At 36.4% G+C, this 72089-nt stretch overlaps 4 protein-coding genes and 1 long non-coding RNA gene across 11 annotated transcripts; 3 read left to right on the top strand and 2 right to left on the bottom strand.

Annotated features, from left to right (window-relative positions):
* Positions 1-15290: 15290 nt before the first annotated feature.
* LOC140893044 (uncharacterized) lies at positions 15291-16625 on the bottom strand. Of its 3 annotated transcripts, XR_012152993.1 has the most exons (4): positions 16525-16618; positions 16342-16407; positions 15840-15896; positions 15291-15741 (listed from the first exon to the last, which is right to left on the bottom strand). It is a non-coding gene; the product is annotated as an uncharacterized lncRNA (long non-coding RNA). The 3 variants fall into 3 exon arrangements; XR_012152992.1 differs by having other exon boundaries at positions 16342-16625; XR_012152991.1 differs by having other exon boundaries at positions 15291-15896; positions 16342-16625.
* An 8399-nt stretch (positions 16626-25024) lies between these two features.
* LOC140887724 (uncharacterized) lies at positions 25025-29888 on the top strand. The gene is made up of 5 exons (XM_073295163.1): positions 25025-26087; positions 26180-26910; positions 26983-27072; positions 28526-29290; positions 29399-29888. Exons 1-5 carry the CDS (start codon positions 26003-26005, stop codon positions 29510-29512), a joined length of 1785 nt encoding a protein of 594 aa, XP_073151264.1. The 5' UTR covers positions 25025-26002; the 3' UTR covers positions 29513-29888.
* A 584-nt stretch (positions 29889-30472) lies between these two features.
* Positions 30473-36787, top strand: LOC140891067 (protein LNK1-like). 5 transcript variants are annotated; one of them, XM_073299324.1, is made up of 9 exons: positions 30473-30594; positions 31302-31494; positions 31671-32177; positions 32269-32584; positions 32988-33081; positions 33220-33692; positions 35804-35949; positions 36282-36417; positions 36512-36787. In XM_073299324.1, the coding sequence occupies exons 3-9, from the start codon at positions 31819-31821 to the stop codon at positions 36602-36604; spliced, it is 1617 nt and encodes a 538-aa protein (XP_073155425.1). In that variant the 5' UTR covers positions 30473-30594; positions 31302-31494; positions 31671-31818; the 3' UTR covers positions 36605-36787. The 5 variants fall into 5 exon arrangements, with proteins under 5 accessions (XP_073155425.1, XP_073155427.1, XP_073155424.1 ...); XM_073299326.1 differs by having other exon boundaries at positions 31694-32177; XM_073299323.1 differs by having other exon boundaries at positions 31302-31398.
* Positions 36788-38486: 1699 nt separating this feature from the next.
* Positions 38487-45001, top strand: LOC140887094 (uncharacterized). The gene is made up of 13 exons (XM_073294128.1): positions 38487-38828; positions 39641-39714; positions 40013-40096; positions 40266-40346; positions 41130-41210; positions 42066-42158; positions 42529-42708; positions 42851-42918; positions 43258-43309; positions 43679-43732; positions 43817-43909; positions 44160-44226; positions 44647-45001. The coding sequence occupies exons 1-13, from the start codon at positions 38687-38689 to the stop codon at positions 44736-44738; spliced, it is 1161 nt and encodes a 386-aa protein (XP_073150229.1). The 5' UTR covers positions 38487-38686; the 3' UTR covers positions 44739-45001.
* Positions 45002-45158: 157 nt separating this feature from the next.
* Positions 45159-49304, bottom strand: LOC140887093 (uncharacterized). The gene is made up of 5 exons (XM_073294127.1): positions 48766-49304; positions 46724-46848; positions 46317-46631; positions 46058-46227; positions 45159-45854 (listed from the first exon to the last, which is right to left on the bottom strand). Exons 1-5 carry the CDS (start codon positions 49102-49104, stop codon positions 45463-45465), a joined length of 1341 nt encoding a protein of 446 aa, XP_073150228.1. The 5' UTR covers positions 49105-49304; the 3' UTR covers positions 45159-45462.
* Positions 49305-72089: the final 22785 nt, after the last annotated feature.

Genomic DNA, 72089 nt, shown 5'->3' on the forward strand with positions numbered 1-72089 from the left:
CCGCCTCCTATCATCATCTTCAGCCTTTCTTCACGATATCTTCAGAAAACTCATCCTCCATAGCCGTTCCAACCTAGCTCTTTGAAAATTTTGGTCTGTTCGTCGTCCCGGAGGCTCGTATACACATCAATTATCGTCCTAGAATTGTCAAGGCATGTCTAAAACTTTTATTTGGCCACCATATAAGCTATTATCCATGCATGATGTTTTTGTTGTAGAAGTTATCAGGTTCGAATATTGCAAGATATGAATTGTTTGTTGCATATAGTTGTGTATTCTTGTCCATGAATCACGTTTTCTTCCTAGCATGGTGCGGTCCAGGCTGATGGCTGTTGTCAAGGGGTGTCTTAGAGTCCTCATGGTTGAGCTATGTGGTTGGTTTGGGGCTGGAAAGGTCCAAGTCGAAGCTGTTCAAGTTGGGTGTAGCAGATCGGGCAGTTTAGGATTCTGAGGAAGAAGACTTCGTTCTCCTTCCTCGGGACACCATTTTGAGTGAGGTTTGTTGGGTTTGAAAGCTTTAGATGTTGTCTAAGATTGAGAGGTGGTTTCACGGTCTTTGGTGGTCGGACGAAACCGCACGATCGAAAGTTTGGGGACTGCTCAGTCTGCGCGCGAGGAGGAAGAAGGTGTCTGGTGCAGAGCTTCGTTCTCACTCCTCGGGCCATGGTTTGGTCTGATTCTTGTTGTGTTGGAACCCCCTGAATGTGGGCTATTTGGTGGTGGTGGTGCCCCGGCATTTGGTGGCCGGAGGAACGTCGGGAATGGGAACTACCGCTGAGCCGAGAGGAATCTAGGAGAGGGAAGGGTCGGGCTTGGTTGGGGAGTGGCTGGGTCGGGTTCTTGGGTCAGGGTTGGGTCCGGGTTGGGTCAGGGGGTCATGGTTCGGGTTATGATGGTCCGGGTCCGGGCTAGGTGGGTCGGGCTTGAGTATTTTAATTTTTTAGTATTTAGTGTTTTAATTGGTTTTTGGGCCAATTAATTAGAAATAAAATTATTTGGGCTTCCAAATAATTTTATTTGGGCTTTCAAAATTATTTTTAAGTTAGCCCAATGATTTTCATGGGCTTGTGGGCCCATAGGAATTTTTGGGCCAGTCAGTGATTTTATTGGGCCAGTCCATGAATTTATATGAATTAATTAGTTAATGGGCCTAAATATTTTTATTTAAGCCCAATAATATTTAAGTATTTTATTTTAGTAAAAAAATTATAATTTTTAAAATTATTTATTTAATTATGGGCTTTAAGTTAGTTAATGGGCTTTAAGTCATTTAAGGGGTTTAGTAGAGAGACCAGCAGTCTGGACCAACCCATGAAAAATAACTAAGTCCGGAATATATATTTAATTATTTTTATGCATGAAGTTTATATTTTAAGTATAAGTATATTTATTATGAAAAATCAATTAAATATAAATTACGGACAAATTTTCAGTGCATGCATTCATGAAATTTTATATGATATGATTATGATTATGTATGAGTTGAGCAATAAAATATTTTCTTGATGGAAATTGAAGTAGTGTGACATAAGGGTGGTTATCCACCATATGATATATGATTTATGCGGTAGTTTACTACCATAGAAGGTGATTTATCACCGCCACGTACGTTGGTTCAAGAGACTGATCAGTCGACACAGATAAGCGTCACACTTATGGATAGGACCATAGACTGTTTCAAAAATACCATGCTCAATTATGTTATGTATGATGAAGAAAGATGATGTTTATGATTAAGATTTATGTTTCAGTATTTATGTTATGGAAAATATTGTCATGCATGTTCATGTATCATGTATATGTATTAGTATGATTATGTGATGCATTATTTTAAACCTTGATATTCAAGTTTAGACATGTTGAGCCCCTAGGCTTACTATGCTTATATGGTGCATGTGAGTCCGATGATATTTATATAGCTTCTACTGGTGGTGATGACGTATGAGTTCACGGAACAGTGGCCCCGTGATCGTTGCAGTTTTTATGGGATTTTTTAAGATACATTTATTTTATTATGTTGAGTTTTAAACATGGAATACTTACTATTTTGTTTCATGCATGAAACCCTTTTAAAATATTTAATTATTTTTATGCATGAAGTTTATATTTTAAGTTTTAAGAAGGTCTAAATGTTTCAGTTTTTGTTGTATATGGGCTCGAGTTATCATGAATTCTTACCTTGATAATCTTCCACCTAAAGCGAAAGTATCTCTGTAAAACCGAGGCAGAGTGAGAGAAGCTTGGGTTCCCGAAGATCTTGGATATGCCACTAGAATTCCCATGAATCTATTGATTGACTTCTGTACAGCCCCCAGAAAAGATGAACAAGGACTTGGTTATCTTGAAGCAGCTGCAGTAGGTTTACTCCCAGCAGAAACCACATAAGGTGGCATACGTGGTGCCCAACAGAGGTGGCAGGCTAGAGAATTTCCAGGGATTGGGTGCGGAGAAGGATGAAGCGGCGGCGAGATACATTTCCAATGTGCAAGAAAGGTTTCGACTGGAAGAGAGACATTTTTACTTTCATGCCACATTCTAACTCTCTCTCAAAGAACCAGGCTGCTGAAAGGAGACAATACTTGCTCCATGATACGCTGATGTGAAGTGTAATGCCCCTTTTTTTTAGGATAATTAATTTGATATATATATATATATATATGTAAATAAATTTCTTTATAAATATATTATTATAATATCTTTATGCTTATTAGGGATGTAAATGAGACGAACAGTTCGCGAACTGTTCGGGTCTCGGCTCGTTAAAAGCTCGTTCGGGCTCGTTTAATGAGGCTCGTTAAGGCAAACGAACCAAACTCGAGCTTTACAATATTCGGCTCGTTAGCTCGTGAACATGCTCGTTAACAGGCTCGTTACAAGCTCGTAAGTAATCTCTTAGACGAAAAAATAATAGTATTGATTTTTAATTTATAAATTTACACTTTACTTATGAAAAATATTGAAAAATCTATAAAAATTAATTTATTAGAATAAATTTACAAATTTTAATAATAATATTATATTTTTTCAAATATATAATTTAGTTTTTAATTAATTTAATGAATATTTAAATTTATAGTTTAAATATATTAAGCTCGTTTAGGCTCGATAAAAGCTCGAATAAGCTCGTGAGCCATGAATATATTCGTTAAATAAGCTCGGGTTCGGCTCGTTTAAAAATGAGCCGAGCTTGAGCATTCAAAAGCTCGGCTCGGCTCGTTTACATCCCTAATGCTTATATATATATATATATATATATATATATATATATATTACTTGTTAATAGGTTTCTTGGCCACCACTCCACCTCCCCTTTGCCCAACCGGTGATCGGAAAGTGTGTTCCATGGATAGGATATCATGTTTGGTTCTTTCTTATATATAGAGACCCTTCACATACCTCATTTGATGAGCTTTACTTCAGATTTTCGTGATGATTAGTGGTCTAGTGTCAAGTTGAATAGGTGTGAGAATATTGTGCTTAAAGGTTGAAAAAAAAGGGGATTTACTCACTTCTACCCAAGAACACGTTCCAAAATTCTCAAAAAAATTATACAAGATACTTAGGATGTCCAATAAAATAGTAGTGAAGGAGGTGTCATAAAAAGATCAACCAATTCTCCGTTAAAATTCTTAAACTACCGCTGTTCGAAAAGGAAAAACAGTGCTCAGAAACCATTTGCAGGTACTGTTTTCACCCTCGTTTTTCATACCTTTACTCTCAGTATTTGAACCTAGTCTAAACATGAAAGTTGCTCCAGATGTACCCTAGTTTGCATCAGTACCGTCGTTTTTCCGGGAATAACGTCGGAACAGTATTTTTTTTCTTCAGTCTAGTAGAGTAAAAGTCACAGTAGGTTATTCCATTTCTGGCACTGTTCGGTTAGGAATTTGAGAAAACTCATTAAACAAAAAATGTAGGAAATCATGCAACACATCTTCGGTAAAAGTTTGGGCCGCGCGTGGCCGCCGAAAGCTGTGCACGCGCCGGCAGAAAACAAAATTTCCGGCAGCCGTAGTTTTCTGCACTTGTTTTAGGCTTATATTTCAAGTTTCATAATTTTTTGACAAGTACATGAATTGTTATGATTTTCCTTAGAAATCCTTAAATCTTTGAAACTTGAGTTTTGAAAGTGGCTAGACGCAAGATTGAGGCTCGATTTTCTCAAAGATGGAATCTGTTTCTAGCCTAGAGCTTAAAGTAAAAGTTGTTCCCTGTACTGTCTAGTATACTAGAATGGTGGCCTATGACCGGAATAGTTGCCGGAAGAAGCATTTTTCCGGTGGTCAATATGCCTAGAGAATCAGTTTGGAAAAAGCTGATTTGGTCAAAGATCGACTTGGAATTTTGACATGCTTTGAACACAAAAGTTGTAGATTTCTTTGAGTTATACATACTGTCAAATTTTCAGAATTTTTTGATCTACTTTCAAATTATTATAAATTTTCTTATGAATTATCAAAATGTTCCTTCCTTGTTTGAGTAACAAATTTTAATTATAAACTAGCCTAGCATCTGGTAGTATTTCTAACATATGAAATATCCTAAAATTATAGGAATTTGAAGTTATCTACTGATTCGGATAATAAGTATTGAGGTGAGGCTTTCATTACTTAAGGAATTATTATCTTTATACAGCCCTTTGGCATTCGGCCTGGAAATTATAATATATCCTAACTATTGTTCGTATTAATTTGTTGATTCGATATTATTATACCTGATTTTCATAATGTATTGGTTTATCATCAAAACGGATGGTAGAATGATCGAAAGATCAAATGATTGATTGATCGATTGATTGATTGAATGAATGAATGAATGAATGTTATTCGAAGTGAGAGCCCTGGACAACGGACTTCGGTCTGGATATTGAGTCCAATGAACAGCGGGTTAAAACCGGGTATTCGTGTTCACTTTGGCTCACACTCTTTATCACAACTGGAATGATTGCTACTAAACTATTGAATTCATACCTACCTACTTAAGCTTATTATCCTGATGTTTACTACTATTACCAGGAAATTTTATCCAATGAATAATCTTTTATTCTCACTAAGTCCTTAAAGACTTAACCTCCTTTATTTTTTTTTTCTATTGTAATTTCCAGAGCCAGGGTTTCCAGATATGGATAATGAAGAAAATGTCAGTGAATGAACCATCTTTGCCACAAATAATGTTCTCAATTATGTTTTATGTAGTCTCTTTTATGCTCATCAGAGACCATATGCTTAGTAAAATAAAGAAATGTCTTATTCATGTACTGCTACTTGTTTAAGAATTCAGTCCTGTTGTTATAAAAGATCCTTATTGATATTTTATTATTAAATCTTTACTTTTGCTTCCGCACACACTAATCGTTTAAATGATCTGTTACTACCTAAGACACTTTAATTAGGGATATTAAATTCCCACATAGAGTGTTGTTAAGGAATGTGATACCTAACAAAGGTTAGACTACAAGTCAGGTGTCACAGTAGTGGTATCAGAGCAAACGGTTGCAGGTTTAGGTTTGATTATTTTCTAATTAATGATAATTGTTTCTATAACTCTTTTATTACAGGATGTTTGATTCTTCCAGTAACCATGGAGGCCATATAGATACTATTTTTATCCGCAGAGACTCCCTCATCCGTACTTTTACTCCTGGACCTCAGTATGTATCCCGTTTTCCTGAGCATGTCACCTTAGAGGTTTCAGAGGATCGGGATAGGGTGTTGGCAGCTAGGGAGACTGATAGGGTCCTGTCTGAACAGGAGATTGCCCGATTGACCCAGGAAAACCAAAACCTACTTAATCAACTAGCCATCTGTCGATGGCACATTGATACTTTTGGAGCACCCGAGTTCTTTCAGACTCACATGGAGTATGTCTTGAAGAGTCAGATTCCAGCATATGATGGTAGCATAGGCCGAGCCATTTATGAGAGAGATAGGATGATTGTGCACCTTTGTGAGATTCATGGTTACTATGACCGAGAGCTGAGGAGATTCATGAGGGAGGAGTTCTACACCAACGACCAGATTAATCACATTGTTATCGAGGGTCGTGGCATGGTTGATTATGCTATTTATGGGTTGGAGCCCGACGTAGTGGGTATCTTTAGTCCTTCTGACATCGCTGGGCCTAGTAGTTTTCCTATTGATTCATCAGCTCCTCCAGCAGTGACTCATTTAGTTGTTCCTCCTGTAGTATCATCAGAGGTTCCACCTACTGACACTCAGTCGTACCCCCAGCTGAGCCACCTATCATAGGACCTGAGCTACCACCCTTGCCTCCAGTTCTAGATGATGATGTTTGGCTGATTGACCCAGAGTATGAGTCTGACCCCGAGGAGTTTCCCGATGATCCTCCACTGATCATACAGATTGAACCTTTTCAAGGAGAGGACCCACTACCACCTATTGGAGCCTGGGATGATGAGGTGATCATAATTATTTCAGACGACGAGGATGTTTCAGATGCTGAATCTGGTGTTACTGGGGATTAGTACCCGACTATCATCATCACTAGTATTATATTAGCTGCTTTACTGTGATCCCTTGCCATTTTGTTGTTACGGAAGGGAATAATAGTATCATTATATATTATTAGGAAAATTTGTCTGTATCCTAACTTTTGCAGTATGGTGTGACTAAATAGTTGTTATTAGTCATCAATTTTCTCTTCAATGAATGACTATTTTATGTTTACTTGTTCTAACTTTTAAATTATAACCTTCTATGCATATCACAAGTCTCTATATCTGAAGGTAGTAACATGGCATCCTCAAGTGAAAGTTTACAAGAAGAAAACCAAGGGATTCAAGGAAAACCAGATGACCAAGACAATCAACCACAAAATACTAGAGATGCTACAAATCAGCCACCAGAAGAGCCTAACCCACTCCTTATGATCGAAATGATGAAAAAATTCTTTCACTATTGCCAGCAATCACCTAGGAACCATGATGTGGGTGACCGGACCTTTGAACTTTTTCTTCGTTACAACCCCCCAAAATTCCTGGGAACTCCGGATGCTACGCAAGCAGAGTCATGGATGACAAAAATTCGGAAAATATTCTCTGTTCACAATTACTCAGCTGAACAGAAGATAAATCTAGCAACTTATCAATTCGAAGATGCTGCTTATGACTGGTGGAGAGTCATAGATTACCAATGGAGTAGAAATAAGACGCCAAGAACTTGGGATAACTTCACACAAGAATTTAAGGATAAATATATCCCTCAAGTAGTTCAAAACACTCGAGAGAGGGAATTTATGGATCTAGTTCAAGGGTCAATGACAGTAGCCCAATACGAAGCTGAGTTCCATCGATTGATCCACTATTCCCCACACTTCATGGAAGATGAACTAAGGAAGACAAGGAAATTCGTTCAAGGACTAAACCTAGAAATTCGCTGGTCAACTCTGTCAACGGAGGCAACTAACTATAATATCACGGTCAATCAAGCCCTACGAGTGGAAGCCGAAATGAAAATGCTCCTCAAAAGAGAAGAAATGGAAAAGAAAACCAAAACTTCCAATTTCACAGAAAACAATCAGAAGAAAAGAAAATTTGAAAGGGAATTTCAACCTGATAAGAATGGGGGACCTAGAAGACAAAATTTTCAGGAAGATCACAACAACCAAAAATGTGGATACTGTGGGCTACCTAATCACAATGAAGATAAGTGCTGGAGGAAAAATGGAAAATGTTTGGTCTGTGGAAGTGAGCAACACCGCATTCAAGAATGCCCGAAAAGATCCCAACAAACTTCTTCAGCTCCAAAAACTAAGATCCCAGCAAGAGCATATGCACTCACGGGAAAAGATGAAGAAGTTGACCCCACTGCTGTGGTAGAAGGTAAGTTTTTCCTATTATCAAAGGTCGGGAAAACCCTATTTGATCCAGGAGCAACTCACTCTTTTGTTTCCAGTACTTTTTTGTGCAATCTAAATCTCATATCTAGTAAACTACCATACTTCTTGGAAGTAAGTTCACCAATGGGAAACAAGATTTCCAGTGATGTCCTTTACAAGGATTGCCCCCTGGAAATTAATAAAAAAATATTTTATGCTGATTTAGTTGAGCTCCCTATACAAGGATATGATATCATTTTAGGGATGGACTGGCTGTTTAGACACCAAGCTCAGTTGAACTGTTATACAAAGGAGATCAAACTTACAGATTCAGGAGAAGCCATGTCTGGGAATCATAATAACAAGTCTTTTAGCAACGCCTTTATATCTGCTTTAGAAGCACATTCTATTATTAAAAAAGGAGGACAAGGATTTCTGGCATACCTTTTCAACAAGCCAAAAGATCAACTAAGGGTATCTGAAATTCCCATTGTGCAAGACTTTTCTGAAGTCTTTCCAGAAGAGATTAACTCTCTACCCCCTCACAGAGAAATCGAGTTTGCCATTGATATAACCCCCGAAGCAAGGCCCAGGTCTAAGGCTCCATATCGAATGGCACCTGCAGAGCTAAGGGAATTAAAAATTCAATTACAAGAACTTTTTGAGAAAGGTTATATCCGACCGAGCTCTTCGCCCTGGGGAGCCCCAGTATTATTTGTAAAAAAGAAAGATGGCACTCTCAGGATGTGCATCGATTATCGAGAACTAAACCATGTCACCATAAAGAATAAGTATCCGCTACCCCGAATTGATGAACTATTTGATGTATTACAAGGATCCCAAATTTATTCAAAAATGGACCTGAAGCAAGGATACTACCAGCTACGGATTCGAGAAGAAGATGTACCCAAAACTGCTTTCAATACCCGGTATGGTCACTATGAATTTATAGTAATGCCATTTGGATTGACAAATGCACCCGCTGCATTTATGGATCTGATGCATCGAGTTTTCCGACCTTATTTAGACAAGTTTGTGGTAATTTTCATTGACGATATCCTTGTTTACTCCAAAATCAAGGAAGATCATGAATGTCATTTAAGAATGGTTCTCCAAACACTGAAGGAAAATAAACTATATGCCAAATTCAGCAAGTGTGAGTTTTGGCTAGAGAAAGTGACATTTTTGGGTCACATAATCTCTAAGAATGGGCTAGAGGTAGATCCTACCAAAATAGAATCAGTAATGCAGTGGAAACAGCCAAGCAACGTGACCGAAGTCCGGAGCTTTCTGGGCCTAGCAGGGTACTATCGTAGATTCATACAAGACTTTGCAAAAATTGCAGTTCCTTTAACTCAACTCACCCGCAAAGATTACCCCTTCCAATGGAACCAAGAATGCGAAGCAAGCTTCCAAGCACTGAAAAATTTGTTAACCTCTGCTCCAGTATTAGCACTACCAGAAGGAACTAAAGGATTTATAGTCTACACTGATGCTTCCAAAGAAGGCTTAGGTTGTGTATTAATGCAAAATGGGAAGGTCATTGCATATGCCTCAAGAAAATTGAAGGGACATGAACTTAACTATCCCACTCATGACTTGGAGTTGGGTGCGATAATTTTTGCACTAGCTAAGTGGCGGCATTATCTATACGGAGAAACTTTTGACATTTTTACCGACCATAAAAGCCTGAAATATTTATTTACTCAAAAAGACTTGAATATGAGGCAACGTCGATGGATGGAGTTTTTAGAAGATTGTGATTGCTCAATTTTATACCAGCCCGGTAAGGCTAATGTTGTAGCAGATGCATTAAGCAGAAAGACCAGTTTGGCCCACTTAGAAGGAAGGGAAGCTAAAACTCCATACAATCCACGAAAGGGAATACATGTTTGTTCTCATGGTCATCTGGCAGGTCTGAGACTTGAACCAGAACTCCATATAAGGATCAAGAGAGATCAAGACATAGATCCTAATTTAAAAATACTCAAGGAAAAAGGTCAAGATTCTGATTTCAACACCAATTCACAGGGTATGTTATTATTTCGTAACCGAATCTACGTACCTTGCTCAATGAAGAAGGAAATTCTGGAAGAAGCTCATAGATCTCGATTTTCTAATCATCCCGGTGGGGCCAAAATGTACAAGGACTTGAAGCAGTACTTTTGGTGGAGAGGCATGAAACAAGATGTTGCGAATTTTGTAAGTCAATGTGCTACTTGTCAAATGGTAAAAGTAGAACATCAAAGACCATCAGGTCTTTTGCAACCTCTACCTATTCCCGAGTGGAAATGGGATAAGATAACTATGGATTTTGTGATAGGATTACCCTTTTTAAAAGGGGGACTTGATAGTATCTGGGTGATCGTAGATCGTTTGACTAAATCAGCACACTTCATTCCTGTTAGTAGTAAGTATGGAGTAGAGAAACTCGCAGAACTGTACCAGAAAGAAATCATTCGATTGCATGGGATACCCTCAACAATTGTGTCTGACAGAGACCCAAAATTTACATCCAGACTGTGGAAAAAGCTTCAAGAATGTCTTGGGACAAATTAAATTTCAGTACAGCTTCTCATCCTCAGACAGACGGACAATCCGAACGCACCATTCAAACCTTGGAAGATATGCTCCGAACCTGTGTTTTAGATTTTGGTAACAATTGGGGAAGAAGTTTACCACTCATAGAATTCGCTTACAATAACAGCTACCAGGCCACGATTCAAATGGCTCCTTACGAGGCATTATATGGACGAAAATGTCGCTCACCTTTAAATTGGGACCTTGAAGAATGGCGTCACACCCAAGATGAGAAAACTCGTATCTTAAATTCGGATATTATTCAAGAAGCAATTGATATTGTACAAGTCATCAAGCAAAGGATGCTAACAGCACAGAGCCGGCAAAAGAGCTATGCTGAAAAAGGAGAAAAGATTTGGAATTTGCAGTTGGAGACCAAGTTCTCCTCAAGATATCTCCTAGAAAAGGAATTCGAAGAGTTGTAAAAAAAGGAAAACTACAACCCAGATTCATAGGCCCCTTTGAAATCCTGAAAAGGATAGGATATGTAGCCTACCGACTACAACTTCCTGAATCACTCTCCAAGTTACATAATGTGTTCCATGTATCTCAGTTAAGAAAATTCTACACTGATTCTACACCCTTGTTGGATGCTACGCTTGTAGAACTGGAACAAGATTTGTCTTACGAAGAAAAACCTGTTCGAATACTTGATCAGAAAATAAAAGAACTTCGTAACAAACAAATCCAGTTGGTCAAAGTACTTTGGAGGAACCATAATTTTGAAGAGGCTACTTGGGAAAAAGAGGAAGAGATCAAAAAAATTTACCCCGAGTTGTTCTTGCAATCGTGATCGAATCTGGGGACCAGATTCTCTAAAGGAGGGAAGGTTGTAATGCCCCTTTTTTTTTTTAGGATAATTAATTTGATATATATATATATATATATATATATGTAAATAAATTTCTTTATAAATATATTATTATAATATCTTTATGCTTATATATATATATATATATATATATTACTTGTTAATAGGTTTCTTGGCCACCACTCCACCTCCCCTTTGCCCAACCGGTGATCGAAAAGTGTGTTCCATGGATAGGATATCATGTTTGGTTCTTTCCTATATATAGAGACCCTTCACATACCTCATTTGATGAGCTTTCCTTCAGATTTTCGTGATGATTAGTGGTCTAGTGTCAAGTTGAAGAGGTGTGAGAATATTGTGCTTAAAGGTTGAAAAAAGAGGGGATTTACTAACTTATACCCAAGAACACGTTTCAAAATTCTCAAAAAAATTATACAAGATACTTAGGATGTCCAGTAAAATAGTAGTGAAGGAGGTGTCATAAAAAGATCAACCGATTCTCCGTTAAAATTCTTAAACTACCGCTGTCCGGAAAGGAAAAACAGTGCTCAGAAACCATTTGCAGGTACTGTTTTCACCCTCGTTTTTCATACCTTTACTCTCAGTATTTGAACCTAGTATAAACATGAAAGTTGCTCCAGATGTACCCTAGTTTGCATCAGTACCGTCGTTTTTCCGGGAATAACGTCGGAACAGTATTTTTTTTCTTCAGTCTAGTAGAGTAAAAGTCACAGTAGGTTATTCCATTTCTGGTACTGTTCGGTTAGGAATTTGAGAAAACTCATTAAACAAAAAATGTAGGAAATCATGCAACACATCTTCGGTAAAAGTTTGGGCCGCGCGTGGCCGTCGGAAGCTGTGCATGCGCCGCCGGAAGTGGCGCGTGATTTACACGCGTCGGCAGAAAACAAAATTTCCGGCAGCCGTAGTTTTCTGCACTTGTTTTAGGCTTATATTTCAAGTTTCATAATTTTTTGACAAGTACATGAATTGTTATGATTTTCCTTAGAAATCCTTAAATCTTTGAAACTTGAGTTTTGAAAGTGGCTAGAGGCAAGATTGAGGCTCGATTTTCTCAAAGATGGAATCTGTTTCTAGCCTAGAGCTTAAAGTAAAAGTTGTTCCCTGTACTGTCTAGTATACTAGAATGGTGGCCTATGACCGGAATAGTTGCCGGAAGAAGCATTTTTCCGATGGTCAATATACCTAGAGAATCAGTTTGGAAAAAGCTGATTTGGTCAAAGATCGACTTGGAATTTTGACATGTTTTGAACACAAAAGTTGTAGATTTCTTTGAGTTATACATACTGTTAAATTTTCAGAATTTTTGGATCTACTTTCAAATTATTATAAATTTTCTTATGAATTATCAAAATGTTCCTTCCTTGTTTGAGTAACAAATTTTAATTATAAACTAGCCTAGCATCTGGTAGTATTTCTAACATATGAAATATCCTAAAATTATAGGAATTTGAAGTTATCTACTGATTCGGATAATAAGTATTGAGGTGAGGTTTTCATTACTTAAGGAATTATTATCTTTATACAACCCTTTGGCATTCGGCCTGGAAATTATAATATATCCTAACTATTGTTCATATTAATTTGTTGATTCGATATTATTATACCTGATTTTCATAATGTATTGGTTTATCATCAAAACGGATGGTGGAATGATCGAAAGATCAAATGATTGATTGATCGATTGATTGATTGAATGAATGAATGAATGAATGTTATTCGAAGTGAGAGCCCTGGACAACGGACTTCGGTCTGGATATTGAGTCCAATGAACAGCGGGTTAAAACCGGGTATTCGTGTTCACTTTGGCTCACCCTCTTTATCACAACTGGAATGATTGCTACTAAACTATTGAATTCATACCTACCTACTTAAGCTTATTATCCTGATGTTTACTACTATTACCAGGAAATTTTATCCAATGAATAATCTTTTATTCTCACTAAGTCCTTAAAGACTTAACCTCCTTTATTTTTTTTTCTCTATTGTAATTTCCAGAGCCAGGGTTTCCAGATATGGATAATGAAGAAAATGTCAGTGAATGAACCATCTTTGCCACAAATAATGTTCTCAATTATGTTTTATGTAGTCTCTTTTATGCTCATCAGAGACCATATGCTTAGTAAAATAAAGAAATGTCTTATCCATGTACTGCTACTTGTTTAAGAATTCAGTCATGTTGTTATAAAAGATCCTTATTGATATTTTATTATTAAATCTTTACTTTCGCTTCCGCACACACTAATCGTTTAAATGATCTGTTACTGCCTAAGACACTTTAATTAGGGATATTAAATTCCCACATAGAGTGTTGTTAAGAAATGTGATACCTAACAAAGGTTAGACTACAAATCAGGTGTCACATGAAGTCTACCGATTTTGACTGGTATGCTTCTACCGATTGGAATGGGATCCAGAAATTTGATGTGTCACAAGTCACCATAGTTTTTTTGCTAGCCTTTGTTATTAATGTTACTTCTACTTGAGGAAAAATTCATTGTTTTGGTTTTATATCATCATTTTACAGTCGTACAATTTAGTTCTCAAATTCAGTTTCTTTACATGTTTTGTCTATGCCGTTGAATTGATGGAAGTTTATCATACAGAGGAAATGAGAAACAATGTCCTCATTTTCAGTAAAATGAATGTATCAAAACATGATGAAAATTGATTTAAATTGCGGCTTTCTTGTGGCTTGACTCTTAAAGTCGTTTTAGAAAAAATTCATTTGTATACCGTGAATTAATATTTTTATCATAAACATTGATATTTTTAACATAAAAAGTAATACTTTTTATAAAAAAATAATATTTTATATGTCATTATCATATGTTACTATATTAGAAGTTTGTATTTTTTTTAAATAATAATAATATTTTAACCAAAAAAATAATATTTTTCCATAAAAAGTAATATTTTTATATCAAATTAATATATATTAGAAGTAATACTTTTATAAAAAAAAGTATTAGTTTTCATTAAAAAATTAATATTTTTTAATAAAAATAATAACTTTTATGAAAAATTAACATATGTTAAAAGTAATGTTTTTAACTGAATAACTAATACATTTGATTAAAAAAGTAATATGTTTCACAGAAATATAATATATAATACTTACATTTGATTAAAAAATTAATACGTTTCACATAAATATAATATATAATACTTAGCATACTGTGAAATATTAATTTTCTATTTAAAAAAAAATATTAATTTTCTATCAAAAATATTTTTTCTAACGTTTTATGATAAATGATATTGAATATTACTTTTTAAAGTTAAATGTATTGGTTTTTAAGTAAAAAATGTTAGTATTTTTGTTAGAAAAAAAAATAATTTTATCATAAAAATTAATACTTTTATCATAAAAAATAATACTTTTCACAGCAAAACCCATACATCTCAAAAAAAAATATTTTTTATGTACATTAGAGGTTATACCTTTAATAGTACTTTTTACAAAAAAAATATATAATACTTTTTATATCAAATTAACATACTATAGAAATAAAAATTTTATTATAAAAAGTAATACTTTTTATTAAAAAATAATATTTTTTACAAAAAAATTAATACATTTTATTTCAAATTAACATATTTTAGAAGTAATACTTTTAACAGAAAAACTAATATTTTGGATCGAAAAAGTAATACTTTCAACAGAAAAAATAATACTTTATTTTAAATGCAATCATTCTGATTATAAATATTAATATAACGTAATGGAGTTAGTATTTCCATAGTAAGTCACAAATTAAGAATTAATTCAATTTTTAACTTTGCAAACCCCCAGAATCAACTTCCAAGTTCTCTTGCTAGTGATCCAAACCAAATGTTACCGCAGTTGCTTCCAAGTTCTCTTGCTTCTGCAGCACGAGTTGCTGCCAGTTTCAGTGGCAAAAAAAACAAACCATTTGGTCAAACCAATGTTGAGTTATTACAACACATATCCAGCCCTCCATCAATGTTGAATGGGAATATACGACCAAGAAACTATGAACTACTAATTTATTTACTTTATACGACCGATCATATAATATTCATCAAGAAACTGATACAGAGGGTATATTAATCTTCTAAAGAGTTTAACAGGACCTGCTTAGCACAAAAAAGAAAAGGAAAAATCTAACAACAATACATAAGAAAGATATGATCCAATAAGCTAACAAGTATAGAGGTGAACTAAGGAAAGTAGACAAAGGAAAAAAACAACATAATGTTAAAGAGAGGAAAAAGAAAATTAGTCCACTCCCTTATCTATTCTGTATCTGAGGGCAAGTAAGAAGAATCAGATACATTTCCAAGCATAAGGCTTTGTAATCCCGGCTTCAATTCACGCATACAGAAATCTTCATGATATTCCGTACCATCCCCTCCTTTTCTCCTTACCTCTACCAATCTCAACATTGAATGGTATGAGATGGTCGACTTTGAGTGGTCGCCGAAAATACTTTTTTTATGTCTTGAATTATGCCTATGTCTTCTTCAATCTGTAATAACTAGAACTCTTGAAATTTCTTTCCTTCACAAATTCTCTTTCAAAGCGAAGACAAATGAAAATGATTGTTGCAAGTCTTGCGACGATTACCGATTTGATGGATCTGAGTTCCACAACCCTTTCTAGAATAGGAATTCACACACAAGTCTGAACAACACATGATTAATTTAGCCATCAATATCATGTATACACATCAAACAAAAATCATGTGTATGGACAATGGGAAACAAACAGACTACAAATCCTTGAATCATTGAGAAACTATTTTCTAATTAAAATTCCTACCTGATATTTTCACTTATCATTCGAAGAACAATTACATTAAAGTAGAAATGCCACAGCTCAAACATATTTAAGGATTGACACACAAGAAACTTTGCTACTTCTGAATCCACTTGCAACTAGCTGGCTTCAACCTTTAACAAGTTTTCTAGTACCAAACTCAAAAGATTCTTATGCATAACAACAACATTAAGAATATCCCGGCATTGGAAACTAAAACTTTGATCATCAACGCAACATAGCATAACCACGAGAATTAAAATCCCACCATCCAAAGTACAAAAATACTGAGAAAGAAGAAGAAAAGAACCTGTAACAATGGCTGTGAGACCCGACCCATCGAGCACTTCAGTGAATTACACGGCTGTGGAGGTAGCTGAGAATCAAAAGTAGGCGATGGATTTAAGACATGAGTTAGACGCAAAAATAATCAATTTTTCATTAAACCCATCGATTTCAGATTTTAAAAAGAGTAAGAAATTGTGACTTTCACCTTATTAATCTTTGTTCCTTGCCGTCAAGCTTCTCAGTTCGAACCATCGATTCGAGATGGAACAAGAATCTGCCATGGTTTCTGTCGATCTTCATATGCGAGGGATTAGGGCAATTTAGGCGACAAATGGGATAAGAAAAGCCGATTAGATATGGATCCAATCTATCGGGTAATTACCCGTTTTTGTTTTGGGTTGACCCGTCACACGTGAGACAGTCTCACAGTTGTTTATACGCTACTTCATTAATTGCTTGGAGAGCCTTTACGCGCGGTGTAGGAGGAGATTAGATCACGCGCCATATGTTTTGATAACTGTAAATCGTGGGAGTTACGCGAGAATTAAGCAAGTGGGATCTCCATCGTGCAGTTACGTGATTAATTGAATTAACTAATTATTGCGTCCTCTTTTTTATATTAATAATTTCAATAGAGAAGCTTATGGTAGGATGTAGATTGAGTGAAATATACCCCTAATATTATATAGTATTGTATTTGTATGGTAGGGAGTATATTAATTTATGAAACTCACGAAGTGTCATGTATACACGTCATATGTATGAATTCAATGGCTTGATGTTAAAATAAATTTCAATATCTAAACCGGTTGGATATTAGTAATCGAAGATCGAACGTTACATTTGGTTACTGAATTTTTCCTTTTCTAATTTTTTTTTTATTTGTTTACTTGAAGTCCTTCAACAATTCACCGAGAAGGGTGTATTTTTTTTTTTTTTAAGGAAGCAGATAATGTTTTTTTTATGACGTGGGTAGAGATGTAAACGAGCCGAGCCGAACAGTATTAGGCTCGAGCTCGGCTCGTTTGGTACCCGAGCCTGAACCGAGCTTTTATCATTAAGCTCTGCTTGGCTCGTTTACTACATATATCGGTTCGACCTTGGCTCATTTATCGTATTAAACGAGTCTGGCTCGAGTTCAGGGCCGGCTCAAAGGGGAGACCACCTAGGCGCCTAGGGCCTCCTCTTAAATGGGGCCTCAAAATTTTTTTAAAATATATTGTATTATATAAATATATGTTTAAAATTTTTTATTCAAAACTCTAGATAGGTCATGAGCTTCTAATTATTTGTTTAAAAAATTATACATTGTCAATTTTTATGTTTTTGCTATCTTTTTTTGCATATAAAAGAAAAAAAAATGATTTTTTTTTTTAGATTTACGTCATGGGTTTCCTAATGTTTGGATAGCTTATAGGATATTATTAACCATACCGGTTACGATAGTTTCTGCTTAAAAAAATCTCTACAAGCTGAAGTTGATAAATAACTAACTACGATCAACTATGTCACAATATAGATTGAATGGTTTGACAATATTCTCTATTGAAAAAAAATATGGTAGTTAATCTTGATTAGGTTGATTTAGTTGATAATTTTACACAACAGAAAGCGCGAAGAGTTAGAATATTTTGTTATTAGATTCAGTTTATATATGTTATTTTTTATATATATTTAATAAATTACGTGGTATATACCGTATATTGGTATATTAAATTAGATGTTGGTGATCATTATGTTCATTTTATTATCAGTTTGTACGTAATTTTATATTTTACAAAAAAAAATTATATTGATTATTGACCATAAGTTAGCCTAGGGCCTCCAATTTTCTGGAGACGTCCCTGCTCGAGTTTGGCTTGTTAAACGAGTTGGTTTTCAGGCTCGTTAGCTGTTTAGCAGGTTCTTATTCTGACTCGTTAAGTGTGCTCGGGCTCGTTTTCGAACTCGTGAAGCCTAAATACAATACAATACATCTCTATAAATTAATTATAAACTAAAATTAATTTTTTCTTAAATAAAACAAAAATGAAAAACATAATTTAAAAAAAAACGTCTTCGAAAAGTAACTTTTTGCTATTAAAGAAAAAAGTTCTATAACTTCCATTTGAACACCAAACCGAGATTCCAAACAGATTTATCCCAAAATTCAAATAAACACATTGTCATTAATGTTAATCACATTTTCAAGTTCCTAGCTTAACTCGCCCAGAATTTCGAAAAACAATAAGCATCTTCGCAAACTTAAATACAGGATATAGTTTTGACATGTTTCAGCAGAAAAATCATATATAATCTATATGTTCATCAAATTAAGTTATTTCAACACCAAATGGAAGACAAAACAAAGAACAACAAGTTTGTTTGTAGTGCACACTAAAATTCTACAAGAATCAAACTCATTCAACTCGATTAATAAACTACATGTAGACTGAACCTATTAGCACAAATCCGAAGCTAACACACTAAACGAGTCACCTAAACGAGCCAAGTCGAGCTTCCTAGCTTATTAACGAATATGTTCGCGAGCTAACGAGCCGAACATCCTTAAGCTCAAGCTCGGCTCGTGAATATTGCCGATCTCAAAATTAAGCTCGAGCTCGGCTTGATAAGATTAACGAACGAGCCCAAACGAGCTTTTTCACGAGCCGAACTTCGAATAGCTCGCGAACAGTTCGGATCGTTTACATCCCTAAACGTGGGAACTCGTAGTCGCTATCTTTCGATGAACGTTGAATAAACATTCCGACTAACGCAATAACCTATAAACTACGCAATAGATAATGTATTTTTATTCTTATGAGATGTGTGTATAGGAACCTGAATCCATTGTATTAATTATAGGTAGCACTTAGCAGATTGAGAGCATGCGATTAAATAAGAGATGCACATACTGTCTAAAATTGAGGCTGTGTGTATGCGTTTCGTCCAAAATTGAGGCTGTGTGTATGTCGTCATTGTGGACTCAATTATTTCTTCCCTTTCATCTTGATATGGGTCACAAACTCACAATACAAATCGGTATAGAGATTTTCACAACAATTTATATCAAGGGGCATTTTAAAGCAAAAAAAAATTGATAAATTGAGTATTATAACACCCTCTAAAAAAGACTATATATATAGATGAAAAAAAAATGTTGCAGCTATCCATGGTCATAGAATGTGCGACTTTAAATTTTTTTTTTAGAAGTGTGTGACTTCAATTTTAGGAACTACCATGTGTACGCATTATGTATATCGCGAAAAATACCTTCTTTCGTTTTTTAAAGTAAAATAAAATATATAGAAGCTACATTTAAGTACTTAAAAATTCATCAATAATTTATATAAAAAAAATTGAATATTTAATGCATATTATAAGTCATTGCAACACTAGCTAGCTAGTAAACAAATATTCTTCATAGCATAAGTAAAAAGTGATGTATGTTACATTGAATTTCACTTAGTACGTATATCTAAATATGCCTTTGCCTCTGAAGCACATTAATTAAGGCTTAATTGTGCCTCATAATTCAATAAAGGGTTACACCTTCGCATGTCCATGGTTGCAAAGGCCTCGCCTTGCTATACGACTTGAGCTTACGAGCGCTATTGTTTGCTTCTGATATCATAGAAAAGGCGTTAGAGACTCGTTACGTATATATATATATATATGAAAGGAAAGAGAGGGCAAAAGAGATGGAGGTTTAACCAACTGGTGAGTTAATGCTGATCAAGAAATTACATCCATGTTGAGCAGTTAATGCAAGTTTGATTGAATAAGAACATCAATTCTTCACAAATCCTTCAAAATTCTATATAAAGCCAGCCCATTGCAAGCATAATCCTTACTCGTGGCATTCTAATAAGGTGTGATAGGCAGTATCGATCATGCGCGTATCAAAAAGTTTAATCGTCTTTTCACTAGACCCCATGAGCACGGTGAAAGAGTTGATGCCCCGCTAGCCAAGTTGTGGCTAAGAGCTTTGAGAGTCTCTTATTGTAAACAATTTTTGTTTAATATAATTTACATTCATTAATGACATTTTCTTTATCTTTCTTCATAATGTTATATTGTGATATACTATTGTTGTTTTGATAAAGACTTTGAATATACTATAGTGTAAGTAAGATGAGATAGTGAATAAAGAGAGATCACTATCATGAAACACATCTTATAGTCACTGTATATTCTAAACAGTTCCTAATCAATTGAGCCGTCCGCAAATAAGGATAAGGATCGTTCGAGAAAGAGACTAGCATTTGCAATGCCAAGTACTACGTTTCATTGGTATGGAACATAGAGATGTTCAAAGCATGCAAATGGATATTCATATGATGAATGATCGAACTACCATATTCGGACTTTCCAAGTGGTTATTAATTGAGTGGATAAGTCCGCGATTTTGGTTGTACACCATTAGTCCTTACTACTTGAAATATCATGAAGACTCTATATGCTAGTACTATACTTTGACTCGTTTACCGACTCTATGAGGGTCATCAGGTGTCGGGATTGGGTATAGTTACGACATATATAGGAGTCGATGCTTTGTTGTCAAGAATTCACCACACGCTTGCGAGTGTGGATATCCTATGCAATCTGAGGAGATATTAGTATGACAAATCTCTGGCCAGAGTACTCGATGTGATTTAGGTTACTTGGTTTCCTAGTAGTACATGCGATGTCACTATTTGATCTTCAAGATGCATTGCATAGTTATCGAATCTCAAACAACTCTCGATGTACCAATGGTTGTTGATTCGATCGGGATATATGGATGAAGGGACCGTACTGTACGCTAACCAAAACCTACTGGTTCTTGCAGGCACTATCAGTGATACCTAGGGAATCATGGGGCGATGTTGCTAGGCGCTCTTACCATGATTCGATGGGTAAGTCGAAAATTGTTGTTCCGAGTCACAAGGAGTTGTGAGCTTACGGCTAGCTGTATCCCTGAACCATTGAGGGTCACACAAGTAATGGATTACTAATCCCCGTTGAGATAGTTAAATTTAAAGAGTTAAATTTAATGAAAGAGAAGTTGGACTTCTTAACTAAAGGGAGTGGAATTTCCTAAAAATGACATAGGGATGGACATTTTTGGAAATCACTGAATTCGGATTCAGAAAAATTATCTTGACTTTAAAAGGTGCAGAAATGATTTCTGTGCACATTGGTAAAATCAGTTTATCAATCGGAGTCATGATGAATTTTATATTAATTTCTATAATAACAGGCTTGGCTTGTTGGGCTTAAGTTATGGATTATGAGCCCTAAGAAGTTAGTGTCCTAATAGACATATAACTTAATCCAGTCTAGAAATTATATATATATATATATATATATATGTGTATAATTTTCGAAAACAAAACAATTCAACCTTGGATTTTTCGAAAATCACACAGATTATTCCAAGGGGAATTTTCGAATTCCTCTGCTCCTTTTTTAGAGAATTCAGTCTGTGATTTTTATGAAAAATTACATTCTGAATTGACAGATCAAATCTGTTTAATCTCTTCGATAAACATCTGATTGATTTCTAGTGCAATCAATCAGAGGGTTTTAGTTTTCTGTTCGTGGACCTAATTCCGGAGATTGATCGAGCAAGTCATCAGTTCCTGGGATTTACAACAAGAGCAGATTTAATCTGTTGGAGTCCATAATCAAGCCATAGCTTGAAGAGGTAAAATATTAATTGTTATTATTATTTTACTTGCATAATTTAATCGTTAGGATTTGATACCCATAATATGGAATCGTTCCATATAAAAATTTTTTAAACTTCCGCTGCATCGGGTATCAGATCTATGATCTGAAAACGTGTTCCAACACACGGCCTAGTCGTTGAAAGAGTTAGAGTCTAAACAATTTACATGCAACCATTTACACAGAGGAAAACAAGCATGTAAGACTAATAACTAAAAAATGTAAACATTTGTACAAAACGAAGACAACTTATTCTTAGTCTCTACTAGAAGTTGGAAAGGATTCTAACTAGTACTTCTTATGAGGAAGTAAGAAGTGAGACAAGTATTCTTTACTCTGAAAGAGTGAACTTAAAATTATATACTATAAACTTCTCCAACTAGCTAGAGTGCATCAAAATCACTAGACCAAACCTTGCTTTGATGAGCAACCTCATATTGCAAAGTCTTGCTGACACGAAGACGCTCCTCTTTCTCAACAGAACCAAACAAGTCTTCGTGCTTGGCGTTTGCAGTTAGAAATACAGAACATGCCAAACTAAAAGATCTTATATTTACTACAATAAAAGGTTATGGGGAAAAAAGAATTAAAAAATTAGTATATGCATGTTTTATACATTGTCTATTATATCAATGGGCTTATTAATGTCCCACAAACATATTTGATACGAACCACTCAATAAACAACCTTCTTTGAAATGGCTCCATAATAAATTAAACCATAACCCCTCATGTCGTGACCCATGTGCCTCATCTCGGGGTTAAATGAACCACCATATTCCGACGTAGTTTGAATTTTTCCTATAAATATCGTAGACATAAACTTCACGTGTAACCGTCTTGGTGGCGATAATAAACTGATTTTGAGGCATATATCGAGCTCTGTTTACCCGTCTCTCGTGTTTTATTTTCTGGACAATTTTCAGCTGCAAGAAAAAAAATATGATATTATTATGCACAATTCTTCTACCCCTCTGGAACCTGAAAATATTACCCCAAAACATTCATTTGGAGCCAGTAGCTCGGTCGCAATGGATGCCAAGAGAGGGATTCGACATCATATAATTTATTCAAAGCTGCCAATAAAAACGTGAACTTGCCAAATCCCAGAAAAACAAAAGTATATCAAGAACCACTAATAGTAATATTCAACCAGATGCGCACAGAGCGCGCACTACCTTTCTATTATCAGCTACACATCTCGTAACTCTTGAGCCTAAATCGTAGTTATACCGGTCATCAATCCCGGAATTCTCGAGGTTCATTATGTGGGGAAGCTCTTTCTATCTTTCTATATTATAATAGCTCCATGTCTTAGAATAACTGTTTGGTTTTTTATGTGTTAGGACTGAATTACCCCTAAGCCACTTCCACCCATTTTCTCCCCCAATCCCCCCACTACACGTTATATTTGCTTCTTATATATTTTAAAAAAATCAAATATTTAAAAATAAAATTTAAAAATACGTGTGTTACACACGCAAAGCGTGTGCCAGATGATTAGTATAGATAATTGGAGGGAACTGTCAATTATTTTTTCAAACCATCCCATTTTTCTAAAAAAATAAATCGAGGGTTTAAGAGATTTTTGGTTCTTTTTTCAAATAGATATTTATAGAAAAATTATCCACGCAAAGATTTTATTCACAAGCATTCTAAAAAATTGGTATGTAAATTAGAACTAAAATAATGAATGAAAGAACACAAGTTTTACTTTTAAATGATGTTATTTTGTCCCTAAAACGATTTACCATCATATGCATCAAATAGTAGCATAACATTTTTTATGTACAATAATACATAGATCTATTCAATCTTCTTATTGTCTCGATTATATTTTTAGGTTGTGTTTACTTACTGAGATTAATTATATATAGATAAATAATACTAACACTATTAAACTAATTTTATAGGATGTCGAATAATGATGCATAAACAATCACATGTTTACTTTAATGGATCAATTTTGTGATTGATACTATGATTAAATGACGAGTTACAATTTTGTCCTTTGTGTTTATTATATAATCTTATTTTTAGTTTTTATTTGTAAAATTGAGATTATTATTTTAAATGTAAATTATTATTAATCCACATGTAAATTATTTTAATTGACTAAAATTATTGAGTATAAATATTATTTATTTTTAAAACAAAAATTAATAAATTGAGTTAAAAAAATTTCCCCATGAATAAGGATAAAATCTAATGAAATGTATTAATCATATATTAAATTATTAGAATTTTTTTCATTTTTATAATTTTTAAATGAACCTTTCGTATATTTAAATCAAATTAATTGTATTAATATATCTTAAAGTATTTGAAATTTATATACATGTTATATAATTTTTTAAATGAGATTTTCAAATATTATATTTTTGGGAAGTAAATTAAGGATATTAGTGTAATTTTTTTCTATTAGAAACTTAATGATTATTTATCACACTATTTATTTGTGATAAATCATCAATGTTTAAAATTTAAATTAGGTAACTATGGATGAGCTTTATGAGTTAATACGGGCCCTCAAAAAACAAGTAAACATGTGATTGCGTATGATTATTAATATAATCCTATACTTATCATAGCAAGTAAACACAACCTTATTGTTTAGAATTATAATAAAATAAATAGAACAAATTCTAAACCCACACCATATTTATTTACACGTCAGTAATACAAAATATAATGGATTTGAAATAATGCCATCATTAAGTAAACTTGAAATTCATTTTATTTATCACAAAAAATTATATAAATATATAAATTGTGTATTTTAAGGATGTTACTTATCGAAACAATAAAATACATTTGAACAACAACATAATATTGTTGCTATTCTAAACTTGAACAACAACATTTACATGAATCATATTTATGTTATCTAGAACTGAGTCAATTCAATATTGAGTACTGAATTTGATGGATAATAAATAAATTTGTTCAACAAAAAATATGTATTTAATTGGCAACCAAATATATAAGGGAGAGCAAGGTTACCTATAAAAAAGGATGGATTTTCTTGGCAGGACAATACCACACCAGTCCTCTTCAATACGCCCAAAATCTCAATTCCTAATCCTTTTCCTCTGAAACACGCGCAATCCCTTCTCAATCCCATTTCCCACTGATAGTGCCGCTGTTAAATCAGTAAATTTTTACTGCTCCCGCCTCTTCTCTCGGCGAAATTTGGCCAACTTTAGTTTTGGGACTCATACAGACGGCGGCGAGTACGAGGAACTAGGGCTACTTTTCCTCGTTTCCAGGGTACAAATTTGTCCTCTTGATATCATCCAGAAAATGGGGTTAAGTTTATTTTTTTAATCGTTAACATATATACGGATTGGTTCCGACTTCTTGGTGTATTATCTGAGTTGCCAGACTGTTCAAACCCTATCATTTTTCTGGGTTCCTCGATTTTTTCCTGTTAATTGGATGGGGTTTTTAGGGTGCAGGGTTTGATCATCTGTGAGATTTATGGGTATGTATCGTTTTTGAAGAATTGTCGCTTTGGGGCTGTTTATTCGCGAAGTTGGGCTGATTTCGGTGGATTTTCATTGAGTTTACTCGCGCCTAAGGTTTTTGTTTAGTAGTTTTCTTGCCCGTGTACAATGAGGGGTTTGTGTTGATAGGTTTAGGAAATTTTAAATTTGCTGATATATTGGCACGGTGCTTTTGAACTTTACAGGGTAATTGAAGTATAAAAATCCCCCTAACCCTGTATTCGATTACTTAGATTATTTGATCAGAACGCATCTTTGTTCACATAGATCCTAGTGACTAGGGACTTCTCGTGTGGACAAGTGGGATTTATGCATTGAGGATTTTGGATTAGCGTATAAGGTTGACTAATTTTGGAAACAGACGTTGTGGGCGTCGAGGCCTGGAGATTATTTATCATTGGCACGTGGCAGTATAAACAGTTTTTAATTCTAAGAAGACGATATTGTTATCATTTTTCTTTATGTATGATAATGTTTGGCACTAGTTATGGAAAGAAGTGAGCCTGCGTTAGTACCAGAATGGTTGAAAAATACTGGAAATCTGACCAGTGGAAACACTACAGCACATTCAGGTAATTTTTTTTTATAAAATTAAACTTCTCGTATCTGGTTTAGATTTTTTATTTGGCTCAGCTTCTAACTAATGATATTTTGTTGTCTTAAGGCGATCTCACTGCCGTAAAGTTTGCGAGAAATAAATCATTTGTTAATGGTAGCGGTCACGATTTGGGACGATCATCTAATTCTTCATATTTTCACCGGAGTTCCAACAGTAACAGCTCTGGTCATCCGAGGTCTTATAATAGTTTTGGTAGAAACCAACGTGATAAGGACTGGGAGAAGGATACTTATGATTCTCGTGGCAAAGAAAAGTCCTCTCTGGGAGAACGCCAATACCAGGATTTTTCAGCCTTGTCAATTAAATGTGAAAGGGATGGGTTTAGGCATTCCCAGTCCATGAGTTCTGGGAAACATGGAGACACGTGGCATAAGAAAGTACCAAATGACGTGAGCAACTCTCGTGGGTATAGCAATAATGGCGTGCTTACTAAGAGTGGTCCTGTTAGCACGGAGAAAAAAGCTACTTTTGAGAGAGATTTTCCTTCTCTAGGATCGGAGGAAAGATCAGTGCCACCTGAGGTCGGAAGAGTCCCATCTCCTGGAGTAAGTACGGCCATTCAGAGCTTACCCATTTCTTCTGCAACTATACGTGGTGATAAATGGACATCAGCTTTAGCAGAGGTTCCTATGTTAGTTGGAAGTAATGGAACCAGCCTGCCGTCAGTGCAACAAGCTTCTGCAAGTCTAGTATCTGTATCCTCAGGCTCATGCATCAGCCTCAACATGGCGGAAGCTGTAGCTCAGGGTCCCCACCGTTCTCAGAGTACTTCCCAGGTTGGTTTTTTCCCTGTATTATAAGTGACAATTCATAACTCGTGTCCATGCTCAGCGTTCCTTCTGTTGTAGATATCTGTTGGAACTCAGAGACTTGAAGAACTGGCAATTAAACAATCCAGGCAACTAATTCCCGTGACACCTTCAATGCCCAAAATTGCGGTAAGAATGAAATAGCCCTTCTGATATTTATTAAACTGACCTTCTGCCTTGTTATTTCCCAAAATATACTTTTAAGTTTCACGTTTTCTTGCCATTTTTTTATTGAAGACTTGCCCCTGTTTTATCAGATTGATAATTTGCGTAAAAGAACAAAGCTTTTATTTGGTGGATAAACGGGAACTGACTTCCTTTTGGGTTCCGCAGACTTATATTTTAATAAGGGACGCAAGTTTGATCTGGTTGGTGAATCTGACAAAAATTAGGAAAAGTATTCAAGCATCTTTATGTGAATTATGATGTTGTATTCAGGAAATTTTTCACAAGTTTTAACTTTAAGTGCTCATAATAAAATAAGAATATGTAGAGTTACTCATCAAGAGCATATAGCATTTGTCAGATGGATATTTTAGAAGCACCAGCTTCCATAAGTAGACAAAACAAGCTATAGAAGTGGATATAGGGTAGGAATCAGAGAGAGTATAGGTATCCTGGCTATTGTATGATTCACGAGGCATTCTTCGTGTTATTCATTTGCTGTTAATTTATGTGCACCAAAATGTTTTTGTCACATCCTGAAACCTCGCAAATTCATTTCAATAATCAGTTGTTTGGAACATAGCTTGTGGTATATCTTGGATTTTTATGGACAGAAAATTTTGTTGATACAATTTAGTTTTTTCTTCCTCAATTATTTCTTCCTACACTATATCTGTGTAGTTGGATAAGCGGCCAACCTCCGTTCCATTATCAGAAATCAGAAACAGAATTTTAAAAAAATTGGTTGATACAAGGGATTGAGATAGAATACGTGCGCCCATCCCATCCGGAGATGGTTAAGGATTGAACAACAATGGAGAACACAGATAGAAATTGTCAGAGACAAATGCCTCTATTCAGGTCAACTCATAGGAAGATAGAAACTCAACTCAATTCTTTAAGAAAATGAAATTTTTCGGTTTTTTATCCAGCTAACAAATTCATCAGCCCTCCACATGTTCCTGACTCAGTAGATACAAGGACAGCTTTAACCGTTGGGTCTAGCGTTTAAGATGCTTTAGTACCATATTTATAGGATATGGTATTGATTTCTCATTTCTTCTTCAGATGACGATGCCAGTTCCAGAAGGGCTTTATGTAGAAGATTAGATATATGCTTTAACTCTTTGAAACCTTATATTGTACTAGAGATCAGTTTGGAAGTGGGGACACCGAGTTTTCTGCATTTGTAATTGAGAGCATATTGTTCTCAGCAACAACATCGTGAGTCCACCAATTGTTAGGAGAGAATTCCCCAGTACTCAGTATTTGTCACCAAATAATGCAAGTTATGTTATCTAGTGGGTGTTGATTTTTGGAGCTTGTTAGTCCATTGAATAACTTTCTAGAAGTTTGTCATCACTCATTTGGAGATTGCATCACGAATATTTGTTAATTGTTCCGAGCTTTGATCTAGGTTTCTGCGTCAGAGAGACACAAAAATAAGGCGGGCCAACAGCAGTATTCTGTTTCATCTTCACTTCCTTCTAGTAACTCTCCACGAACTGGGCCTACGAAGGATGATCTTTCAAAGGCATCGAATGTGGGAAAACTCCATGTTCTGAAACCTGCGAGAGAAAGGAATGGCGTCACTCCTATTGTGAAGGAAAACACAAGCCCCACCAACGGCATGAAAGCAGCAAGTTCTACTTCTACAGTATTTGCTGCCGTGTCAGGTTCTGCATCTGCAGTGACTAGGAGCCCGCCAAACAATCCAGTCGCTCCTAGTGCTGATCGTAAGCCTGTGTTGACTGTGCTGGAGAAGCTACCCACCTCTCAAGCTCGAAGCCGAAAAGATTTTTTCAATCTTATGAAAATGAAATCTATGACAAACTCCTCTTCTGTTGCTGATTCTCCGACAACAAACTCCTCATCTGTCCTGGATACTTGCACTGCTGTCTCACCATCATCTTCAGATAAGCTCGCTCAGACAGAGGTTATAACTGCTCCCAGTACACCTCTGGCGTGTGATGCCCCATTAAATTTAAGCCTTGGCAACAATAACCATTTGTCTCGGGAGATGGATGAATTAACTTGCAACGGTGATGCTTGTGACAACCCTGATCCTTTAGTGCCGGAGGAGGAGGCCGCTTTTCTACGCTCTTTGGGATGGGAGGAGAATTCTGATGAGGGTGGTCTTACTGAAGAGGAAATCAATTCATTCTACAAGGACGTAACTAAGGTACTTGATCCTTGAATTCGAGTCATAGATTGTACGAATCATTTTAGAGTGCTTTGTTAACATTTTGGATTTCCACTGAAAATAATAGTTCCACGTCTTGTTATGCAGCACACCAATTCAAAACCGATCCTGAATCATTTACGGGTACAGCCAAAATTCCTATCCCCATTTGACTCACAAGTTGGTGGCTTTGGTGGAATTTCTTCGGAACGGGAAGCTTGAACTTGATTCATCCTGGAATTCACATGGAGAAAACTTGTTTTTCGACTTGCAGTTGCTCTGGTCGTAACTTATTGCTGTTGATTAAACATCAGAAAAGAAGTCTTTTTTGGCATCTGACGGAGTAGGAATAACCAATGGTCCAGTTCCGAGTCGATGGCTTTTGATGACTGTTGTCTTTCTTTGAGTTTAAGCAGAGATAGTCGAATAGGTTTTTGTGAATTGGTTAGAAAACTTTGCTTCTGTTGCAAAGTCCATCTGGTTTCTCAACATTTCATGGGTTCTTTTTCTTTGATCAGGGATCCTTCAAACAAACAGTTTTATGGCTCTGCTCTTTGAACATTTAATTAAAGATAGGAAAAAAAGAAGAAGAAATTGCTCTCTCCTTATCTTGGTTTTAGTGATATTTTCAATTTCTTCCTTTGACCATCGTAGCTTAAAGTCCATTCAGTCTTTCACACATTTTAAATGGTATTTTAATTTTAATTTAATTTTCTGAACATGTAACGAGGTGCAATACTGGTGAGCTTCACTTGTAACACCATAAATTAAGAATTCATTTGGATTATGAATTTGAGGTGTTTCAAATTCCAATTATGAAGATTTCAAATTTTTCCCTACCATTTTGTTTTGTTTTATTTTTCTCCTCCAAATCTTAGTATTATAAATAATTAAATTAATTATTGCAACCACCCAAAATTGACATTTGTAGCAAGAATATATGTTAAAAGAAGAGTATGGGTCTTCATTAACTAATACCAATCGCGCGTGCCTGTTAGCATTTCCACCGCGCGTGGCGCAGAGACAAAAAACTGAAGGACACGTGGACCAATAATGCTTAGTAAACAGATCGTATCTCGGCCCGGCTCTCCCATCCACCAATTCTATTTCTCGTTGATCTTCGGGACACGTGTCAAAATCTCCACGATTCAAATATATATACATGCGCCACTAAATAAGAAAGAAATTTTTACAATGGAAAGAAAAAGGCGGTCTCTTTGCCTCTAGAACCTCCCTTATCTGTCTGCCTGCAGAATCGGATTCAGTGTTCTGACAGGGTGAAGCGAATTCCGACACTGTTCGTGGTGAGTTTTCTGGAGATCTTTTGCTGCAGTGAATCTGTCAGCTGCGAGCTTTTTCACGTTTCTTTTTGTGGGTTTCTTTATTGTTTTGAGCTTTCGATCGTGAGATTCATTTTATTGTAAACTTATGTAAATCGATTGCTGAGAGATTGAAATCAAAATTTAAGTGGGTAAACTGGGTAATTTTTTTCCCCTCTCCTCTTTCAAGATGAATTTTTGGATTCGGATTAAATAACTGGATTTACCCTTTTTGTATTCATTATTGTTCTTCAACTTTCTTCTGTTTTATTGTCTAAATTAGTCCTGTTGTTTATCATAGAAATCAAGTTTCCTTTTTTTAAAAAAAAATAAAATTTTCTGATTTATTAAGACTACTATTATTGTTCTCTCTTCTTACTGCCTAACGCTAAATATTGCTAAACATCGTGTTGATTGAGCTACCCCTTATTCTTTCCCATTTTCTTTGCGGAAAAAATTCTTATTACAGTGAGTTTCGTGACTGACTCCGACAATTGAGGGGCGTAATTAGTGCAGCCGAGTTCAGTTGTTTTATTCTTTGTGAACGTGTGTTTATCAGCAAATAGACATTTGTTTCTGTTTGTTTTATTTTCAACTGGATTATATGAAGGCAGCCGAAAATATGGATTTAGTGATTAGCCTCTACTTTCTTCTGATATTACTGTTTCTTTGATGTAACTGGAAAACACCAGTCATGGAGACATTTGAATTATAAAGATGAAGAGGACAGCACACAGTTTTAGGGTGCATTAATGGATCGAAGCAATGATGAACTTGTGCATGTATGAGGTAGTTTTCCTTCCCCTGGTCAGTATAGCTCATGTACTCCAGTTTTTGGATGATCAGTTATGCATTGTTTATGTTCTGAGAGGGACAAGTTGAGAGGTGAGTCCATTATTATTGATTGGGTTGAAGTTTTAGTTGATGTGAAATATAGTATGCTGTTTCAACAAGATGTCACCACTAAAACTTGAGCTCAAACAAGTTTTTGTTGAAGATATAACCTGTGATGAAATTTACTGCAGCTCTGATCATATAGTACCCTATCCTGGTTTTAATAGGGGTGATGATCCTTCCGTTCCAGGTGAGGGCTGAAAAGACCTGGCTGTGACTACTATTTACGGTAACACTGGAGATTGGTCTGCTGCTAGATATGCTGGTCAGGGAAAGGAAAGAAGGGATTTTGGACTCTTGAGTAAAACAAGTAACATGAAGTTGGAACAAGGTTTATGGTCCTCCCCACCAAATGTTGCTTTCCCGTCTTCATCTGATTGTAGCTCGGTAAAAGAAGTATCAAGTTTCCCTTCTGAAAACTCCAGGGAATCTGGGTTCAAAACTCATAATACAGACCCCAACGGTGGAGAGAACTATGAGAAGAAAGCTACCATTTTCAGTGATGAGAGCAATGCAGCAGATACCTACTCTTTTAGTGATGATCTTGGTGACATAACTCAAACAAGCAACGATATAGATTTGTTCGAGAACTCCAAGGAAAAAGATCCTGGTTATTTTTTATATGATGGTTGGCCTGAAATAGGAAGCTTTGACGATGTTGACAGGATGTTTAGGTATGTTTGACGTTATCTGTTCTTTTAGAATATATGAAGTGTCATTCTTATTATATAAATAATAGTTAACCATGACTTCCTGCTTTTGCAGGAGTTCTAATTCAACGTTTGGACTTGGGGCCAATAAGGAAGGCGAGTTGAACTGGTTGTCTTCAGCAGATGATATAGAAGGAACTGGAGATATGCTGAAGTCAGATTTTAGGTTTCCATTGCCTGAGTCGTATGCAGGGAAATATCTTTTGCAAAATGATCATCCCACAGAGAATTACTATGTCGATGATCCTTCCACGACCTGTGCACCTATTTTGTTGAGAGACAGTTCTTGGCCTGTGGACAAGTATGATTCTTCTCTGGCGAAAAGACCTGCTATGGCTGAAAGCCAAGAAGAGCTCATCCCTGAAGAAGAGGTCAGTAGATGTACATGATCCCATGTTTCTTTTTTCTCAGTTATGTTTTACTTTTAAAGTTCTGCACCCCTATTCATCCATGCTTAAATGTTATGCATGAAGTTGCACTCAAGGGTAGAATTTTTAGTGAAAAATATCAGATGACTGTCCGTATGGTATACACAATAGTTGATATTTTCACTGTGAATTATTCCCCTATTTTTATGGTGATTTTTGTTTATGAACCATAATCAAAAAGCAAATTGACGATCTCAAATCCTGTAGCCTGGATCTATATAGTCTTCATATCCTGTTTACACTCTTGGACTTTCCTGAGTTGACTTATTGTATTTTGCCAGAGTTTCTCAAGACAGTAATAAGTATGACTACGTATATTTTACATTTTAAATTAAATGCTTCGCAGATGGATGAGCATAGAAAGCAATCGAAGAACCAGATCCAGTCTGATGGAAACAGAAAAACTCATTACGATAGAAGTTTCAATTTCAATTGTCTTGGTAAGCTGACAAATGTACATGTAGCTTCCTTTTGGAGCTATTTCTTTGTCAGTTTTTCCATCCGTGTTAATCGATGATAATTTCAAGCTCTGGATCCAGATTTCAGTAATCGTTTACAGAATGCTATTTCCTTTGTAGATTCAGATAATGACCATTTTCCAGATCAAACCACGGTAAATTCAATGACCTATTCGATGAAATTCCAGGCTAAGAATGTGTTAAAACCTTCACCTGGGGAGTCATCCCATGCTTCAAGTCAATTGCAATTCCCGGAGGGTTTTCACCATTCATACCTGGTGTCTGCTATTGAAGGGAATGAAAACAGAGAAAATCTACAATATCATCAAGGAAGTCAACAACCCCTGAACAGAAATCTTGGAAATACACACATGACTTTGCAGCCCTCTACATGTAATACTGATTCAGTAGGAAAATTACACTTTTCTGGAGGTGAATTTGAGAGTCAGTGTGGTATCGACAGCATTAACTTGGTAATTCCCGCAGAGTTAGGCTCCTCAAATGTGCTTGAAAGCTCGACGAAAAATTCTTGTCTGGATGCTCTTTCACTTGAAGCAGCTAGTTTTCTCCAGCTTCAGATTGTAATGGAACAGGTAACACTCCCCTCGCAAGACATTCTTTTGTTCTTCGATATTATTACTACTCGTTTATCAAATAATTTATATTAATCTGTAGAGTTGTTCGCTTCAATGTATTATTGATATATTATTTATTTTAGCTGCGACGGAGTTGATTCAAACTCGAACTTGTAAGAAATATTGCTTGCTCAAAATGAAGCTCACAAACACATATTGACGAGTTCAGGGAACACGAGTAGCGAGCTTAGCTCATTAGCAATCTATAAGCTCAAGAGTTTTTTGCATGTGTAAAAACTCAAAAGTTCATTCGTTATCTAGAAAAGAGTTCCTCTATTTTGATGAGTGAAGTTATCAATCATTTAGCCATTGTTGAATTGATAATATCTGTCCGTTCAACCTGACTTAAAATCAACTAAGTAAACCAACATTCTCAGTTTATCATATCCATTTAGTACTATACAAACAGCTTGTAAACTCATTCGAGAAATCGACAAAGCATCGAAAATTCTCCTAAATCAGTGAACCACTTGATTTCAAATAATTTTTCAAAACTTCTTTAAAGTTTCTGTGTGGAAATTTCTCATTTTTTTTAAAAAAAGAAATACCAAAAATGTACAAAGATATTTATAGGATGAAAATCAGGTGATACATATCATTCACTCAAGGCTTGGATTTTTGGAGTACGAAACAAAGTTTGGGTCTATCTCGCTCCAATATCACCTGATTGCAATTGGATTATATACCCCAAATGTCAACTTTGGAGAAATGGCTGTGTTTCAGAGACTTGAGCTTGCATGGAAATGATGGAATGATAAATCCCTTTTGTAACCCGGAATAGTACTTTTTGAGTGTTTTTTGTTTAGATTATACCCACCAAAATATGCTTTTGGTAGATACTGAATCAAGTTTTGCTGTGCTTTTGGTGAGAGAAAATTTACCAGAGAGGTCAAATCTGTAAATTTCTGTCTGGTAATTAATTTTAATGCTATGTGAGATTAAATATTTTAAATATATTGTATTAAGATTATATAATGTTATAAAATACTACCATAATTGTATTATTTTTGGTAAGGAAATGAGTTTTAAGTTAGAAAATGCACATTAGATAGTTGTGTCCTTTTTGTTTTGATGATGGGAAAATGTTTTCTAAAAATAAAATAAAACATAGTGTAATTCTCGTATATTTCTTTCTCATCAAGGTTACGAATGTTTAAGTAGGAGTTTACTAAATCAAAAAGAAAAAATAAAATCAATATACCCATTTCCTTACAAGGGGAACTTGAGTATTACAATCTTACTACAATTGGTAACCACATTTTAACAATATTCTTTTATATCTGCATCTAGTTGAATAGTTATTATATTGGAACAATGGATAAGTTATTGAACAACTTTATTCATAAAACGGAGAAACAAAGCCAAGCTTGGGCCTGGCTCCGGTTTAGATTTTCTTAGGTGTTCTCAAGCTCTTGACATCTGATAAGCCTGACTTGAGATCATCCCATTTGTGTTTGTAGTTTCATTTCATCTTTTATTTTGCATGAAGATGAGGTTTAAAGTTCTTTGGGGTGAATTGGAGTGGTGGTTAGACTCAAACTTGTAATCAATTGAAAGTCTTTAACTCTCAGATGAGTATGAGTTTGATATGTTGTGTTTCCTCGAACATTTCTTTGATACGCGCTTAAGATGTGCTTAGGTACCAGAACTACATGGTGGTAAAAGCATGAAGTCCTGCATTAACATCTATGTATCGTTAGCTAAATTGATTAAATCCCGTGGGAGTAATGCAATGAATGATGGAGCATTAAGAGCTGTCTGCAAATGAAGGATATCAGTTATTATTTTGAGCATCACAGCTTGGGGAAGTGAAAACATCCTGATAATGTGTCTGGTTATCTGTATATTGACTGAATCGAAATATATTTAACTATACCGCACACTACAAATTTTCATTTGTTTTATGAAAATTGGTCGCAACTAAAAATTTGAAGTTACAGCTGTTATAATGACAGTTGATGGAGTTCAAGGTTTCTTGTACGTATAGACACTAATAGCATTGTGCTTTATCCTTACAAATATTGAATTATCTTGGATTGTTGACGTCGATCATGCCTGATAATCTTCAGTTGGATTTGAGAACCAAGCTTTGCATAAGGGATAGCTTGTATCGTTTGGCTCGAAGAGCTGAGCGGAGGCATAACCATGCAAAAGGAGATGCTTGTGGAGATGAGAGAGATGCTAGTGGAGCATTCATGGCTGATCGAATCAATAAGTACGACACACCTGCCCTTGTTTATAAATCTTAATTTTGTTGCAAAACTTGAGTAAGAGGTGATGCTGTATCAATTTGTCTTTACCTATGTGAATTAATACTGCTTCTTACATTTCGAGGAGTCCGGAAGCAGTAGACGTTTCCGTTCTGCTGAACCATGTTGTACTAGTCAACTCCTTTTGTCCATCTTCAAACTCTTAATACTTTTTTCTAAAAATAATTTCATTTCGAAATGTATTAAATCTATTCCAACCCTGTGAGTACATTTTTTAGTCTGCCTCTACCCATCTTTCAGTAACATATTTATTTATTTTCTTCCAACTTTCATTTAGCCATACTGGAAGCATGGACATGGAGACTGAAACGAATCCCATTGACCGCTCCATTGCACACTTACTCTTCCACAGGCCCTCAGACACATATGCAGTGTCTGCAAATGATTCTTTGTCATTCAGATCACCAAGAATGGTAGGCTTTTCATGCTTCATAACTCATATTTTTTTCATCCCAGCTATCCTAGCGTTGTTGATGTCATTATGTCGGCTAACTGTGTCATAATCAGGTTCACGGTTCCACCACAACTATAATGGTTGATAACCCGTTTTGTGGTGAAGAAAATTCTGCTGAGATAGATGAAGGCAGCTCTAATCGATGACAAGAAATGTTTGAGACATTCAGAGTCAAATGTGCCACTTGTAGTGTATAGGGTACCACCTGGGTGCTCCAATGAACTTTGATAAGCCTTTTTAACCTTCGTGATAGCACAATTTTTTTACGAATTATTTTTCGTGTTTTTATGGAGAACTTCAAATTCCAAGTACCTCAGGTGTTGGGTGTATCATCGTACTAAAAATGAAAGTAGTAGGAATAAGTTTCAAGTTTTGTTAAACTTATATTGCACTGATTTGAAACAAGCCCTTTAGTATCTTTGGAAATTTGTTTGGTTTCATTCACATTTCTTTATCCTTCATTCAATGCTTTCGCTATAAAAGATCTTGTTTTTTGATGGCTGATTCACCTTTTTTTTTCTTGAGATTCTTCATTTTTCTGTGCTTTCACAATGAATTTTTTTTTGTTTTTGCTTCCAAGTTCTCCTTCAATCTCGGAGTTAAGGGACATTTGTTTCTTCTATAAAAATCTCATTTCTACTTTTGTTACTATAATAATGAAAATTATAGTTGTGATATTTACACTTGAGGAGATCATCTTCTTAAAAAAAAAAAAATAGTTGACAAGGTCGATTTTACAAATTTATTATTTAAAAATATTCGGCTTGATATAGTAATCCGTAAATGTAAATCAAATCAAAAGTAATTTATGCATTAGTTCCGCTTGATAAAATATTGACAACGGCCGTTTATTTCCTCAAGGACCTCTCCAATGATTTTCAATTTTGGAGATGAGAACCAAGAAGGCTCCAACTCATCTCTATTTTGGATTTTGGAGATTCAAAATAGAGATGGCTACAGTGATTCATCAAATTTGGAAAATCATTGTATTTGGTGATGAATTTTGGAGAACGACATAATTACGAAAATGTTATTCTCCAAATTGCAAATTAATACTTTTGTATAAGCGTAATTTTTTTTGGTTGAATCATATACATAGTTATTCATTTCAATCTTTTTATTTAATTTCAATGTTTTTTGGTATTTTTAAATGCATTTAATGTTTTATTTATTTATTGTAATTAAATTATATTGATGACAAAAAATAGAAATAATAATTAAATAAGATCGTGACTAAAAAAGTACATTACATGTTTTATCACGAACAAAAATCGAATTAGTTAACTTGAATTAAAAATTTGGAGAAAAAAAAATTGGAATTAAAAATAAAAAATAGAGAATTTTACAAAAAAAAAAAATAAAAAAAAATGGGTTGTAGAAGATTTTTGAAATAGAGAATTCAATATTTTATTTTGGAAAATATAATATTTCGAAACGGAGAATGACATTGAAGATGTCGTTAGGACAACTTGCAGGAAACAAGTCTCATTTGTGATCGTTGCACTAGCTTGTGATTCGTGGAATCACATTTCCTCTTTTGAAATTTTATTATTTGTTCGAGTTGATTAAAAATATGATCAAACTTAGATTAACCTAAGAAATTTAATGACTTTTTCTAATTACTTTATATCTCATATTTCCGTCCAAATAGATAGTAATTAGATTGAAAATTAAAATTATCGCTCACCCCCTCAAAAGAAACAAAACTAAAGTAAACTCAAACAAAATAAAATGCTTGTATTTTACTCATTGGTTTTAGTTCTTGAATTAAATAATAAATTTAACTATTTGTTGCATATATACTATATAAATATAAATTGAGAAAATGTTTGGGAAAGTAAATTTTAGAAACAATTTCCCATTATATTTTTATTTGATGATGATTTTAATAGAAAAAAAATAGTTTCATAATTAATGATATTAATTTATTAGAGATAAATTCATAAAATAATAAAAATGATAACATTAAATTTGAAAAATGACAAGCCAAAAATGGTAAATTAAAGTCAACTAAAGTTGAATCAATGTCAAACAAAAGTCAACATCTTGAAATTGGAAATCGGAAGAAAGAAGAAAGAGCCGATTCTCAAGTTTGGAAATTGGAAGAAAGAAGAAAGAGCCGTTCTGAGAATCTGAGTTTTATCCATTTTCGAAGAGCATGAAGTGAGAAATTGGTGTTTTCTTGGAAGGATTTGGCGCATTGATATATACTCTGTTCATTCGTATATATGGAAAGATTGTACATCAAGTTGCGAAATTTGGATGCGTACCCGAAAATCAATGAGGATTTCTTTAGCCGTACGCTCTCTGGCGGTGTTATCACGCTCGTTTCTTCTATATGCATCATGATACTTTTCATTTCTGAATTCAGTACGTTTTCTGAAACTCCAGATTTCGTTTTTTCGGTTTTCTTCCTTTGTTTTCAGTAACGGCCAAGGAGGGTAAACAGCACAATTTATTTTGCGTTGTGGGAATTTCAATTTTGCATTAGTCTATGGTGATGTTGATGTTGATGCTCGAAATAATTTGCTTCGATACCTGTCGGAGCATTGGTGAAATAGGGGAAATCTGAACTGTCGAGGAATTGAGGCTATGAATTTATATTGGAAGAATTGCGAGTCTGTGTATTGAACTGGGTCGATAGGTGAAGTTGGAGTGTATGTTTTGATCACTGTGGTTTAGTTAATTAGAGGTAGTTGTCCAATTTACCCATTTTTTACACTGAGTGGATTTTGAGTCTTTGATCGATTGCAATGCTAATGAAAATTTATGAAGTAAAGATATGGTCAACTGTAGTGCTTGTTTATTTTGCCTGTTATTGATCATAGCTATGGTTACTCCTCCTATCAGAGATCTATTGATTTAATGAAGCTTCTCTTAAAGATCAGTTTGCCTTTCCTACTCTATCTGACTGCAGTTTCACCACAGTAATATGTAGGAAAGTAGATAATTTGGAGTCAAAATTTATTCCAAGTTCTTTTCGGATTTTTGTTTACAATTATTGTGGCAGATGAGTATATGGCAATGATTTTATATTTGTATTATACCAAGATCACACAATCATGCTTATGTCCTGGATAATTGTTTACCTCCCGAGTATTACTCTGAATCTGTTCTCCTAAAAGTTGCAGTGTGATTTTCGTGTCGACTCGGAGATAATGTTTATTGGCAATTTGTCGCAGGGTTATTCCTTCACACAGTCACAGATACAAAGCTTGTGGTAGACACATCTAGAGGGGGGAAATTGCATATTGATGTAAGATATCTGTCTCTTGAAACATGTAATGAAGAATTTTGATTCTCAAAATTTATGATATCGACTATATTATATTCAGAGCACACTTCGGTTTCATTTTAGTGCTAAAGTCACCTACAGATTTGTTGGGCTCCAACTTTCATTAGTTACTCTATTACTGAACTAAAAGAGTTTAAGATGGTTCTTATCTTCTCTTATGCTCCTCTGTCAGTAACTACTATCATTAATTTCTTGTTAAGTTTGTGCTGATCATTACGCTTTATTATTTTGTCATGTATGCCTCTTAATTTGGGTGCAGTTTGATGTCACTTTTCCCGCCTTTCCATGTTCATTGTTGAGTCTTGATGCTGTAGATATCAGTGGGGAGCGACATCTGGACATAGTATGTATTCATACGGAGTTCTCAATTCATTTTCACTGTTTTTGAATGTATTTCAGACTGTCTATTTCATGGCATTTGATAACGCATTATTCTCAATCAGTCCTGCTGACCTTGTTTAATTCCTCGTAATCTCTTTGATTCTTTGGTGGCACAATGTGGTTCATTGCAGAGACACGATATCTTCAAGAAAAGACTTGATTCTCATGGCAATGTGATAGAAGTGAGAAAAGATGGAATTGGTGCACCACAGGTAACATGAGCTTACCCTCCTTCCTTCATCGTTCAAAGCCGTCATGTATTTTATAGCCCCATGTTTTTGCTTGTGTTTTTGTAATATATGCACGCACGCACACACAAACACACTCACACCACACACACACATATATTAATTTTTAAAACCCCACTATGCTCGGGGGCAGCGGGACTTTGTCAATGACTCATTGCACCTAAATGCAAGTCAAGCCTCAAAATTGAACTATTCAATGCAAGTTTTTCTTCGGGCCACGCAACACCAGTCTTGGTGATTTTTAAAGGTTCAAGACATTCTTTAAGAACTCCTTAAATGTATGATGGTGAATCCAAGATGAAAATGCAAGGAATTAGGATACATTTTCTCTTAGAAAGAAATGAATATTTGTTTATTGTCAATTTATAGGTTGAAAAGTACTGGGTGATAAGTGATAAACGTGTTCGAAAAATATCATAGGTTCAAGGTTGGTAGGCACGTGGAGGAAAGGAAGCTATAGATAGTCTTTCAAACTTTGTATATGATTGCTAATATGATCCTGAAGATTTCATTGGATATACTGAAATCTTTCGTTAGTAACATTTTGGCTTCATGACATGTATCATTCCAAAGGGTAGGAGATGAATAAATTTCTCATCCAGCAAATTGGAAAATAACATTTAGTTGGGCTTTGTAGGACGTTATCATATTTCTCTTCACGGTCATCTCCGTCCTTGCATTGTTCTGTCCTGTTATTCCCTTCAATTATCACCCTTCTCTCATTACTCTTATGTTTTATTTATTCAGATCGAGAAGCCTTTGCAGAGGCATGGCGGCAGACTTGAGCATAATGAGACATATTGTGGATCGTGCTATGGTGCAGAAACGGTATTTATGTATATTCGTTTTATTGCATGTTTGCATGATTGCATCATCTACTGATGTAGTAGCTGGATAGGACTTCATGCCAATTGTATATTGCTACTGATAAAACACTGTTCTGTCTGGGTGGACCAACAATACAAGTTGCTGTCAGATCCTTTTAGTCAATTACCATTGTTTTTTGTGTAATTCAACCTTATAATTCACATGCTTTTAATCGAGAAAGCAAATGGAATACATCTACCTTTTGTGTATCTCTCTACAAAAATTAAAGTCAAGACAAAGCATACTTTGAGAAAAATGTCTTGCAAAGTTTGAAAAACAGAGGAAGTAGGCTCTCACGCACATTTCTGTGAGTTTCTTCATTGAATTCAGCTTATTTTTTTAAAAAAAAGTTATATCTTGCTGGATCTTTCTCTGCATCACCACCTCTAGCTTGTACTCACTCTCTGCCATAATGACACAGAAAAATTCTCAAAACAACTTGATTTCAGTGACCATAAAATTGATTGCCATTGGACGATGAACTATCATCATTGAACATTGATGAATATTCGATGATAATCTAAATTTTAGTGATAGTTGGTGGTAGGTTCTACATTTAATCCACTCACCATTATTGACAGTGAACTTTCCATACTTCTTGTTGATTTTGGGTTTTGTGTGTGTATTTTGCTTGTGATTTATTGGTAATATAGCGATTTAGTATAGATTCTTTCTTTTTAAAAAAGGAAAAAACTGATGATGCGTATAACTGGAGTATGCGTTGGTGGGTAAGGTTACTGATAACATTCTTTGTCTTCTGTCAACCATAAATTCAAAGTGATTTATTGGTAACTCCTTTAAAAATTTATTTTGCAGTCGGATGATGAGTGTTGTAATTCATGTGAAGAAGTTCGTGAAGCCTATCGAAAGAAAGGCTGGGGTATAACAAACACAGATATGATTGATCAGGTTGGGGGAACGCATGCTATTTTCTGTTATTACTTTATTTGCATTATAAAAATTGATCGGTAAAAAGTTATTGCTCTCTCCTTCTAAAACCTCCTGTGTGTGTTGATTACATATGATGTTGGTTATCCTGATGATTTTTTTCATTGGCATCTACTTGTGTATGTCACAAATACCCAATCTGCATGTAAGTGCCTTTATTGGTGTCTGAATTATTTCTTAGGATAAATTTAAAGAACGCTCACCTGTGATCTCGTTTCTGAAATCATCTTGGAAATTATAGAAAATACACATTGTCAGATGCACTGTCGTCCATTCCTTTGTTTGCACTTATTTGATGTTCTCTTTGGTGACATATAACTTTTGTATTTAGTGCAAAAGAGAAGGTTTTGTTCAGAAAGTACAAGAAGAACAGGGTGAAGGATGCAGTATACATGGGTCTCTGGAGGTTAACAAAGTGGCTGGAAAATTTCAATTTTCCCCTGGGAAAAGCTTTCATATACCAGGCTTTCATCTGTTCGATTTCCTCAATTTACCAACAGAAAATTATAATGTAAGGAACTCTTATAAACCAGAGTTGAACCATTGAGCTTAGTGGTTGGTGGCCTTGTCACATGTATTGAATTTTTTTTTTTGTATGTTTCACATTTAAAGTTTCCTTATCAATTTACTGACTTTCGTAGTATTCCATGCAGATGAGCCACAAGATCAACAAGTTGATGTTTGGAGATTCTATTCCTGGAATTGTCAATCCACTGGATGGGTAGATCTTTCTACAAACTCACATGCACACTTTTTGATCTGCCACTGAATTGACTTAATGAGGGAAGGATAGATAACCATAACAAAGTCGATATATTTTGTTGTGTACAATATTTTGGAAATCGCTTATACTTGCGTTGATTATTACATTTTTTATGCGTTATGCATCCTCCACCCCTTTTTGCTGTGTTCTTTATTGTAAAAGTAAGTGAGCAAATGTGCACTTTTCACTGCTTCCCCCACACGTAAATGACAAAAACCTCCAGAGATACAGATGAATTGAAATTTTATTTTATTTGTTTGCTTGTGACTTTTATTAAATTATTCTTTATATTTACAGGGTTCAGAGGGTGCAAGAAACCCCTAATGGAATGTATCAATATTTTGTCAAGGTCAGTACCTAAAGGCCCTCCCCCTCTCATCCCCCTCTACCCAACTCATGTTATTAATTAGTTAAGTAAAAAGTTAAAAGAGTAACATATTGGGATGCCTATGGAGTATGGACCATGGATGGGGCTGAAATCCTCAATAATGATTGGATGGTACCTTCAATGTTATTTTTAAGCTCAAGCAAGAATGCTTGGGTTAGTGTGTTCTATGTTTGGGGGATAAGAATAATAAGAACAGCCCATGGGATTGAATTAGAGTCCTAATTTCGTGAATTGGTAGGATTTGTTTAATATGGAAGGGTAATAGGCTGTGTTACCCGCCGTTGTAGAAGACGTGGAAGATCATGTATGTGTATTCAATGAACTTTGCAGGTGGTTCCAACCATATACACCACTGTTAGAGGCCATAAAATTCAGTCAAATCAGGTACTCAAACCCTTAAAATATGGAACTCATTCAAATTTTATAGCTGTATTTCCAGATTGTAACACAGTGCTTGTATTTCTACAGTTCTCAGTTACTGAGCATTCCAAAAGTTCTGAAGTCGACAACCTCAGATCTCTTCCTGGAGTTTTCTTCTACTATGATCTTTCTCCCATTAAGGTGAGCTTGGTTTGAAGGAATCTCTTGCTAAGCCGTTATGGCATATTAAGCCTGTTTTCCTCTGGAACGACAGGTCACGCGTCGTTATATATACTGAGGGTCTTTCTTTGTTTTATTCAATCGATCAGTAAATTAATTAGATACATAAATAGAGATATGATATAAATAGCTTAATTTTTAGATACTTTTTCAGGGGAAAAAAATCAAGGCCCGTTAAGGTTACATAAGACTCACCATAAATTAATTGCAGGTTACTTTCACAGAGGAGCATACACCATTCTTGCATTTCTTGACACATATCTGTGCCATAGTAGGAGGTATGCATTATTACTTGGTTTTCTCCTCTCACTTCGCTTTTCGAAGTACTGTATCACCGGTAAATGCAAATAATGGGTTTGCTGGCCTTTGACCTTAGCTACCTCATACTGGATTAATCTGTGATCCTGTCCGGTGAAGAACAGAAATTACACGTAGTTTCTTCTCTATTGCCATCCACAAATGGAGATGTAACCCCTTTTCAACTTTGGCCTCGAACCTTGAATGAACCATAACTTCTTGAAATATTTGCCATTTACAGCTGAGAGTTTTTGATATATCATTAACTTGTACTTGAGTACTTTGAGCCCACATTTTACCCGCATTGGCGTTTTATCTATAAAAGTTCGCCTCCCTGCTATCTTCGTGTCTCTAGATTCTTGACTCCTATTTATGAGATTTATGGCGCAACTATTCTGCAGGTATATTCACAGTCGCTGGAATAGTCGACTCCTTTGTTTACCATGGTCAGAAGGCATTACGAAAGAAACAGGAAATTGGTAAGCTTGGATGAAGGCTAAACAACACATTTCATGGAGCAAAGACAACGAGCAGCTGTAAAGGACGGATATCGCATGCATTCTCGTGAACTATTGAATAGCTGAAAACAGCGAACTCCCTGCTGAACAAAAATGGAGGCAGGTCTTCTGAAATATCGAAGTTAACAATGAGTTTGACGACGCTGAAAGAAATTTGTCTCCAAATTGATATTGAAATCTCTGTTCTTATTGCTGCAGTTTTGCCATGAAGTCATGCTGTTAATACAGTTACCCTTCACTGTTTCCAAAATATTATCACACAAATCACTTCTTGGTGATATATTAGCTTTGAGAACACATTATTGGGGTTACCATTAAGCTAAAAAAACCCTTCAAATAACAAAAAAGTCTGGAATATCGACCATAGGAGCAAGGAACAGCAAATATAGCATTCTATCAATGATACACATCCATCCAACATTTTTTATTTCCAAAACTATGATAATCAAGATTTTGAAATACAATTTTTGCATATATATCAGACACGTGATACGTAATTTTACTGTCATTGTTCCTTGCTCTTACGCAGTTCCTTTCATATCTATTTAATGGAAAATTTTCTACTCGATAGAAGGCATATTATTTCAAGTCGATACGCAACAAATGGTTAATGAAAAAACAGAAATCTATCCTTGTCTACTACCGGTACCGATCAACGATCATCTTCCGAGAAGCAAGACGCACCTTTCCATACGAGTTTTAACTCTCCTTGGTGATCGAAACGCGAGAAAGCTCCAACTTAATGGTCTCGAAGTCTTCATTTTCTAATTCTTCCCTCGACAACCACGACAACAAGCATTGGTTGATCCACTCATTTGCAGTGCAGAAAGTTGCATTGCTTTTGGAAGATCTAGGCCGCCCGAATTTCATGATCTTTTGTAAGCTTGACTCGGATGGATCTCTCAAGTAGTTTTTCAGGATGTCCCTGATAGCATTACACCAGATTGGCCGAGCCACTTCAAGAAAATCGTGCACTACAGATACAGGAAGAGTCGAACTTCCTACATCAGATTCATGCTGCCCCCCTCTGCCATGATAGTCAGATCCTCCCATCTTCAAAAGATCATGTGCCTCGGCCAAGTCGCAGTAAACTGAAATAATGAAAATGAAATGTTACAGAAATGGCGCATGGTTGAATTCCAGTCAGAAGCCACTTTTCCCAAAAGTTCCAGCTCATGGAAGGAAGCGTAAACAAATAACCACCAAAAAACAAGAAAACAATAGTTACCAGACAGCTTCCCATCGCTTCTGTAGTAAACAAATAACCACCAAAAAACAAGAAAACAATAGTTACCAGACAGCTTCCCATCGCTTCTGTAGGCCTCTATCCCATGCAATCCTGCTTCCTTCAGTTTTCTGATTATAAAAGCAGGATTTTTTAATGCCCATGGATGTGCTAATACTGCAACACCCCCAGTCTCCCGTATCATCTGCACGGTTTCCTCGGCAACTGGCTCACTTCCCCTGAAACAAATAAAAGCCTGAAGCTCGAACAGGAAAACTACTGAATCATCTTTACCAAAAATTAAATTAAAATATGGAAACATTAGTACGTAGAATAAGCAGGTCCACCATCGTAAAGATATCGGGCGAATGCTTGTTTCAGATTTTCTACATGGCCAGCTTCAAGCATAGCACGTGCCACATGAAGTCTACCAGGAGCAACGCCTTTTCCAGCAATCTTTGTGACGTTCTCCCATTTAACAGGCAGCTTGAGTTTGTTCAGCTTAGACACGATGTTTTTTGCACGGAGGAAGCGGCCATCTCTAATACGCCCTAAAAACTTCTCCAGTTCCTCTGATTTTGTAGGCCCGCAGCTGCTGTAATATGCAAGGATGTGGACAGGCTCTTCTGGACTCAAATCTCCTCTGTTGACCATCAAAAAGATGGTCAAGAATGCAGGTAGAATAATTCTACACAAAATTGGCAGAGGGTATGGAATTGAAGGCAATATACTAACCTTGAGTGGAAAATAGTGCTAACTTCAACACCAGGAATGATTTTGATGCCATGTTTACGAGCTGCTTCCACAGCTTCGGGTATGCCAGATAAAGTATCATGATCTGTCAAAGCAAGGACTTTCACCTGTTCTTGAACAATTTTTAAAATATTAATTGTGCTTTCAGTTATATTATATAGGATTTACTCATAAAAGAAGGGCAATGGTATCAAAATAGTTTCTATGCATGATGGAAACAAATACATTACGTTGTAAAAGTATTTTATAATAGAAACAGAAAAAATGGAAGAATTTTTCCACGGCATGAAAATAATTTGTGGACACCAAGCAGCACTAATTAAAAATTGTTAATTGCATACAGTAAGGTATAGAGAAAATAACTCCGTTAAAATGTGCAGTATAATTGCTCGGGATTATTTTCATTAATTTATAAGCAGAAAACCAATCTCTTGCTGCACTCTTGCAAATCTTATACATTATGTGATTGTGAATAAATTATATCCCATATCCAAATAAATCAGCTGCAGCTCCATGTAATCATACCACAACCAAATCCATCGAGTGTTGCTGAATTTGAAAGGTGTCTGTCGATTTAACAGATTTTCGAGATTAATTCACAATAATCGCTGGGTGAACCCATACGGACCGAATCACTCACTACTGTATATTTATAGAAGGTCTAGTTGTTGTGTCAATATAAAACCTCCATTCTAAATTGATTGTCCATTACACCAAAAATGTAAAAATGATGTGCCCCAACTCCATTTTTATGGCCTTCAAAAGGCTCTTCCCTTGAACATTGTCACTCACAAGTAACAAGCTACAAATGCAGATATTCAGCAAGCCTATTTATGTCATCACTCTGTTTTTGTAGGTCATGTTGCTTGATTGTTAGACTATCCGAAAGCATATTTCCATCTCTATTATCTAAGAATTTCAGAAAGGAAATCCGAACAACCAAGAGATGCAGATATTCTGCAAGCCTAATCTTGAACATGTTCATATCCCCTTTCGTTTTATATTGTTTCCACCTTCCTCATACCCTACCGCGCCCTCACAATTTTGAATCAGATAAGAACAAAAAAAATTTGCACATCATCATCAGGGCTGAACCAGTGAGAAGCAAAAGCAAGAACCCAAACTACGCATTATGTCATGAGCTGAGATACAACTAAAAGAACTATTATGCCGAGATAAAACTCAATTGAATAAACTTATCTATAAATTGTTTTAAAGCAAAAAGTAGAGACAAATTTGAATCAAAGTCATGAACTAACGCATGTAGAATGTGAAAATTTATGATACCACTCCATTTTTGTAGAATAGATTTTTAGTTGCTCGAATCAATTAAGCATGATGCATAAAAGATCATAAATCCTTTTTCTCCTTGAAAATATGGTGATCATACTGCCCAAATAGTCGTTCGCTGATTTCTATGCTGATTGTAGAAATCCTCAACTATGAAGTGAAAACGTAGTACTCTGGCTAACATATTGTCCTGTTCAACACATGAATACAACTGAAACCCAGAATCTCGTCAACCATTGATAAAGTATGTCCCTTTATTTTCCGAATTCCATTTCATGCTGAAAGAGGTTTAAAAATTCACACTCCTTAAATGAACTATATTCTCAAATGAGCTTTAAAATATATTTTTTTTAAAATAAGGCTTTAAAAGATTAGGTCTTTGATAACAGAAACAATAATAATTGCTGGCAAAGCAAAACAAACATTCAAAAGGCACCAAATATTTCACAATGAAACCGAAAACTTGAAGAATTATGCATCTGGCTTTGAAGACCATAAAACATAATCGAGTAAGAATCAAATCCAGTATTAGTTGAAAAAGATTGAATCTTGAACCATGGAAACCTCCATAGACTCCAAAACAAGAAACCACTACTTCTTAAAACAATGACAATAAAGAAAAGCAGCAAGTAACAGCACATGCCACAACATGTAAAAACCAATACAGAGAAAACCCACCTCTTATTCTAGCCAAAGAAATAAAATAATTTTTAAATAAGAAAAGAAAAGCTCACCCCATTTTGATGAGCTCTTTCTACAAGCTTGGTAGGAGACAAATAGCCATCGCTGCATGTGGTGTGACAGTGAAACTCAAAGACAAGTTTCTCCTTGGGTTGGTACCACTGCACCCCAAAATCATCAAGAACAGAATCAACGAAACTAGAGGAATTATTACAACTATTCGATTGGTCCAAGAAAACCCATTCGCTGACTGCTTTATATGCCACAGTTTGTTCAAGGGTCATTTTCCTCTTGGCACCGCCTCTCTTCTTTTTCTTCTTCTTCTTCGTATTATTATTGTTATTGCTGTTATTAGCAACACACTTTTTGGGGCTTCCTTTATCAGCCATCATAGATTCCTTTTTCAAGCAGAAGATGATGCAATAAAGTAAGATCTTGAGAAGAAAAACGAAGGGTGTGCGAAGTGTGGGGTTCTGTGAATTCTGAGGCCAAGAGAGGTAGGGGGATCTTCATCTACGATTCTATCATTCTCTCTCTCTTGGGCCTAGACTCTGGGTGTGCTGTCGTCTGCATAGGCATTCTGCCATATACATATACATATACATATACTCTTCGTGGAAATCAGCAAAATGATGAAACAAGTTGATCCGTTTCATATAAAGAAAATAATGGTTCGTTTGGTTTCAAAAGTCAGATCAAATAAGCACTTTTTTTATTTTTTAAAAAAATGTTTTTTTAGTTAACAAGGTGTTTGGGTAGCCAATGGCCATTTAAGTACTTAAAAAAAATACTATTTAAGTCAAAATTAGAGTTTTTTTAAAAATTAAAAATTGTAGCTTAAAAAAACACTTTTTAAAAAAATATCAATCAAATCCAAACGAGCCCAATATATTTTACGTTAAAAAAATATTTTTATAGATTGAATTAAGTAAGAGGACTTTGTCACAATAATTTTAGACAAAAATTTTGTGAGACGGTCCCACCAGTTAATTTTGTGAGTTGGATTTTTATTTGGATCACCTATAAATTTTTTTGTAAATATGAGTGATCCGTCTCAAAGATAAAAGATCAATTAAACCGTCTCATGAGAAACCTAACCATACTTTTGCGACATAATAAATGGTTCATTATTTTAGGGTTGAGGTCAAATTGGTTTTTTTTTTTTTTTTTCATCATGAAGATTGTAAACGCCTACGGCCTAGCTCAAGGAGTCTCATCTTGTTTTTTTGTGTTTATTCGTAGATCAGCGAATCAACCTACTCACGCATTAGTTAGGACAACTATTTCTATGTCTAATCTTGTAGGAAGAGTTTAAACTCATCCTGCTTTCATTTCAAATGTAATTATATCGGATTTGTCATCTTAGAACTGGTACGATGAGCGAGGAAGCCCACATGAGGAAGTGGACTTCCAGTGGGCATCGGAGACCTTCCCCGCGAGTAAGCCCACTGCTTTCTTTTTTTTTTTTTAAATAAAAAATAAAGATCTAACGGCCAGAAAAATCTGGCCGTTAATATCGAACAACCAGATTTAATCTGGCTGTTTTAAATTATTAAAAATAATTAAAAATATTTTTAAATTTAATATAAAAGAGTGGATGAGATCTTACCAGATATTTTCCTGGAGATGAATAATTAATAATGTATTTTTTTTTAATTATGTGTGTTATTTTTTAAATTGTGTTTTTAAATTTATGTGTAAGCTTTTAAATTTTAATTATGTGTTTTATAAAATTTTAAATATGAAATTTTATTTTGTTGAATTATCCATATATTTAATGAAATAAAAATTTATTTGTGTATTTCTTAATTTTTTGTAATATTTAAAATTTAATTATATGTAATTTAATTTTTTTTAATTGTACAAATTTATTTTGTGTTTCAATAAAAATATATTTAATAAAATAAAAAATTAATATTTCAACATCCTCTCTACAACCTTATCTCACATTCGCAAAACCAAGCAATAAAATCCTCATCGTTGACATCATCATACAATGAAATTACCAACTTTTTCTCACCAACGTCGTCTCATTATTAAACATGCTCTTTAATCTTGATATTATCTCTTTGTTTAAAAATATATATATATATAATATTTTTTGTATATATATAATATTTGATTCTTGTTGATGGTGGTGAATTCGGGCATAGTAAAAAAGAGATAAAGAATAAAAAATAAGTGTGCCAGTGTACTTTGTCTCTGCGCATTAAGCTGTCATACTCTGACTGCTTGCTTCGCTTCTTTCTACTGTTTGGTCACAATTCAATTTATTTGTCATCATACGCAAAATTCCCAATTTTTTAATTAACTTATTTCTAAATTAATGTATTGCTATTTATCGGAGTTCCCTTCTTTCTTGATTGTCAAATACTAAATAATGATCAAATTAGTATACTTCAATATATCTAATGATGCATATTTTCTTGGACTTTTTTTATATATAAATATAATGCATACGTGTGTGTGTGAGTATATAATGTAAGTTAAATGGGTGCCACATGGTGTAAGCAGGGAGAGGATGCAGATTGCAGAAATTGGCCCCTACCAATTCCCTTTTTATCTTCAGACTGCATCCTCTCAGCTGCTGATGATGCATTACATCCATCACTCAGAATCAGACTGTGTTAATCAATGAGAATGTTAATCTGTCCGTGTGTGTGTGTTTTTTTTTAAATTAGTATTACTTTCTATATGCTTTCAATTCGAAATCTTGTTTTAAACTTGAAATTTTAATGTTAGATAAGTCACGAATCATCGTACAGATATTGTGATAATTATGTTTTGGATTCGAAATCTCGTCTTAAACTGGTGTTAGATAAGAGACAAACCATCAGCTACTTTCTCTAAATTTTCCTATTCATGAAGTTACAAGGAGTGTTGTTAACTAGTGGGCAATAAAAAAAAAAAAAAAAGAACTTGGGTGAAAGTGTAATCGATTCTTTGAAATCATATACTACTAATTTAAAAGGCTGGCCATTATTATTATCATAGTTCAAAAGACACAATGAAAAGGGCTAGTATAAAAAGGACATGTATTCTCAAAATTTTGGAGCTGGTAGAAATTGAAACACCCCACCGGGTGGTACGTACATATGTGGGATCAGTAGCTCAAGATCTTTGGTTTCTATCCATTAAATTTTCTTCTTAAGCTTCAAAACAAAGAGGATCGTTATTCAAACTCTAACTCTGGGTCTTCTCACCATTTGAAACAACTCCTCACCTTAAGGTTGGAATTATAGATATTTTTAAAAAAAGATTGGAATTATAATCAGCTGCCTATAAAATGCATCAACTTTATTCAAATCTTGAAGCAATCCTTCGTAACGAACTTCTCTAACCCTAAGCAACCCTTGGAAGCAATTTTTCATTCACGAAAATTTATGTTGAATCGTTATTTGTGAAGTTAATTGATGAAATTTATTTTATAATCCAATAAAATGATATGAAACAATTTCTTGATCAAGGCCCAAATGATGTCCAAGTTCCATTCAATTCAGTTCGACAACGAATAGGCCCAAACAGTAAACTATTAAGTCCAACCAAATACCCAATGCCAATTATCATTGATATTGGGCATGGTATTTAATCCCATAAGTTACACTTACAATGAGAGGTAAATTGTAACTTTTGCAACAGAGCATATTTTATCTTTTGTTGATTCCCGTTGGCATTAACCCACGAATATACATATATTTGTAACAAACCAAGAAGTTTTTAAAATTTCAAAACCATTTTTAGAAATACCAGTAAAAGTCATGTGCATAATTGAAATGAAAAGATATTAACACGCAGTTAATAAATAATTTTCATTATAATAATTGAAATGAGAAGATATAAATGAATGAAAATAATCCCGAGCAATATACTGCACATTTTAACTGAGTTATTTTGTCTATATATACCTTCCTGCATGCATGTTTAACAATTTTTAATTAGTGCTGCTTGGTGTCCTCAAATTATTTCCATGTCTTGGAAAAATTCTTCCATTTTTTCTGTTTCTATTATAATATACTTTTAATTTACAAAGTAATGTATCTGTTTCCATCATGCATAGAACCTATTCTGATACCATACCATTGCCCGGGCAGGGGCCCCCCTAAGGCACTATGTGCCTCCGCCCCTGTATGTATGTACAGGTTAGTCCACCACATATCGTTTTCATTTCTTTGAATTTATTTGGATTATACTATTTAATTGTTCCAAGTATCATTTTTCCTTCGTCAGATATAGCTCGATCATGCCTTGTACGCCGTCTAACTCTTGATTGTTAATGCTGTTGTGTATATATAGTTGGCAGATGTCAGCAGCTGCGTTTGCTAAAGAAATTCTTGATTTAGAAGGACCATTAACACCTATCTTGGTCGGTATCCTGTATCTAATGTGACTGTTTGTGACTATAAGTTTAGTCACACTGGTTTTTTCCTATTTGTAAAGGTTTCACTTGTAAGCAAGGATTCATCAATGTTGGATGGACTTGAAAATACAAGTATTGAGATGGATGAAGCTAAGGTTTGCATTTTGCCTCTATGCTTGTTTTTTCAGTGTGTTGGAACTTTTTGGTTATGCCTAAGAAAGAAACAGTTCCAACTCAAGGACACATCTTACACAAAATACATAATTTCCACAGCAGTCTCAGACTCAATCATGAGCTTCTTGTTGGCTTGAGAAGCATTTATGACATTGTTGTATTGCGAAACAATAAATTACTAAAACATTTGTCAGCTGCATGCATCAAATTAGCAACGCAGGATATCTGTATTTTTTTATTCTTAAGTAAGGCTTGAGCACCATAGATCCCATTATGGGTGAAGAGAAATATGAGTTTTTTGGCCTATTATGTTGGTTTACATGTCATCTATCTCAAGACAAAAATCATCACGGAGTGTTTTTTTATTCTTAGATAAAGTTTGAGAAAAAAATGGATTGTAGCTATTATAATTAGATCCCGCTTGTCTAATATATATTTGGGGCAGAAAACAACGGGGAGATTAATTTTGAGCGTAAACACAATTCATTCACTTATATTAAAATTCTAATACAATCACTGATTACGCACATGTATAGATCTTATATTCAATTTTCTTCTACCTCAATTTTCTTCTCCTAATACAATCACTGAATACATACATGTATAGATCTTATATTCAATTTTCTTCTACCACAATTTTCTTCTCTCGCTTGATCTTCTCTCGTATCATTTCTTTCACTTCATCCATATCCTTTGCATGCTGCTCCAACCAAGGGAGGAGGCAGGTGTTGGGCCACCGGGGATTAAGCCAGGGTGGCCCATTTTTTAAATTTTTTTTAATGTTGTCTAATTATTTTTTTAAAACAAATTAAGTAGTATTTTTTGGCTAATGTTATATTAGCCCGTGTGACCTAATTAAAAAAATGAAGTATCCCACATTTTAATTTTCAAAATCAGTCAAAAAAAAAAAGGAGCAAAAATGAGTTGTTTTTCATATCCGCGTTTGACTTCATGCTAATTCAATTCAATTGTATGTCATTCCTATTTCACCTCGTCAATTTTATCTTCTAAAGCTCTATGATATTATAATGCTCTCACTTTTATTAAGCCCAAACCTCTCTCAAGATCTTAATAATTAAATAAGTTTCGAGTGAGTTCTGATATAAAAAAGTTGTCGAACATGATCAAAATGCTCAAATTGTTTTTAATTGTAGCATCTCATGTTCTGCAAAGGTTTTTGGATAAACTTAGTAGATAAAACGAGATTCATTGCATTCAATTTTTTGCTAGTTTATTTAACACTATCTACTCTATCTTTATCAATTAAATTACATTATGATTCATGAATATAATAAAAATACATTGATATCCACAAATATTTTCGACCAATTATTCAACAGATAGAAATAGTCAAACAAAAATAATCAAAGACGCAAAAATTAACAACGCTAATTTCATTTTTACAATAAATTTTAGTATTTCTAACATTGATATCAAATGTGTTGTCCCATAATTAAATAAAACAAAGATTTAAAACAAGAAAAAAATAAAGAGAATAATTAAGAAATATATGCTCTCAAGAAATCAAAACCTAATTTTTTGAAAAAAAAAATGATTTAAAATACACGATATGAAAAAAATACAAAAAAAAAAAAACCTGAAATCATTTACGAAATGCCCTTAAATATTTTTTAAGAAAAACGACCTTAAATCTTTAATTGGGTGTTGTGTGTCACTGTGTTGGTCGGCCACTCGGAAGAGTCGAAGAAAAAAAATGAATCAAATATCCCATAAAAAAGAGAGTTTGATCGCCACTTAAAATAAATTACCTTATTTTATTAGAGAAGCCAATGTATTATATATAAAAGAAAATGGGGCACGACACATTAAAAATTATTAAAAAAAATACCAAACAAAACCAATATATATATACTAATTTTTTTTTTCCAAGTATCATTCTCCCTTGGTCAGATATAGCTCGGTCATGCCTTGTACGCCGTCTAACTCTTGATTGTTACTATTGTTGTGTATATATAGTTAGCAGATGTCAGCAGCTGCGTTTGCTAAAGAACTTCTTGATTTAGAAGAACCATTAACACTGTAGTGACCCAACCCGGATCCACTACCTAATCAGAGTTACAGTAAAAGCGCACGCAATAAAAGCTTAAAGCGTAAAGTGCGGATAATTAAAATACAACAAATCCAATCGGCAGAATACAACCGACGATATCACAAGTGTATAAGTACTGTTATACAACCAAATCGAAGGTTCAGGGTAAATAAATCCATACCCTCTACAACCTCACACCCTCCCAAGCTCAATCCTGCTGAGAGCCGCCTGGACCGTCCAACCTCAAACCTGCCCCGCCACAAGGTACACAACGAATACCCAAACACAGGGGCGTGAGCTAGAACGCTCAATACGAAGCAATGATATAAATACAAATATGCGCACACAGATGATTTAAAACTCAAGTGAAAACACTTGCTCATGGCGCCGAGAATATACAGTACCGGCTAGAGAGCGACTCCGCGGGGTACTCGTACACTCCATATCAGGGCTGAGCCAACCCCATCCTGACCCGAATCCAAAACAGGATACAAGCCCCATATGGAAACTGTCATACCTGACTCAAGTTCAAAATGAGATCATAGTTCCTTATGGAGACTGTCAATGAATCACATCTCTCCGGATGCAGTCATACGTAAAATCATGCATGTGCTAAGGCGATAAAACATGATAAAAATATAGCACATGCTCATGCAACATACATGCAAATATATCATTCCGGCTATCTTGGTCAGTACTTACGTACCTCTAACACTGCTGGACAAACCTAGCTTCACTGGCCTATACTCCAAGCCTACTAGTCCAGTCTACTGCTACTACAATGCAAATATCCATGCATCAACAATAAAGCTCTAAAAGCCTTAACTAAGCTAAAGAGTACTCCTAAATATTTTTAGGATGCCAAAGCTATACCTGCGCCCTTTGCTGTCGATAGCCTCAAAACTAGGCCATAGCTCCGCGACGATGCCTAGATCACTAAGCCACTTCCGGATTACCGATAGGATGCCTATATCTCCCTAGATCTGAGTTAAAAAAGCTTAGGAATCAGAGAGAAGAGAGAAATTGGTGCGAAGAAAAATGAATTTTGGATCCCCTATTTATAGACACAGTTCGGAGCCTCCGAACCCGGTTCGGACCCTTCGATCACGATCGGAACCTCCGAACCCCTCTTCGGAGCTTCCGATCGCCCGATATTACGTCAGCCATGACGTCACCTTGCTGACATAAGCGATGATGTGTACACTGAGTCCGATCGGAGTTTCCGATATCACCGACGGAGCTTCCGATCTCGATCGGAGCTTCCGATCCACTTCGGATCCTTCGAACTCTTCTTCGGACCGTTCGATCTACCTTGGACTATTTAGGTACATTTTAGTAATTAATTACCTTAATTACCTCGATTAATTGCGGGTCACTACATTCTCCCCCACTTAAGAAATTTCGTCCTCGAAATTTAAGTCTTAGAGGAAAATAGAAATAGTCAACCAAATAATCTTATTACAACTGAACAAGTACAGCTTGATATAATGAAATACAAAATCTCAAAATAACTCGGGGTGCTCGGCTAACATCCGGCTCTCCAGCTCCCAAGTAGCTTCCTCTGTCCCTCTGCGTTGCCACTGTACCATCACCAACGGTATACGCTTGTTACGAAGTACCTTGTCCTTCCTGCCAAGAATCCACAGGGGTTTCTCCACATACGATAGATCCCGATCTACCTTTACCTCGGTCGGATGCAAAATATGTGACTCGTCCGCCACATACTGCCTCAACAAGGACACGTGGAACACATTGTGGATCTCCGAAAGATCGGGTGGCAAGGCCAGACGATAAGCCACATCCCCAACCTTCTCGAGAATCTCGAAAGGACCAATAAATCTAGGTGTCAGCTTACCCTTGCGACCAAACCTCATCACCTTCCGGAAAGGTGACACACGCAAGAAAACATGCTCTCCCACCTCGAAGTGTAACGGCCTCCGGTGAGTGTTTGCGTAGCTATCCTGTCGATCCTGGGCCGCTTTAATTCTGCTTCGGATCAACTCTAATGCACTAATCATTTGCTGAATCATCTGAGGACCCTCAACCTGACGCTCGCCAAACTCGTCCCAAAACAAAGGTGTACGACAACAACGTCCATAAAGAGCCTCAAATGGTGCCATGCCAATGCTGCGATGGAAACTATTGTTGTAGGCGAACTCCACCAAGGGTAAATGATCATGCCACGCTGGACCAAAATCTATCACCGCCGCGCGAAGCATATCCTCTAGAGTGCGAATAGTACGCTCCTACTGTCCGTCCGTCTCTGGATGATAAGCCGTACTCAAGCTCAAAGTAGTACCAAGGGCTCGCTGGAAACTATCCCAAAATCTCGAGGTGAATCTCGGATCTCTATCGCTGACAATGCTCAACGGAATCCCATGCAATCGAACAATCTCCCGCACATACAATTGCGCCATCCTATCAAAGGTGTAATCGCGGTTATAGGGAAGAAAATGCGCTGACTTCGACAACCGATCCACGACAACCCAAATAGCATCACAATTCCTGGAAGATATAGGCAAGTGGGTGACAAAGTCCATCGTCACATGCTCTCACTTCCATTCAGGAATCTCTAAGCTGTGAAGTAACCCTCCGGGTCGTCTAAACTCTGCCTTGACTTGCTGACACACAAGGCATCGGGACACAAACTGATAGACACTGCGCTTCATCCCTTTCCACCAAAATCGAGTGCGAAGATCCTTATACATCTTCATGTTGCCTGGATGTACAGAGAATCGACTGCGGTGATCTTGCGATAAGATCTCATCCCTCAAAGTAGAATCCTCGGGTACCACAACTCGACCAGAAAGACACAACAGGCCATCTCCCTGCAAATGGAAACCAGAAGTATTATCACCCTCAGCCAAACGGGTTAACTTCTGCGTCTTCAGATCAGAATTCTGAGCTTCCCGAATTCGTCGATACAACGCTGGCTCTGCAAGCAAAGAAGAAACACGAATCCCTTGCTGTTCTTACTTATGACGGAATGTAAATCCTGAATGTTAGAACCTAATGGGGGGGGGGATTTAGGTTCTATTGACAACTTTAGCAATTTAAAGCGATTATGAAAATACGCAAGCGGAAGACTTAAAGCAATCAAAAATAAATGCGGTAAATAAATGCGTAAAAGAAATAAAAGGAATAAGAGATGTTTATGGTAGTTCGACGATAAATCGTCTACGTCTCTCCTTCTTGGTTAAGATCGATTAACCAAAGATTCACTAGCACTTCAACGTCTTGGCCTTGATGGCTCCAAGGATAGCCGTACAACTCAACACGATCACCGCGCCGATACAACTCAAACTCTTGGCCTTAAGGGCTCCAAGGATAGCCTCAACACAACACACTTGGCTTCACACTCAAGTGCTTACAACGATAGCACAACACACTTGGCTTCACACTCAAGTGTTTACAACAATAGCACAACCAACTCACAAACTATTTTTACAAACACTCTCAAATATATCACACAAACACTTTGATAGTGAGAAATTGCTTGCAAAGGAGAGAAGAGATGAGTTGGGATGTCTCCAAATGAACTTGGATGGCCTCTATTTATAGTTGGCAAAGATTTGAATCTAATTTGAGTGCTTGGAGCGTGTGTTAAGAAGTCAAGGAGTGACAAAAAGTGTTCGGCGCCGCTGCCTACTTTTTCCCAGCACTGAGCGGATTTTGTAGAAAAATCATATCTTTCAATCTAACAGTTGGATTGATTGGAAATTTAAACCAAAGCTTTAAAACATCTGGATCTTCATTCGGAACTGTAGAGATTTGATTTGTACGAATAAATCATTCCCAGTATGTTTCGGAAGTCGCTTCATCATGTTTTCAGACTTGTTTTGTGCAACAAATGTGACAAATTCATATCTCCCAATACATCCGTTGGATTGACCTAATATTTGGACAGAAGCTTTATAACATCATAAGACTGTATCTGATCGGTGGAGATTGGATTTAGATTTCTCAAAAATTCCCAGTTATTTTCTGAAGTCGAATCTTCATGGTTTCGTTCCTTGCAGAAGTGGGTACTGTGCAGCATATATGAAAAAATTCATATCTCTCATTCTTGCTGTTGGATTGCTCTCAAATTTGGACAGTACATGTAACACTTATTTATGTAGATTATGACTGGTGGAGATCCGATTTGAAGTCATAGAAAATTTCCAGTAATTTTCGGAAGTTGCTGCTCCATACTTTGGCTTCTTCTTGTCTTTTTCTAAATATCTCTTAACAATGTTCCATGACATCCACATAACATTGTGTCCATTATATGAGCAAATTGAGACTTCATAAATACATTGATAGCTTCAAAATAACTTCCAATAATTTATTTGTCAATAAATCTAATCTGCAAAATCTCACTTTAAATGGTTAGTAACAATTAACCGAGTTTTGTAATCATCAAAACATAATATTATGAGACTTGTTAATGCATTAAAAACATTAATCTCATCACACGAGATTTGTATGCGTTTAAGGCATAACAATCTCCCCCTTTTTTATGATCACAAAACTTGGTTAAATAGGAGAAATAAATGTACAATATTAAATAAACAATTTAAATTTGCACAATATAATTGCATGAATAAAACTCCCCCTAAATTAAACAATTAGCTAAGAAGAGAATGTTTATCAAATAACCAATTTTATTCTCCATGCATTTAACCGAACTAACTCTCCCCCTTAGTTAAAATATTTAACCAAACTAATTCTCCCCCTTTTTGTGATAATCAAAAAGACTGGAAAAGTAAATAAAAAACAAGAGAATTGAAATATAATTTCTAAAAAGCAACACATAAATTTCACATAAAATGTGAGCTTTATAACTTTGAATAAATACAATTAATTTGTATTATCTAACATTAAATTGCTCGAATTTAATATTAAGTTCCCCATTAATATGACATTAAATTTAAACTTATGTCTACAAGCGATTACAACTCAATCATGCCAAGTTCACCACGCAAACGAATAAAATTATTTTCATCTAGTGGTTTTGTAAAAATATAAGCAATTTGATTAGTTGTGTCAATATATTGAAGTTCAACTTCATTTCGTTCGATGTGGTCACGAATAAAATGATGACGAATGTCAATATGTTTGGTGCGCGAATGTTGAATCAGATTCTTTGTAAGACATATGGCGCTTGTGTTGTCACAGAAAATAGAAATGTTTGAAAAAGATACACCATAGTCGAGCAATTGATGCTTCATCCAAAGAATTTGCGCACATCAACTACCGGCAGCCATATATTCGGCTTCGGTCGTTGACAACGCAACACAATTTTGTTTCTTTGAAAACCAAGAAACTAAACAATTTTCTAAAAAGAAACAGGTTCCACTAGTGCTTTTCCTGTCCACCTTATATCCACCAAAGTCGGCATCACAGTAAGCTTTTAAATCAAAGAAAGAATTTTTCGAATACCACAAGCCGAGATTTGGAGTATTTGAAAGATATTTGAAAATGCATTTTAAAGCGAACAAATGCGATTCCTTTGGACATGATTGAAATCGTGCACACAAGCAAACACTAAACATAATGTCCGGTCTACTAGCAGTAGCATAAAGTAAGGAGCCAATCATACTACGAAAGGAAGATTGATCTACAGATTTACCATTTTCATCCTTGTCGAGTCTGATTGTTGTGCTCATCGGTGTTGATGATAATGTTGTGTTCTCCATCCCAAACTTCTTTAGAATCTCCTTGATGTATTTGCTTTGGTTTACAAAGAACCCATCCTTGCACTGTTTGATTTGCAATCCGAGGAAATAGTTAAGTTCCCCCATCATGCTCATCTCAAAGTGTTCCTGCATAAGCTTGGAGAAATCTTGACAAAGAGTTTCGTTAGTAGAACCAAATATTATGTCATCAACATAAATTTGCACAATCAATAAGTCATTTTTAGCATGTTTGGTAAACAACGTAATATCAATCTTTCCTCTTGAAAAACCATTTGAAAGAAGGAAAGTTGATAATTTTTCATACCAAGCTCGAGGAGCTTGTTTCAAACCATACAAGGCTTTGTTAAGTCTAAACACATGATCAGGCAAAGCAGTATCAACAAAGCCATCAGGTTGTTCAATGTAAACCTCCTCTTTCAATTCTGTAGTAGCCCGTAACCAAAATCAGTAATTAAGGGATTAATCATAATTACTTGGGTAGAGTTCGGAAGCTCCGAAGGTGAGATCGGAAGCTCCGATTAGGATCGGAAGCTCCGAACGGGATCAGAAGCTCCGATCGATATTACGTCAGTCATGACGTGTGGCAAGATCGGAAGCTCCGATCAGGACCGGAAGCTCCGATCACCCCTATCCGGAGTCAAGTGATATTTTGACACGTGGCAGATCAGGATCTTCAGAAGCTTCGATGGCAGGATCGGACGTTCCGATCGAGGTTCGGGCGTTCCGATCGAGGTTCGGAAGTTCCGATCGTTGTCTATAAATAGAAGGCCGAGACTTCACTTTCATTTGCCAATTCCGAATTCTCCTTTCCTTTCTAGTCCTTTTGGAGCTGTTTTAGTCTTTTTAGGCTTGGTCCGGAGGCCGGCGAGGCGTTCGGTAGTCGTAGCGGAGTTGTGCCCAAGTTTTGGAGGCATCGACATCAAAGGGCTAACGACGGACGAAGGTATAGCTTTTGCTTCCTATAAATATTTGGGAGTATGCAATAGCTTAGTTAAGGCTTTTAGAGCACTTTAATGATAGTAGTATCATTTTGCAGTGTAGAGCAGGCTATAGGCGTGGACCTAGAGTTGGTAAAGCTTGCACTGTTTTGAGGTACGAAAGTACTGTTCGAGATATCCTGACTGAGTATGCATGTATTATGTGACTGCATGATTTATATGCCATGATATTATGCTGCATTCATTTGCATCTTGCTGTATCTCTTTCGAGATGTCTGTTAGTAGGGTTGTACCCTATCCTGTTAGTGGATGGACTTCCATCGATTTGGGTCCGGCGTATCCACGGTTATCTCGGTATGGGAGCCACCTCCTGAAGCGACGGCACAGCGTGCTACATACCAGGGCCCGGTCTGTCTCTGTTATCTGATCCTTGACCTCGAGTCTATAGGGAGTTCACTTTGCATGCATGTATACTCATACTCTCGCACTGAGCGTTTTATGCTCACGTCTCGTACTCTGTATTTTCTGGACACCCTATTCCATGGGGCAGGTTTGCGATTGGACGAGGAGGGTGGATCCAGGAGGGGCTAGTCAGTGGTTGGCCAGCTGGAGCTTCGCTTAGGTTTTACTACTGTTGTTTGGGTTTATACAGCTATTCGATTTGGTTGTATATTATTGGATAAATTACAGATTTCTTTACTTGGAATTGTGTATTATTTCAGGTTTCCGCAGTTTTATTCTGATATCTGTTTGATTAAGTTTATTGCATGCATAAGTTCTGTTTAGTAGGTGATCCGGGTAAGGGTCACTACATTTATGGTATCAGAGCATGCAAAAGAATTCTTGGGATTGAGTCTCATCTTGAGGTATTTTTGTAGATGTTAAATCGTGACGACCGGAGTTCTCATGGCAGTGTTGGTGGGCGTTGGGGTGATGCCGACCGGGAGCCTCGTCGAGAACGGCGTCATTGTCATCATGACGACGAGCGTTTCACTGTGCGTCGATTCTTAGCTATGGGTCCTAAGCCCTTAGTTGGAGGTGAGTCTCCGGAGGATGCGGAGAACTGGTTAGACCGCATGGAGACGACTTTTCAATGTACCGAGGAGCAGAAGGTGGAGACCCTTGGCTATCTTCTGGATGGGCGTGCGCGCAGGTGGTGGAGGTTTACTTCTGCACCTTTTGTTGCGGCAAGAGGAGTGGCCACCTGGGCCGAATTCCGCACAGCTTTCCAAAAGCGGTATTTTCCTCCTGCACTCCGTCAGTCGAAGGCGGGCGAGCTACTGAGTCTGCGACAGGGAGCCATGTCTATCGATGAGTATCAGCAGAGGTTCTTTGATCTGCTATCCTATTGCCCCGAGATTGCTGACAGCTCAGAGATGAAGTATAATCTGTTCCTTCAGGGCCTTAACCCTGAGATCCATGACCGTGTGGCGGTTGGCGACGACATGTCCTACGAGGGTTTGGTGAGCCGTTGTCACCAGGTGGAGGACAGCATTCGGCGGAACAAGTCTTTCTCTCAGTCGAGACCTGCTAGTTCTTTGGGTCCTCGTGCCCAAACTTTCAAGAAATCTGGATCTTCTTCTTCCTCTGGTTCTGGAGGTGTTGTCCGTTACGGTAAGAAGGACAAGTGTGATCACTGTGGGAAGAACCATCCGTCCGACAAGTGCCGTAGAGCTTCTGGAGCTTGTTTCCATTGTGGAGAGACTGGTCATATCCAGAGGGATTGTCCACTATCTGGGGGAGGCAGTTCTGGTTCTGGTTCAGGATCGGGCTCTCAGACCACCGTACAGCAGAGGTCGCAGGGACAGTCTGCTGGGAGTTCTCATTTGAGGCCACGAGCTTCTGGCCAGGTGTTTGCCCCGAGACATGATCAGGCTGTGGAGGATAATGAGAAAGTCATCGCAGGTACATTTCTGCTTTATGGTATACCTGCTCTTGTACTTATTGACACTGTGCATCTCATTCCTTCATTTCTGCACGTTTTGTTAAGAGGCATAAGTTACCATGCATTGCACTAGACGTAGTGATGTCTATTTCTACTCCGACGGGCCAATCTGCTTTGGCTAAGCGTCTAGTGATGGGTTGCCCTTTAGAGTTCGAAGGGAACATTCTGTTAGCGAATCTCATGGTCCTGGCGATGGACGACTTTGATTGCATTCTGGGAATAGATATGTTGACTACCTATCGAGCTTCAGTGGACTGCTATCAGAGATTAGTACGCTTTCATCCGGAAGGGAGTGAGAGTTGGTTTTTCTATGGTGAGGGAGCGTGACCCCCGATTCCTTTGGTATCCGCTTTGAGAGCCTGTCGAGCTCTAGAGTCTGGCGGGGAAGGCTACCTTATCTATGCAGTTGATTTGTCCGCTGAGAGTATTGGGATAGAGAGCATTCCTGTTGTGGATGAATTTCCAGATGTGTTCCTGATGAGATTCCGGGTTTTCCTCCTGCTAGGGAAGTCGAGTTTGGCATAGAGTTGATGCCGGGTACTTCGCCTATTTCTAGAGCACCGTATCGTCTGGCTCCGTCAGAGATGCGTGAGTTGAAGAATCAGCTACAGGATCTTTTGGACAAGGGGTACATTCGTCCTAGTGTATCTCCTTGGGGAGCCCCTGTTCTCTTCGTGAAGAAGAAGGATGGGTCGATGCGGCTGTGCATTGACTATCGGCAGCTGAATCGAGTCACTGTGAAGAACAAGTATCCGTTGCCTCGTATTGATGACTTGTTTGACCAGCTGCAGGGCACATCAGTTTATTCCAAGATTGACTTGAGATCTGGGTATCATCAGTTGAGATTCCGTGATCAGGACGTAGCCAAGACGGCATTCCGTACTCGCTATGGGTATTACGAGTTTCTAGTGATGCCATTTGGTTTGACTAATGCGCCGGCTATATTCATGGATCTGATGAACCGTGTCTTCAGGGAGTATTTGGACAAGTTTGTCGTGGTCTTCATTGACGACATTTTGGTTTATTCGCGTAATACGGAAGAGCATGTTTCTCACTTGCGGTTGGTACTGCAAACTCTTCGAGATGAGCAGTTGTACGCTAAGCTGAGTAAGTGTGAGTTCTGGATGGATAGAGTGGTCTTTCTTGGCCATATCATATCCAGGGAAGGGATTTCTGTTGATCCAAGCAAGATTGAAGCGGTACTTAATTGGTCGCGTCCGACGACAGTTGCTGAGATCCGTAGTTTTCTGGGTCTAGCACGGTATTATCGTCGCTTCATTCTGAACTTCTCTCAGTTAGCTCGACCGTTGACGCAGCTTACCCGCAAGGGTGTGGATTTTGAGTGGTCCTCCGAGTGTGAGGAGAATTTCCGTGAGCTTCGACGGCGGTTGACTTCTGCGCCGGTGTTGGCACTACCGTCAGGATCTGGAGGGTATGTAGTTTACACGGATGCTTCTCTTCAGGGGTTAGGTTGTGTCCTGACTCAGAATGGGCATGTGATCGCATACGCTTCTAGACAGCTGAAGCTTCACGAGGACAACTACCCAGTCCATGATTTGGAATTGGCAGCCATTGTGTTCTCTTTGAAGATATGGCGTCATTATCGATCTTCACCGACCATAAGTGTTAGAACCTAATGGGGGGGGATTTAGGTTCTATTGGCAACTTTAGCAATTTAAAGTGATTATGCAAGTACGCAAGCGGAAGACTTAAGCAATCAAATAATAAGTGCGGTAAATAAATGCGTAATGTAAATAAAGCAGTAAAAGGGATAAGAGATGTTTATGGAAGTTCGACGATAAATCGTCTACGTCTCCCCTTCTTGGTTAAGTCGATTAACCAAGGATCCACTAGCACTTCGAACGTCTTGACCTTGATGGCTCCAAGGATAGCCTTACAACTTGACACGATCACCGCGCCGATACAACTCAACACTCTTGGCCTTAAGGGCTCCAAGGATAGCCTCAACACTCGTAAAATACACTTGGCTTCACACACAAGTGTTTATAAAACCGAGCAACCAACTCACAAACTAACAACCCTCGATATTACAACCCCGAATATAACTCGATATGTGAATATATTTTGAACACTCAAAAGGGGCTACAAATTGCTCAACAAATGACTTGAATGATGCTTGAGAGGATTGAGAGACTTGAAGATGTTGGGATGATTTGAATGGCCTCGGAATGCCTCCTTTTATAGCTGAAATTTTGACATCGATCGGAACTTCCGATCCCTGCATCGGAGCTTCCGAAATTTGAATTCTGAGACACGCGGGTGTACTGGATCGGAACGTCCGATCCACTTCGGAGCTTCCGATCGGCGCAATAAATATGGTGTCGGGCAAAAGTCTTCCGGACAATATTATCAAGCGGCCGTTCAGGATCGGAACGTCCGATCCTGTTCGGAGCTTCCGATCTGCTTCACTTCGTTGCCTCCGATCTGCTTCCGAACAATATAATTTTACATAGAAACTGATCGGACCTTCCGAACCACGATCGGAGCTTCCGAACCTGTTCTTCGTAGCTTCCGTTCCTCATTCCGACCAATATAAAAATCCCTGAAATAGATCGGAGCTTCCGAACCAAGATCGGAGCTTCCGATCTACCCTTAGCTTCCGAAGATGCTTCTGATCATGATCGGAGGTTCCGATCGCCAATCGGAGCTTCCGATCCCGTAGTAGTAAACTTCTTCGAATTTTGTTTCTGATCTTGAGTATGAATTTAGTATTAATTCATCTTTGAAAATTTTAACTCTGTAATAACCTAATGTAAATATTAGTAACATTTTAACCTAGTTTTGTTAATCATCAAAACATAGAGAAATAAGACTTTGTTAATGCATTAAAAACATTAATCTCATAATTCGAGATTTATATGCGTTTAAGGCGTAACAATCTCCCCCTTTTTGATGATCACAAAACTTGGTTAAAAACAGGAGATAAAATAAACGATAATCATAAACAATTTTTATTAAGCAACAGATTTTAACGGATAAACAAATTTTATCAGATAAACAAATTTTATCTTAATTAATATTTTAACCATTAATTCTCCCCCTTTGTGATAAACAAAAAGTAATGAAACATAGAATAAAAAAAATACTCAACAATTTCATTTACTATAATAAATTTTTAATACAATGCAAGAAAGAAAAAAATACAAATAAAAATAAAATAAAAATCTAAGAGTCATCATCATGCTGCGGAGGAGGGTAGCGAGCGGCGAAGTCATCAAATCGAGTCTCCAGAGAGGCAACTCTAGCAGTCAACTCGGTAAAATGAGTGTGCATACTCGTCTCAATGCGATGAAGAGCCTCGAAGAGTCGGTCGCTAGGAAATTGGTTTATTGGTGTAGGAGGGACCTCAGGAGCCTGGAAAGGAAGATCACCAATGGTAGACGCAAAGGCCTCAAAACTGGAAGAGGATGGAATATCAGTGTTGGGCGGACCAGTCGGAAAGCCTTTGGTTTGGATAGAGTGAGGAAGAGAGGAAAAGTCTCGATGAAAATCAGAAATAGGAGAAAATCTAGAAAAAGCTCGACTAGGATCATCAACCCATCGAGAATACACAGGATTCCAAGATAAATCCATCCTGATAATAGACTGATGGTTGATGATATGACTCGACTGGATTTCAAGAGAAGGGATCCCCTCAAAATCAATATCAAAACGACTCAAAATCCGGTTAATAAACCGGGCAAAAGGAAAGGAATCCTTTTTAGCCGTCGTTGCCGTGTGATGCATAGTCTGCATAACAAGGCGCGGAAGGTTAAAAGGTCGAGAGGAGATGATATGTAAAAGAATATACAAATCCAGATATTTGCAAGTGGAGAGGTCTCCACTGCGGGGAACTATGGATGTGGTGATGAGTTTTTGAATGATTTGGAAATCAGGACAAAGACTCTTGAGATGTATTCGATCGTCAGCAGCAGTGGCTTGACGACAGAGAATAGTAGAAAGAAAGAGATCACGATCAAAGTTTGGATCATTTTGTGGCCAAGTTTGGGAAAAGTATTCACCGGGTCCATTCCTGGGAAGATCAAACCAGGAGGACAGATCAGCAGAAGAAAAAATGATATGCCTACCTTGAACGATGGTGGCAATGGTGATATCACCATGCCCTAATTCGAGTTCAAGGTTGGCATAGAACTCGTGAATTAGTGGAGGAAAGATTCGGTCGGGGACAGATGACTGAAAAAAGGATTCCCAATGTTGAACATTGATTAAGTTCAACAGTAGGAGATGGGATTGGGCCAAGTAAGTAGTATCTAAGATACGACCCGGATGAATCTGACGATGTAAATAATCATCAGGTATGGGCCTAGATACAGCTGGTTGGGTAGGATCACGGACAATAATAGGACGACTAGAACTCGCCTGATCGCGACGGCGTTTGACAGGCATTTTAATATGTTGGAATCGGATAAAATAGAGATAAGAGAAGAATTTTAGGTGCAAGAAATCGGAATGAGCGATCTGATATTTATAGGGGATGGAACGATCGGAAGCTCCGATCTGGATCGGTCGTTCCGATCCTGCGGTCCACTGAGGTAAGGCCACATGTCGATCGGAAGCTCCGAACAAGCTTCGGACGTTCCGATCCTGAGGCGGTAATTAAAGATAAGACGGTTAAAAGTAATTTGAAAAGTCGGATTAGATGGGGATCGGACGTTCCGATCGTGATCGGTGGTTCCGATCCGCATCTAGGAGGGAAAAATTACCGCGCAAGATAAAAAGTGGCGGGATACAGATCGGTGGTTCCGATCTGCCATAGGAAGAATGCATGATTTCTACTCTTTTTTAAAATTTATTTTATTTAACATTTAAGCAAATAATTCACATAAAAATGTGAGCTTCTTAATTTTGAATAAATACAATTGATTTGCATTATCCAAAATTAATTTTCTCGAATTTAATATTAAGCTCCCCCTTAATATGACATTAAATTTAATTTATGCCTACAAGTGATTACAATTCAATCATGTCAAGTTCACCACGCAAACGAATAAAAGTATTTTCATCTAGTGGTTTTGTAAAAATATCGGCAATTTGATTTTTAGTGTCAACATATTGAAGTTCAACTTCATTTCGTTCGATGTGGTCACGAATAAAATGATGACGAATGTCAATATGTTTGGTGCGCGAATGTTGAATCGGATTCTTTGTAAGACAAATGGCGCTAGTGTTGTCACAGAAAATAGGGATTTTTAAAAAAGAGACGCCATAGTCGAGCAATTGATGCTTCATCCAAAGAATTTGCGCACAACAACTACCGGCAGCCATATATTCGGCTTCGGTCGTTGATAACGCAACACAGTTTTGTTTCTTTGAAAACCAAGAAACCAAACAGTTTCCTAAAAAGAAACAGGTTCCACTAGTGCTTTTCCGGTCCACCTTATATCCACCAAAGTCGGCATCACAATATGCTTTTAAATCAAAGAAAGAATTTTTCGAATACCACAAGCCGAGATTTGGAGTATTTGAAAGATATTTGAAAATGTGTTTTAAGGCGAACAAATGTGATTCCTTTGGACATGATTGAAATCGTGCACACAAGCAAACACTAAACATAATGTCCGGTCTACTAGCAGTAGCATATAATAAGGAGCCAATCATACTACGAAAGGAAGATTGATCTACAGTTTTACCATTTTCATCCTTGTCGAGTCTGATTGCTGTGCTCATCGGTGTGGATGATGATTTTGTGTTCTCCATCCCGAATTTCTTTAGAATCTCCTTTATGTATTTGCTTTGGTTCACAAAGAACCCATCCTTGCACTGCTTGATTTGCAATCCGAGGAAATAGTTAAGTTCCCCCATCATGCTCATCTCAAAGTGATCTTGCATAAGCTTAGAAAATTCTTGGCAAAGATCTTCGTTAGTAGAACCGAAAATGATATCATCCACATAAATTTGCACAATAAGCAAATCATTATTTCTAGATAAAGTAAACAATGTAATATCAACAATTCCTCTAGTAAAGCCATTGGTAATAAGGAAAGAAGAGAGTTTTTCATACCAAGCTCGAGGAGCTTGTTTCAATCCATACAAAGCTTTGTTGAGTCTATATACGTGATCAGATAACAAATTATCAACAAAGCCATCAGGTTGTTCAATATAGACCTCTTCTTTCAAATCACCATTCAAGAAAGCACTTTTAACATCCATCTGAAATAATTTAAAATTTCTAGAGCAAGCAAAAGCAAGTAGCATGCGAATGGATTCAAGACGGGCAACAAGCGCATAAGTTTCATCATAATCTATGCCTTCTTCTTGACTATATCCTTTAGCAACAAGCCTAGCTTTGTTTCTAGTGATGGTGCCATGCTCATCAAGTTTATTTCTAAACACCCATTTAGTACCTATCACAGGTCTATCATGCGGCCTAGAAACAAGATCCCAAACATTATTGCGTTTAATTCATTTAACTCATCTTGCATAGCAATAATCCAGGAATCATCAAGTAAAGCATCATCAACACATTTTGGCTCAACATGAGAAACAAAAGCAAGATGATTACAAATATTATTGAGAGAAGAGCGAGTAGATACTCCCTTTGATGGACTTCCAATTATCAGATCTTTAGGATGATCTTTGTGATGTGTCCATTCCTTAGGAAGTGGTGTTTCCTCAACTGTAGCATCTATATCATTTAAGCTTGAGGAAACCATCTCTTCTTCAAGTATTTCTATATCATCATTGTTAGTGCGAGAAATATTTAACATAGATTCATCAAATATAACATGCATTGATTCTTCAACAAGTAAGGTGCGCTTATTGAATACTCTATAAGCCTTACTTGTAGTAGAATACCCAAGAAAAATACCTTTATCGGATTTGGCATCAAATTTGCCAAGGTTGTCCTTACCATTGTTGTGAATGAAGCACTTAGATCCAAAAGCCCGAAAGAATGAAATGTTAGGCTTTCTCTCCCTCCATAACTCGTATGGAGTTTTCTTGAGAATTGGCCTTATTGATACGCGATTGATGATGTAACAGGCAGTGTTCATTGCTTCAGCCCAAAAATATTTTGGTAGAGAATGCTCACATAACATGGTCCTTGCAATCTCTACTAGTGTCCTATTTTTCCTCTCAACGACCCCGTTTTGTTGAGGAGTCTTAGGACAAGAAAAATTGTGACCGATGCCTTTTTCTATACAAAAGTTTGAAAAATTCTCATTTTGAAATTCAGTTCCGTGGTCACTACGGATCTGTTTTATTGAAATATTTTTCTAAAGTGATCTAAGTCATCCTTAAGTCTAAGGTTATCATGCTCCTTAGTTTCTAATTCCTTTTTAAGATTTCTATTCTCTTTTCTAAGAACCTTAACCATATCAAACATATCTTTATAAGCATGTAAGAGTTCATCATAAGTAGGTACCTCGTCATCGTCGTCAGAGACGATGTCATCACTTTTAGCCATTAAGCAGAGGTTTGCTTCCTCGTCGTCGTCGTCGCTATCACTCCCAGGTAGCTAGTAGGGCTTTCTTCTTTCCTTTGTCCACTTTCTTCTTGAGTGGGCATTCATTGGCGTAGTGACCTTGTTGTTGACAGTTGTAGCAGGTCACTTCTTTCTCAGGTTTCTTGTCCTTTTTGAATTTGTTTCCTCGCATGAATTTCTTGAATTTTCTTGCGAAGAGAGCCATGTCATCATCGTCATCTTCTTCGACTTGTGTAGTCAAGGCTATCCCTTTGTGCTTGACATCTTCTTTCTTTGATTCTTTTCTTGTGGACACTTCTAACTCATGGGTTTTTAGGGTCCCATGTAGTTGATCAAGATCATAGGCGGCAGTGTCCCCTTTGTTGGATTCGATGATGGTGGTTCTCTTTGCATCCCATTCTTTTGGTAGGGCACGAAGAGCTCTCCTCCAAACTTGCTTGGTAGGATATTGTTCTCCCAATTGTGCTAACTCATTGATGATTTGAGTAAGCCTTCGGAACATGGTGTCAACATCTTCGTTGGATTCCATCTCAAATGTTTCGTATTTGAGTTGGAGTAAGTCGATCTTTGTTTCTTTCACTTGGTTGGTGCCTTCGTGACATATCTCTAGCTTGTCCCATATCTCTTTAGCAGATGAGCACATCGATATCCGGTTGTACTCGTTCATATCTAAGGAACAGTGCAAGATATTCATAGCTTTAGCATTTTGCGAAATTAATTTCATGTCCTCTTTTGAAAAGTCATCCATTCCCTTAGGAATTTCAACCCCATCAACTATTTTCATAGGT

This window comes from Henckelia pumila, chromosome 3, assembly GCF_033568475.1.
Source record: "Henckelia pumila isolate YLH828 chromosome 3, ASM3356847v2, whole genome shotgun sequence".
Taxonomy (NCBI): domain Eukaryota; kingdom Viridiplantae; phylum Streptophyta; class Magnoliopsida; order Lamiales; family Gesneriaceae; genus Henckelia; species Henckelia pumila.

Coding starts and splice junctions, on each gene's coding strand:
- LOC140887724 (XM_073295163.1), top strand. CDS start 26,003: ATGGAAAGAAGTGAGCCTGCGTTAGTACCAGAATGGTTGAAAAATACT. Junction 26,911..26,982: donor GTTCTCAGAGTACTTCCCAG/GTTGGTTTTTTC, acceptor CTTCTGTTGTAG/ATATCTGTTGGAACTCAGAG. Junction 29,291..29,398: donor TCTACAAGGACGTAACTAAG/GTACTTGATCCT, acceptor CTTGTTATGCAG/CACACCAATTCAAAACCGAT.
- LOC140891067 (XM_073299324.1), top strand. CDS start 31,819: ATGAAGTTGGAACAAGGTTTATGGTCCTCCCCACCAAATGTTGCTTTC. Junction 32,585..32,987: donor AGCTCATCCCTGAAGAAGAG/GTCAGTAGATGT, acceptor AATGCTTCGCAG/ATGGATGAGCATAGAAAGCA. Junction 35,950..36,281: donor ATGGCTGATCGAATCAATAA/GTACGACACACC, acceptor ACTTTCATTTAG/CCATACTGGAAGCATGGACA.
- LOC140887093 (XM_073294127.1), bottom strand. CDS start 49,104: ATGATGGCTGATAAAGGAAGCCCCAAAAAGTGTGTTGCTAATAACAGC. Junction 46,632..46,723: donor AGCACTATTTTCCACTCAAG/GTTAGTATATTG, acceptor GATGGTCAACAG/AGGAGATTTGAGTCCAGAAG. Junction 45,855..46,057: donor AAGCGATGGGAAGCTGTCTG/GTAACTATTGTT, acceptor TCATTATTTCAG/TTTACTGCGACTTGGCCGAG.
- LOC140887094 (XM_073294128.1), top strand. CDS start 38,687: ATGGAAAGATTGTACATCAAGTTGCGAAATTTGGATGCGTACCCGAAA. Junction 40,097..40,265: donor GGGAGCGACATCTGGACATA/GTATGTATTCAT, acceptor GGTTCATTGCAG/AGACACGATATCTTCAAGAA. Junction 44,227..44,646: donor TATCTGTGCCATAGTAGGAG/GTATGCATTATT, acceptor ACTATTCTGCAG/GTATATTCACAGTCGCTGGA.